Source organism: Macaca nemestrina, chromosome 3 (genome assembly GCF_043159975.1).
Source record: "Macaca nemestrina isolate mMacNem1 chromosome 3, mMacNem.hap1, whole genome shotgun sequence".
Lineage (NCBI taxonomy): Eukaryota > Metazoa > Chordata > Mammalia > Primates > Cercopithecidae > Macaca > Macaca nemestrina.
Genome location: NC_092127.1, coordinates 18487579 through 18555382, shown reverse-complemented (window position 1 = coordinate 18555382; position 67804 = coordinate 18487579). Strand labels below are relative to the sequence as shown.

The window sequence follows — 67804 nt, the reverse complement described above, 5'->3', positions numbered from 1 at the left end:
ACTCTAGCTTCCAACTGTTTAAGCCTCAATTTTCCTATTTTAAGCTACTACCTTCTCAAAACAACTGAAGAAGCTTTTGTTTTCCTGAATAAACACTAACTGATAAAATATGTATAAAATGATATTGCTATTTTAGTGAATAAAAATGCTCCAAATTTCAAAAATACATTTATTATTTAGGTAAGGCAAAAGAGTGTATAGTTGTAGTATTCAAAATATTAGAAAATTTTTAGATTATTTTCTTCCATGATGACTGTGTCCTTCAATGAATTTTCCCCCATAGAAATAAAGAAAATACAGCTGAACTGAAAGCATTCTCAATTGTGTTCATGAGAAACTCCCCTTTTAATTTCCAAATTTGTACTTTCACGATCTGGATTTTCCCGCAATTGTCCCAGGTACACTTATAGCAGTTTGTTCTTTTCATTATAATTAATGTCTTTCATGAGTTGAGACTAGAAAAAAACACCTGTAAAATCTTATTGATGAACATATCTAAAAGTTGGTTCATCAAAATTCAATGGATCTTTGTTGCCTAATGCCTAATAAAGTAGACATTAGTTAATTTAGAAAAACCATAGCACCTGTAATTTTTTACTTTTTTGAACTCTGAAGATGTTATTAAATAGTTATTACATACTTTCTTTTTACATGAATATTAAAAATAATGAGGCTATTAATTGATTATACTTGGAATTCAAGTACTACTACAAAATGTACTAGTAAATTCAATTACTCCTACTAAATTAGTGTTATTTAAATAATCGTTAGATTTAAAATATGCTACACTTTCACTTTGCTGAGGTCCTTCACTCATCGGCTGTTATCCTCAACTCTCAAAAAAAACATTTCCGGCAGTGAATACTTTATTATATCACTGTTTCATTACTTTGGATATGATTTCCTGGAGAATTATCATTGATTTTGTTTTCTGGGATAATTGTTTCTTAGTAATATATATTATGATGGCTGGTAGCTGACTTTATAAAATCTTAGGATACTTACTACAATTGAAACCTATTGGAATATTAAATATTCTAATGGATGAAATTTCATTTTCCTTACTAAAAGATGAGAATGATGACATAGTCTGTTAGATTCTAAAAGCGAGGACTATATTATATTCCCTCTTGTATATTTAATGACAAAAATGGTGAATTATAAGAAGTTCCTTATTAAATGTTGTCATATGAATGGATAACTGATTTTCAAACATTATAGCCAATTACAGAAGTGGTAAAAATATTTATCTTCTCTTTTAATTACATTGTCTAGATTAAATAATTTGGCCTATGTTATACAAATTAATAAATTATCTACTGCTACCACCTGATTTGCCATTACTAATGCTGAGCCATATCCACAGCCTCCCTAAGAATACATATTAGAATTGAAGAAAATCCTAAAAGTCTCCCCAGTAAATATGGGTAAAAAGTATTAACCCTCATATTAAGTAGGTAAACTTAGCTTGTTCTATCTTCCAGAAATACAACTGAGAGAAGTGTAAAGTGGGGAAAAGCAGAGTCTTCTATTTAGAATGTAAGCTGTAAGTTATCCATGTGTATCTGTGTATTTATCTATATAGGTATGTATGTATGTTATGCATATGTGACATTTATCTAACTCTGGATGGTATTAAAAAATTAAGTTACAAAATACCTTTAAAAAGTTCTATTCAAATTGGTTCAGAGATAAATAACTGCTTATATAAATTAAATATTTCAAATGCTCCCAGAAACGTAGAAACGTATACTTTTTGAGTGCATGTATTTTGAGTAAATCTTTAAAGATTAATTTAATATCGTGGTTTAATAAAAACAGCCATGTTTTCCAAGATATTAGCATTAGTACAATATGAGCATACATCGTTGTTCTACTTGGTTTTACTAGCCAAATTCTAAATTCATCCTAAGAAAAAATATACAAGTAAAGGTTCAGTGAAAATGAATTGCTTGAAATCCATTACTTTATGCATGTTAAACATACAGTAAAACAATTGAAAAAACTTGTACATTTAACTTTTCGTAGTTTGTGTGTGTGTTTTATATTTGTCTAACATGCATGCATGTACTATAAAAACAGTCAACAGGGAAGAAACTGGAGATGGTGGCTAGCTTTGATTAACCTTATACATCTGTCTAAATAAAATTCCAGATCATTTCTGAGTAACATAATCTATGGAAACCTTAATTACCAAAAATAAGATTCAGTTTAAATTCTTTTGACTTCTGATTTTTATATGATATAAAGGTATTAAAGATACTCGGTTCGGATAATACACATGTACTTTTTGACATATTGAAAAATTATACTATGAGAAAATTCATACCAATAAAATTGTCAGATAGTATAATAGTAAAGTGTGCTAGTTATCTACAGAATTCTGGTTAGCAACAGACAACTTACAAATGTCTACTGCCTAGCTTTCTCTGTTAAGGAAAGATTACAAATGGTTAAAATTATAATCAACATATGAACATAAAACTACTAAATATACAAGGGCAGCAACTTAGTATGTAAAGTATGAAAGGAATATAAACGTAGTTTTGACAAGAAAAAGTATATAAGGTATTAAGAATGTGTTTAGGACAGCAATTTATCCTAAACTAAAACAATCGGTTGTTCCAAAATGAGAAGAAAGAAAAATACAGGACAAAAACTAAATTTATATGGAAAGTTATAGAAGGGTTGTGGAAAAAAAAAATTGGCTGAATTGGCAAAGACTGAACTGATTTATTTATAGCATTTAAAAAAAAATTAAGTTTATTGTCAAAAGTAGGTTGATGCAAAGCTAAAATTTGTCTTTTTTTCTGTTAAAATTATAGCTTTATTGGATTACTGTTCTGATTACGGTATTATCTTAATAAAATGAGGGACTGTGAAAGGTTTTATTTACCATTTAATTAATCTGCATAGGAAACCAAGATTTTTGTTCTATCAGATGAATTTCCTGTGCTTTATGTTAACCTTCATCATGTTCTTAATTAAGAGCATGCAGACTGCAGTTTTCAAAAACTATTTGTTTAAATATTTTTTAAAATTTTGTCCTTCCAAAATCAAATCCTAAGTAAAATGTTGTTGTTCTTCAACTGACATTGAGATTCCCAAGAGGTCGCTGAATAATCTCAAACAATTTGTTCTTTTGTTGTGTAAAAGAGAGATGACAAATAATTTGGTTTATATGATATGTTAAATTGCATGAAAAGTATTATCAAATAAAAAAGATGTTCAGCCTACACTACATGATATTTGTCTGGGCAAATATTATTAATACAGTTATTTCAGAATCTGTACAAAGTTCATAGAAATCTGTTAATGCTATACCTAGCCATGACATGTCATAGTATAATGTTACCAGTAATAATTTCAATTGTTATGCCACAAAAATAACTGGAAATATAACCTGTGATGTCACAAACCAAATATTTTGTCAAATAAGCTCTCATCAGATCTTTAATCATGGCGATTTAAAGCTATTTGTCGTCAAGAAATAATTTCAATTTTATTCTGATTCTTCCCTAAGCGTTCTTGTAAGTAACTACTAGCCAAAGTGCTTCATTTTTAACAAAATGTGACTGTTTCAGAAACCACAGACAGAACTGTGACAGTTCATCTGGAATACAGGTTTCTGATGGCATTGCTGAAATACCTCTTAGAACACACCGCTAGACTGTGTACAGACTTCTAGAACTAGAGTGGAAAAACTAATCAGTTCATCAAGCAGTTAACCCAAGATAAAGCAGAACAAGAACTAGTTACATGGGACTGAATGAACTGATGAGAAATGATTGTGATTTTTATGCGCCTTTGGTATATAGCTGGTTCTTTAAAGATCTAGTTTCTAAATATAATAGACTCCATTTACCATATTTATGAATACCAGATAATTGTGTATTCTAGACTTACTACATCTCCTTAGGCAGCAAAGCTTCAAGGAATTGTGAGAGTTAATTCAGTTTGTCCATTGTGAATCCTTGGACTTGCATCTAGAATTCAAATTTGAATTTCAGTCTTGAATGTCATCACTTACCTAAAAGACTGCTGAACTGGAAATATGTAAACATTCTGTTTCAGAATAGTTACATGATAAGCATTTACTCCAAAGATTTTAAAAGTCATGTTTCACTACAATCTTTATTCCCTTTTCATATTTTCTTTTAACTCTGAATAAGGAAAAACCACAGTGCTATTTGAAGTCTCCAATTGTATAAGAAGTTGATAGAAATGCTCAGTCAGTATGTCATTGTCACAGAGAGATATATTTTAAGCCTCTAAGAGGTCAGCGAATACCAGATACTCTCATTTTGTACGTAATTTTCAGTTTCTGCAAGACTCTTGCCCATTTATGCAAAAAAAAAAAAACTTGCTTACTAGGATAACTACAAACAAATGAAATATCTGTGTGTATCTAATTTACAAAAATAGAACAGGTGAAGCTAGTTAAATGTTATCACATATGAATTTGAATTTTATTATAATGTTTATTTGCTATATGTTGTCAGTGAGATCATGTTTCATTAACTTGGTGCCACTTTTCTACCTCTCTGTCTCTGAAATCTTCACATAGAGATAGCAATGTAAAAATAAAAGTGGAACTATTACTCTTTCTTAGACTTACATAATAGTGCATTTAAAACCCAATGACATCTTAGAGTCAGTGAAGTATGCTATTATTCTGCGACTGTTCAGGAGTAATTTCTATAATATTAATAACAATAAATTTAAAAACCTCATTGGGTTTGGGAGACGAGGCTTCTTTTCCCAGCCATGATGGGTTCATAGGGAACTTATTTATCTTTCTGCTTCAAACAGTTAAACACAAAACAAAGTATGTGAGGAAAGTGTTTGTAGACATTGGACAGTAAATAGTACAAGGCAGTTATCTCTTAAGTGAAGTATCACTTCAGCCCTACAGTTGTCCCATTTTACTGCCTAGAGAGAGTTCACAGGACACGGCATAGGGAAAGTGAATCCAAAGATATTGCTGCAGCCTCCTCAATTGAGGATACAGAGTTGAGAATTTTGGGAGAACAAAGCAGCTGGAATGCACAAGCCAGAGAATTGAAAAACAAAGAGAGGCATGAACAGGAAAACGATAGAGAAGGAGAGCTCCAGAGATTACCTACCCATTCTTCAGCTGATTGGTAATCCACACATATGTATTCTCTGAGATGCCTGGTTGGCAGTGTTGGCCATTGGAGTCCAAGGAAGCCAATTTACCTTTGCCTGTAAAGGCAAATTGTCTAATCCCCAAGTCTCAAAGCTAGGAAGATTGGTCACAGTGAACTAGGGGGCTGGTCATTAAAAGATTTAGTGTCAGGGAAAAGCCATAAGGTCCTTGATAGGATATTGCTCTTGGGAAAAGGAGATTCTGAACCGGTATCATGTGCTCAATTAAAAAAAAAAGTTGTATGTTAATGTAGTTAAAACTATTTGGAACACAATGTTTGACTCTTAGAAGATATATACAATGCCACATGGTATGGTAGCCTGGTAACAGTGAGAAGCAGTGGGTGTCTGTGGATTAATGAAAATGTCTAGACCTCCACAACTGGTTTCAGGGACCTTCTGGTAATTGGGGCAGAAGGTGTGGTCAGTGATGCTGGATGAATGGCTAAAAGCCTCCAGAAATAAGTGCAAATGATTTAACTAGTTAGCACTTTGATTTGTTGAAGTGCATCATCACAGTCATAGGTATACTCCTAGACCTAGTGATGTCATATTAGATAATTTCTTTGGCTGACCTTATGAGAGTAAGAATTGAAACTTTTTATAGGAATAATTAGGTTTTTCTTACACTTTTATTTTCAGTTTGGAGTACAAGTGCAGGATATGCAGTTTTGTTATAGAAGTAAACATGTATCATGGGAGTTTGTTGTACAGATTATTTCATCACCCAAGTATTAAACTAGCCTAGTACCCATTCATTGTTTTTGCTGATCCTCTCCCTCCTCCCGCTCGCCGTTCTCCAGTAGGCCCCAGTGTCTGTTGCTTCCCTCTATGTATCCATGAGTTCTCATCATTTAGCTCCCATTTATAAGTGAGAACAGGCGGTACTTGGTTTTCTATTCCTGCATTACTTTGCTAAGGACAATGGCCTCCAGTTCCATTCATGTCCCTGCGAAGGACATGATCTCATTCTTTTTCATGGCTGCATAGTATTCTATGGTGTATATGTGCCACATTTTCTTTATCAAGTCTATCACTGAAGGTCATTTGGGTTCATTTCATGTCTTTGCCATTGTGAATAGTGCTGCAATAAACATAAGCATGCAAGTGTTTTTAAAATAGAACAATTTATGTTCCTTTGGGTATACACCCAGTAATGGGATTGATAGGTCAAACGCTATTTCTGCCTCTAGTTCTTTGAGGAATCTTCACACTGTCTTCCACAATGATTGAACTTATTTACACTCCCTCCAACAATGTATAACTGCTCCTTTTTCTCCACAACCTCTCCAGCATCTGTTATTTTTTGCTTTTTAATAATAGCCATTCTGACTGGTGTGAGGTGGTACCTCATTGTGGTTTTGATTTGCATTTCTCTAATGATCAGTGATTATGAGCTCTTTTTCATATGCCTGTCGGCTGCATGTATATCTTCATTTGATAAGTATCTGTTCCTGTCCTTTGCCCACTTTTTAATGGGGTTGTTTTTATTTTTCTTATAAATTTTTTCAAGTTCCTTATGGAGCCTGGATATAAAACCTTTGTCAGATGCATATGCATAGTCTGTAAAAATTTTCTACCATTCTGCAAGTCATCTGCTCACTCTGTTGATAGTATCTTTTGTTGATAAGAAGCTCTTTAGTTTAATTAGACATCATTTTTCAATTTTTCTTTTGTTCTAATTGCTTTTGACATTTTCATTATGAAATCTTTCCCCATGCCTATGTTCTGAATGGTATTGCCTAGATTGTCTTCCAAGGTTTTTATAGTTTTCAGTTTTTACATTGAAGTATTCAATCCACCTTGAGTTAATTTTTGTATATGGTGTAAGTAAGTGCAGTTTCACTTTTCTGCATATGGCTAGTGATACCAGCTCTTCTAAGAAAGCATGGCCAGACTGCTTCCTTAAGCAGGTCCTCAATCTGTTCCTCCTTACTGAGTGGAACTTCCAACCGGGGCCTCCAGCCACTTCTTAGATGTTCTCTGGCTAACAAGGGTTTGAAAACTTCATGGTACAGAGCTCCCAGAGGGAGAGGCAGGCTCCACAGTTGCTGTTTCAGCAAGGGCTTAGCTATTCTAGCCTCCAGGTTTTGGAGACCTCATGCCAACTGAAGGCAGCAGTGGTACCCCAGCAGAGCCCCGCTGCTCTACAAAAGCATGGCTAGACTGCTTTTTTTTTTTTTTTCCTGGAGACGGAGTCTTGCTCTGTCGCCCAGGCTGGAGTGCAGTGGCGCGATCTGGGCTCACTGCAACCTCCTCCTCCCGGGTTCACACCATTCTCCGGCCTCAGCCTCCCGAGTAGCTGGGACTATAGGCGCCAGCCACCACGCCCGGCTTTTTTTCTTTTTTTTTTTTCTTTTTTTTTTTTTTTTTTTTTGTATTTTTAGTAGAGACAGGGTTTCACTGTGTTAGTCAGTATAGTCTTGATCTCCTTTCCTTGTGATCCGCCTGTCTCAGATTACAGGCGTGAGACACCGTGCCCGGCCAGACTGCTTTTTTTTAAAGGACCCCCAATCCCGTTGCTTCTAAGTGAGACCCCTCAACCAGGGCCCCTAGCCAGCTCCTACAGGTGAGTTCGGGCTGGCAACAGCTCTGTGCCCCACTGTGATGGAGCTCCCAGAGGAAGGATAAGGCTGACATCTTTGTGGTTTTGCAGCCTTCTCTGGGGATACCTCCAGGTACTGGAAAATTAAAGGCAACTAGGGACTGGACTGCACACTCAGTGAACTGCAACAGTCCTACAGAAGAGTGGCCAGACTGTTAAAAGAAAACAAAAACACAAACAAAACTCTATCCAAAGGTCAGAAACTTCAAAGATTGAAGGACGGTAAGCCCACAAAGATGAGAAAGGATCAGCACAAGAACACGGAAAACTCAAAAAGTCAAAGTGTACTCTCTTTCCTCCAAATGACTGAATCACCTCTTCATCAAGGGTTTAGAACTGGGCTCAGGCTGAGATGTCTGAAATGACAAAAGTGGACTTCAGAATATGGATTAAAACGATCTTCACTCAGCTAAAGAAGCACATTGTAACTCAATGCATGGAAACTAAAAATCACCATAAAACATTGCAGGAGCTGACAGACAAAATAGCCAGTACAGAGAAGAACATAACTGACCTGATAGACCTGAAAAACACAATACATGAATTTCATAATGCAATCACAATCGCAAGTATTAATAGCAGAATAGATCAAGTACAGAGAATCTCTGAACTTGAAGACTGTCTTTCTGAAATAAGGCAGACAAGAATAGAGAAAGAGGAATGAAAAGGGATAAACAAAACCTCGGATAGATGTGGGATTACGTAAAGAGAATCTATGACTGGTTGGTATACCTGAAAGAGATGGGGAAAATGGAACCAATTTGAAAAACATATTTCAAGATATAATCCATGAAAACGTCCCCAACCTAGAGGCCAATAATAATTTTTATTGAGATTTTGGTGTGTATTACTAGCTAAATCCATATTTCTTACTTAGCTCTTCCTGTTGAAGCATTATATTAGCTTTTCATTATCAGCCAAGAGTTCAAACAATTAAGAAAATCAAAGTGGATTCTGAAGGATAGAATTTGATTTTACACAAATAGGTTAAAGTTACCAGCTAAAATTATGAGTGCATTTATTACTTTACAACATTTTGATAATGAGGCAGAACCCTGGAAAAGGGAATTTGCTACATTGCATCATTCCTAAGATAAATTATTCACTTCAGCTGACACATTATCTTTATTTTCTTGTCACAGATGTCTTTTAAAAAATGTTCACAATTTTATATTACCTCAGCTAAAATTCATGCAACAATGTAGACATATGCTTTCACTTTTCAAAAATAGCATTACTAAGGAAAATTTACTAAAAATATTACCATGTAATTCACCCTTTAAGTGTTCAATGATTCATATTCAATGATGTTTTAGCGAATTTGTAGAGAAGTGCAACCATCCCCACCTTCTCAATTTAAAGCATTCATATTACCACAAGTATTTCCTTGAGTCATTTGCAATCAATACCCATTACCACACTCTGTCCCAAACACTTACTCATCGATACACTCTTTCTATAAATTTTCCACTTCTGCAAACTTCATGGAAGTGAAAATATGCAATAATTTTATTTTTGTGTTTAGCATTTTCACTTAACATATTTTTTTAAGATTTATTGACCTTGTACATTGTATCAGTAGTTCTGTCTTTTTTAGTACTGACTAATATTCCATTGTATTGATGTATTTTCTTCATCTATTACCAACTGTTATATATTTGAATTGTTTCCACCTTTAGAAAATTATAAATAATGCTTTTATGAACATTTGTACGCAATTATTTTTGTGAAAATATTATCATTTCTTTTGGATAGATCTCTTCTAGTGCAACAGTTGGGTAATATGAGAAGTTTGCATTTAAGTTTTTAAGAAAATACCCTCCTACCTGTAATCTCATCACTTTGGGAGGCTGAGGCAGGAAGATAACTTGAATTCAGGAGTTTGAGACCAGCCTGGGCAAGATGACTAACCCCATCTCTACTAAAAATAAAAAACAAAAGAAAAATAGTAGCTGAGCATGCTGGCACACACCTGTGATTCCAGCTACTGCAGAAGCTGAGACAAGAGAATTGCTTGAACCCGGGAGGTGGAGATTGCAGTGAGCTGATATGGTGCCACTGTATTCCAGCCTGGGCAACAGAGTGAGACTCTTCCTCAGAAATTAAAAAGAAAAATGTCAAAGAGTTTACCCAAGTGGCTATACCATTTTAAATTCCATATCAACGTAGTAGGGGCTCTAGTTTTTCTCCATAATTACCAATACTTGGTATTGTCTATCTTTTTTATTACAGTCATTCCAGGGGTGTATAGTTCTGTGTCACTGATTTTTTAGTTTATATTTCTCTAATGACTAATGATTTATCTTTGCCTTTCCACCATGCAATGCTTCCTGCCATGTTATGATGCAGCAAGAAGGCCCTCACAAGATACCAGACCCCTGGTCTTGAACTTCTCAGGCTCCATAGCTGTAAGCTATTAAATTTCTCTTCATTATAAATTTACCCAGCCTCAGATATTTTTAATAACAGCACAAACAGACTAAAACACATGGATATTTATTTTATGATTGAATTTGTAATTCAATACAATTTAATATGTTTTTGGTCAAATTAATCCAGGTTTGGTTATTAGCATATTTTTTACTTAGCTTCGTTGTCTCTTTGATGTATTCTCATTGATTTTTTTTTTTTTTTCAGTCCTTCTTACTTTCGGTAACTACAAGATATTTCAGACTCATCTTGTTTATTTCCTGGCCCAGTCTTAGAATCAGACATTTATCCATGGAGCCCTGGCTAACTTTATTGGAGAACGGTATTAGAAACTAAAACCAGGGCACCAGGGTTGCCCACATCTCTATATATTTCTGTATAAACCATCTGTATCTATATTAAGCTAAGCATTCGTTTATACTGATGTCTCTAACTTGAATTCACTAACACAAGAATCATTTTAGACTTGTCTTGTTATTTGTATCTTCTCCCTCCAGAAGAAACACAAGGCTCCCCCAACTTTCAACATCCATTTACTTAATTGTTCAGTTCCAGTATACATGTATAGCAGTCTCAGACTTGTTAACCTACGTGCCCATAGGAAGCAAATTGACCAACTGGACTGTAGCATTTACATGCATTTCCTTTTGCATTTAGTCTTCATACGCATTCCCAAAGTTACGTATGTCTTCATCATTTACCCCAGCCCCTTCAGAGAGAATGTTTCTCATGTTAGTGACATAGTTAGATTCTTTGGTCACAAACATTATTTATTTCTAATATGCCTCATCCTCATCAATATTTTTTGTTCCATACATTAAGGTTCAGTCTTTCTGCTGTAAAGTTCAATTGGTTTTAACACAAGCTTCATGTTATGAATCCACTGTTATAGTATCACACTGAATACATACATAAATGCAGAATAGTTTTCCTGCACTAAAAATCCTCAGTCCCACGCTTCATCTACTCAACCCTACCATCCTTTCCCTAAACCCTTAACAACCACTAATCTTTTTACTGTTCTTATATTTTGTCTTTACCAGAATATTATGTAATGGAAATCATCCAGTATGCAGTTTTTTCAGGTTAAGGTATTTCATTAGGTAATATTCACTTAAAATTCATGTATTTTTTGTGGTGGCTTGATAGCTCATTGATTTTTATTGTGTATAGTATCTCATTGTATAGGTGCCCCACAATTTATTTGTTCACTCATTGGAGGTTATACTGGCTGCTTCCAGTTCTTGGCAATTCTGAATAAAGGTTCTACAAATATTGACATGCAGGATGTTGTGTGGACATACGCTTTCAAATCAGTTAGGTAAATACTTGCATGCATAATTGCTGAGTTCTATGGTAAGGCTATGTTTGACTTTAAAAGGAACTGTCAAACTGTCTTCCAAAGCGGCTGCATTATTTTGCATTCCCACCAGCAGGAATGCAAGTTATTGTTGTACCATATCTTCACCAAGACTTAGTCAGCTTTCTTAAAAAAAATAAAGTGCTATAAATAAAATAAAACTTTACAAGTCTAATAGAATTTCTGTAGTGATATCTGGCTTTAACACATGCTTCATGTTATGTTGTTTACATTTGCAATTCCCTAATAATAAATGATTTTGAGCATCTTTTCATAGGCTTATTTTCTACCTACATGTTTCTACCCACATATTTTCTTTAGTGAGGTATCTGTTCAGATCTTCTGTCCTCTTATTAATTTGATTTTTCATTTTCTTATTGGTAAATTGTAAGTCTTATTTTTCCATTTTAGATTTGTCTTTATTAAATACATGTTTTTGCAAATCTTTTTCTAATCTATGTCTTGTTTTCTCATTTTCTTAACAAAAAATTTACAGAGTACACATTTTTAATTTTAACAAATGCCAATTTATTTTTTCATAAATTATGTTTTTTAATTTTAAATCTAAAATGTTAGTGCCCATATTAACTTAAAATTATTTTCTGAACATAATTTGAATGAGATGATAGCATAAACCTATTCATAAATAAACTAAGATTTATATTGTTTTAGAGTTTATTAAGCAAGTTGGAACAATACAAATTAAAATTTGAATCTCATCTAAAGTCAAAATATGTTATTACAGAAAATCCATGTGAAATAATTCTTAATATTTTGAATACCTGATACAATTTATAAAAACTAATGTTTTTATAAGCATGTTGTCAGAGGATCTTGTTCTGAAAAATGAAGCAATAAAAACTTGACAATATTAGACAGACCAAACGTAATAATGGGCTTCATTCTTTCCTTACATTATTCTTTTTAGGGAATCTCATTCAGGGCTATGACTTTAAATAGTATTTGTAGACTGGTTATCCCTAAGTTACAAGACCAGTGTTGAATTCTTTTTGAACTCCAAATTCTGCCAGACTCCATGGTATCTACATGGTAATTTTTCTTTTTATTTATTTACTTTTAATTATACTTTAAGTTCTAGGGTATATATGCAGGACATGAAGGTTTGTCACATAGGTATACATGTGCCATGCTGGTTTGCTGCACCCATCAACTCATCATTTACATTAGTTATTTATCCTAATGTTATCCCTACCCCAGCCACTCCCCCCCTGACAGACCCGGTTGTGTGATATTCCCCGCCCTGTGTCCATGTGTTCTCATTGTTCAACTCCCACCTATGAGTGAGAAAATGCGGTGTTTAGCTTTCTGTCCTTGTGGTAGTTTGCTGAGAATGATGGCTTCTAGCTTCATCCATGTCCCTGCAAAGGACATGAACTCATCCTATTTTATGGCTGCATAGCATTTCATGGTATATATATGCCACAATTTCTTAATCCGGTCTATCATTGATGGACATTTGGGTTGTTTGAAGACTTTGCTATTGTGAATAGTGCCACAATAAACATACGTGTGTGCATGTGCCTTTATAGTAGGATGATTTATAATCCTTTGGGTATATACCCAGTAATTGGATAGCTGAGTCAAATGGTATTTCTAGTTCTAGATCCTTAAGGAATCACCACACTGTCTTCCACAATGGTTTACACTCCCACCAACAGTGTAAAAGTGTTTACTAATTTACACTCCCAGCAACAGTGTAAAAGTGTTTCTATTTCTCCATATCCTCTCCAGAATTTGTTGTTTCCTGATATTTTAATGATCGCCATTCTAACTGGCGTGAGATGGTATCTCTTTGTGATTTTGATGTGCATTTCTCTGATGATCAGTGATAATGAGCATTTTTGTATATGCCTGTTGGCTGCATAAATGTCTTCTTTTGCAAAGTGTCTGTTTATATCCTTTGCCCACTTTTTGATGGGATTGTTTGTTTTTTTTCTTGTAAATTTGTTTAAGTTCTTTGTAGATTCTGGATATTAGCCTTTTGTCAGATGGGTAGATTGCAAAATAATTTTTTTCCCATTTTGCAGGTTGCATGTTCTTTTTTTTTTTTTTTTTTTTTTTTTTTTTTTTTGCTCTGCAGAAGTTCTTCAGTTTAATTAGATCCCATTTGTCAATTTTGACTTTTGTTGCCATTGCTTTTGGTGTTTAAGTCATGAAATCTTTGCCCATGCCTATGTCCTGAATGGTATTCCCTAGGTTTTATTCTAAGGTTTGTATGGTTTTGGGTTTTACATTTAAGTCTTTAATCCATCTTGAGGTAATTTTTGTATGAGGTGTAAGGAAGGGATCCAGTTTCAGCTTTCTACATGTGGCTGGCCAGTTTTCTCCAACACCACTTATTAAATAGGGAATCCTTTCCCCATTGCTTGTTTTTGTCAAGTTTGTCAAAGATCAGATGATTGTAGATGTGTGGTGTTATTTCTGAGGCCTCTGTTCTGTTCCATTGGTCTATATATCTGTTTTGGTACCAGTACATGCTGTTTGGTTACTGTAGCCTTGTAGTATAGTTTGAAGTCAGGTAGCATGATGCCTCCAGCTCTGTTCTTTTTGCTTAGGATTGTCTTGGTATGTGGGCTCTTTTTTGGTTCCATATGAACTTTAAAGTAGTTTTTGCAAAGTCTGTGAAGAAAGTCAGTGGTAGCTTGATGGAGATAGCAATGAATCTATAAATTACCTCGAGAAGTATGGCCATTTTAACAATATTGATTCCTCTTATCCATGACCATGGAATGTTCTTCCATTTGTTTGTGACCTCTTTTATTTCGTTGAGCAGTGATTTGTTGTTTTCCTTGAAGGGGTCCTTCACATCCCTTATAAGATGGATTCCTAGGTATTTTATTCTCTTTGTAGTAATTGCGAAAGGGAGCTCATGCATGATTTGGCTTTCTTTTTGTCTGTTATTGGTGTATAGAAATGCTTGTGATTTTTGCACATTGATTTTGTATCCTGAGACTTTGCTGAAGTTGTTTATCAGCTTAAAGAGATTTGGGGCTGAGATCATGGGGTTTTCTAAATATACAATCTTGTCATCTGCAAACAGAAACAATGGGACTTCCTCTTTTCCTAATTGAATACTCTTTATTTCTTTCTCTTGCCTGAGTGCACTGGCCAGAACTTCCAACTAAAGATGTTCTTTGAAACCAGTGAGAACAAAGACACAACGTACCAGAATCTCTGGGACACATTTAAAGCAGTGTGTAGACAGAAATTTGTAGCACTAAATGCCCACAACAGAAAGCACAAAAGATCTAAAATCAACACCCTAACATCACAATTAAAAGAACTAGATGTTGAATAGGAGTCATGAGATTGGGCATCCTTATCTTGTGCCAGTTTCCAAAGGGAATGCTTCCAGTTTTTGCCCATTCAGTATGATACTGGCTGTGGGTTTGTCATAAATAGCTCTTATTATTTTGAGATATGTTCCATCAATACCTAGTTTATTGAGACTTTTTAGCATGAAGCGCTGTTGAATTTTGTCGAAGTCCTTTTCTGCATCTATTGAGATAATCATGTGGTTTTTGTTTTTGGTTCTGTCTATATGCCGGATTATGTTTATTGATTTGTGTATGTTGAACCAGCCTTGCATCCCAGGGATGAAGCCAACTCGATCATCATGGATAAGCTTTTTGATGTGCTGCTGGATTCAGTTTGCTAGTGTTTTATTGAGGATTTTTGCATTGATGATCATCAGGGATATTGGCCTAAAATTTTCTTTTTTTGTTGTGTCTCTGCCAGGCTTCGGTATCAGGATGATACTGACCTCATAAAATGAGTTAGGGAGGATTCCCTCTTTTTCTATTGATTGGAGTAGTTTCAGAAGGAATGGCACCAGCTCCTCTTCATACCTCTGGTAGAATTCGGCTATGAATCCATCTGGTCCTGGACTTTTTTTGGTTGGTAGACTATTAATTATTGCCTCAATTTCAGAGCTTGTTTCTGGTCTATTCAGAGATTCAACTTCTTCCTGGTTTAATCTTGGGAGGGTGGATGTGTCCAGGAATTTATCCACTTCTAGATATTCTGGTTTATTGGCATAGAAGTGTTTATAGTATTCTCTGATGGTAGTTTTTATTTCTGTGGGATTAGTGATGATATCCCCTTTATCATTTTTTATTGCGTCTATTTGATTCTTCCCTCTTTTCTTCTTTTTTCTTTTTCTTTTTTTTTTTTTTGACGGAGTCTCACTCTGTTGCCCAGGCTGGAGTGCAGTGGTGCAATCTCAGCTCACTTCAAGCTCTGCCTCCTGGGTTCATGCCATTCTCCTGACTCAGCTTCCCGAGTATCTGGGACTACAGGCCCCCACCACCATATCTGGCTAATTTTTTTGTATTTTCAGTTGAGATGGGGTTTCACTGTGTTAGCCAGGATGGGTCTAGATCTCCTGACCTTGTGATACACTCCCCTCGGCCTCCCAAAGTGCTGGGATTACAGGGATGAGCCACTGTGCCCAGCCCCTCTTTTCTTCTTTATTAGTATTCCTAGTGGTCTATTTTGTTGATCTTTTTGAAAACCCACCTCCTAGATTTATTGATTTTTTGAAGGGTTTTTTTGTGTCTCTATCTCCTTCAGTTCTGCTCTGATCTTAATTATTTCTTGCCTTCTGTTAGTTTTTGATTTTTTTTTCTCTTGCTTCTGTAGTTCTTTTAATTGTGATTTTAGGGTGTTGATTTTAGATCTTTTGTGCTTTCTCTTGTGGGCATTTAGTGCTGTAAATTTGCCTCTACATACTGCTTTAAACGTGTCCCAGAGATTCTGGTACATTGTGTCTTTGTTCTCATTGGTTTCAAAGAACATCTTTATTTCTGCCTTCATTTCGTTATTTACCCAGTAGTCATTCAGGAGCAGATTGTTCAGTTTCCATGTATTTGTGTAGTTTTGGCTGAGTTTCTTAATCCTGAGTTCTAATTTGATTGCACTGTGGTCTGAGAGACAGTTTGTTGTGATTTCTGTTCTTTTACATTTGCTGAGAAGTGTTTTACTTCCAATTATGTGGTCAATTTTAGAATAAGTGCAACGTGGTGCTGAGAAGAATGTGTATTCTGTTGATTTGAGGTGGAGAGCTCTGTGGATGTCTTTTAGGTCTGCTTGGTCCGGAGCTGAGTTCAAGTCCTGGAAATCCTTGTTAACCTTCTGTCTCATTGATCTGTCTAATGTTGACAGTGGGGTGTTAAAGTCTCCCATTAGTATTGTGTGGGAGTCTATATCTCTTTGTAGGTCTCTAAGGACTTGCTTTATGAATCTGGGTGCTCCTGTATTGGGTGCATATATATTTAGGATAGTTAGCTTTTCTTGTTGAATTGATCCCTTTACCATTATGTAATGGCCTTGTCTCTTTTGATCTTTGTTGGCTTAAAGACTGTTTTGTCAGAGACTAGGATTGCAACCCCTGCTTTTTTTGCTTTCCATTTGCTTGGTAGATCTTCTTCCATCCCTTTACTTTGAGCCTATGTGTGTCTCTGCACGTGAGATTGGTCTCCTCAATGCAATACACCTATGACTCTTGACTCTTTATCCAATTTGCCAGTCTGTGTCTTTTAATTGGGGCATTTAGCCCATTTACATTTAAGGTTAATATTGCTATGTGTGAATTTGATCCTGTCATTATGATGTTAGCTGGTTATTTTGCCCCTTAATTGATGCAGTTTCTTCATAGCGTCAATGGTCTTTACAATTTGGCATGTTCTTGCAGTCGCTGGTACTGGTTGTTCTTTCCATGTTTAGTGCTTCCTTCAGGAGCTCTTGTAAGGCAGGCTGGTGGTGACAAAAATCTCTCAGCATTTGCTTGTCTGTGAAGGATTTTATTTCTCCTTCACTTATGAAACTTAGTTTGGCTGGATATGAAATTCTGGGTTGAAAATTCTTTTCTTTAAGAATGTTGAATATTGGCCCCCACTCTCTTCTTGTTTGTAGGGTTTCTGCCAAGAGATCCACTGTTAGTCTGATGGGCTTCCCTTTGTAGGTAACCTGACCTTTCTCTCTGGCTGCCCTTAAAATTTTTTCCTTCAATTCAAACTTGGTGAATCTGACAATTATGTGTCTTGGGGTTGCTCTTCTCAAGGAGTATCTTTGTGGTGTTCTCAGTATTTTCTGAATTTGAATGTTGGCCTGCCTTGCTAAGTTGCTACATGGTAATTTTTCTTTGATTATGGTAACATAACTAATATCACTTCATAAATTTTATCAAGTGGCACCCTCAGGATTTGCCAAGGCTAGCATCTACATAAAAATCTGAGACATGAAAGAGTTTAAAAAAAAATAATTCTGGATTTGTAACCATAAGTTAAATTCCAATTCCAACTACAATGATAAATAGTCTTTTAACATTCTATTAGAGATATTCCACTAGAGATATTCAGTCAGAATAGTATTTGAAGAAATACATTTTTATCACCTCTCTAAGCAGGTATCTGGCGAAGGAAGCAACAGATGGTAAAAGAAGGACTCTAGATGGTGGTGATTCTTATGGTATTTAATTTTTTTTCTGTTTTTCAGCACTAAAGAACTTTTCACAGACCCACCTCTGCCTTTACATTGACATTTCTTTTTAGGAGATATATATATATATATATATATCCATATATATATCAATGTACAGAAATCATGAAGGTGCCACTTGATATTATTTATGTGGTGATATTAGTTATATAACTATTACTCAAAGAAAAATTATCAGCCACCCAGCTCTTAAGGTCTGTCTCAGACAATACTCCAAAGTATATGCACATTTCTGATGTCTAGTCCTATGGAAAAACTTTGTGGTAATGGAATTATGTAGTATGTATTTTTTTGTCTCTCTTTTTTCTTCAACACTATGTCTGTGAAATCTTCTCATTTTATTTTATATCACTGTATCTTCTTTTGTAATTGTTGACTAATGTTTTAATGCTTTCTACTATGGAAATTCAATTAGGTGTTTTGTAATTGAGATTGACTAATGTGCTATGAATATAATTTCATATGTATTTTGTTACAAATATATACAAATTTCCTAAAATGTATTCCAAGAAATCTACTCAATGGCACTCCTGATATGCATATATTCATGTAGCAAATAATAACAATTTTTAAAGATGAATTTACCAGTTTATGCTATCATCAATCTCCATTTTCATTCCTTTAAAGGCATGTGCATTTGAACTTGCATTGCTTTAAACCACATTATACAGATAGCTACCAAGTTTTGCTTGTTGATACTATAGCTCTAGTAGAATAATTTTAAAAATTAACTTTTTTTAACATTTTTATGTTTTTCATTACTTAAACTCAATACTGGTTCTTAATTTGTTCTTGTTTTGTTTTATATAGTAAGTAAATGAAATTTAGAAAATATATTAATTAGCTATTATAATAATGTTATTGTAAAGAACCACAAAATCTCAGTGATGTATAAAACTCAGCACTTATTATATCACAAGTCTCAAGTGGGTGGGCAATTTGCTAATGTAGGGGGATCCTGAATGGGTCTCTGCTGATCTTAACTCGGATTGAACTTAGGATTCTCCTCCAAGGGGGACTCTCATTCTCCTCCTGGGACCAATGGACTGGCCCATCATATACTTTTCATAATGACTGCAGAGGCTCAGGAGAACCAGCCCCAATACATAAGCACATCCCAAGCCTCTGCTTACATCACAAATGTGGACATCACAGTTTCCAAAGCAAGTTAGGAATCTAAAGTGGGAGATCTCTGAAAAGTTATATGACAAGGGATATGATATTTATTACTTTTACTGCAGAAAGAAGGAAGAGGTGAAATAATGACAGTTTACAATTCAAGGTGGAAATTGGTATTTTTAATAGTTTAAATGGTCACAAATACATTATTTATATGCTATTTTTAACTACGTTTAATTATTAAAAAATAGAAAAATACCATCATAACACATTAAATGAATATGATGTTTCCATGTACATATATACACACATATATACATGTTTTATATATGTATAATCACTTTTTCAGATTCTGAAAAAAATTAATTAAGACACCAGGCTCCAAATATTTGAATTAAGTGACTATGTTATCATGTTTTATTCAAGAAGTAAGGCTTCATTATATAAGATTTTAGAGCTGACTCTTCTTTTGGTTTTCACCTGTGTATTCAAATATGTACCCCTGATGGTGCTTCCCCTGTGACTGATATTATGAAGACGAGACTAAGAAGTGTCTTTCGGCCGGGCGGGGTGGCTCAAGCCTGTAATCCCAGCACTTTGGGAGGCCGAGACGGGCGGATCACGAGGTCGGGAGATCGAGACCATCCTGGCTAACACGGTGAAACCCCGTCTCTACTGAAAAAATACAAAAAACTAGCCGGGCGACGTGGCGGGCGCCTGTAGTCCCAGCTACTCGGGAGGCTGAGGCAGGAGAATGGCGTAAACCCGGGAGGCGGAGCTTGCAGTGAGCTGAGATCCGGCCACTGCACTCTAGCCTGAGCAGCAGAGTGAGACTCTGTCTCAAAAAAAAAAAAAAAAAAAAAGAAGTGTCTTTCAAGAAATATTGTCTGACAGACAGTATCTTGATTAAGAGGAGCTTTAATTAAGATAAATGAGGCTGCTTATTCATCTGTTCGGCATGATGAGCCCTGAATCCTCAGAATAATGTTAAAAGTAATAAAAAAATTTCCATTTTCTTATTGAAAACACAAATTAGATTTAGAGTGTGTAGTTTGCCCACCTGTACTGTAAGCGTGGCCCTGTTAGAAAGCACTGATGCTGCAATTTCATTATAGTGATCTCTGGATAGAATGGACTTGCTGAGTACAAAACATCATGCAAGGATGCCAGTCAGCAGGACTGGTTCCAGAAAAAAAGAAAAACAAATGTTTTTAAACAAGGTTAAGCCTAACTGGTGCTGATATGCTCTTCATTTATTTGACAATGTTATCATCTTTTCTGTATTAATTCATTTGTATTTTCCAAAGAAATTACACAGTACATTAAACTTTGTTTTTCACCACTTGTACTTGATTGGAATAACTTTTCTTAGTACCTGTATTAGTTTTATGTTGCTATGTAACAAATTGCCACAAATGTAGGGTCTTACCACAGCAAAACAATTAGTAACTCAGAGTTTCCATGTGTCAAGAGCAGGCACAGGTTAACTAGATCTCCTGCTCAGGGCATGCCCATGCTGAAATCCAGGTGCTAGTTGGAGCAGTTATCTTACTTGGGCTCAGGATCCTCTTCCCAGTTCATTCCAGTTAGTTGCAGAGTAGGTGCCTTGCAAGTATAGTACTGATGTGTCCATTTTCTTGCTATCTATAGGCCAGGCATTGCTCTTAGCTCCTACAGTATCAATGGTATCAATTCATATAGTCACTACTTCATCTGTGAAAGAAACAAAGAATACAAAGTATGATTTCAACTCGTTAAAAGCAAAGAGTAAATTTAAATTTTTAAATTCCCATTTTAGAGAGCTTAATCTTTAACAGCATAAAGTTTATGATAGAACTTACTATTCCAATGTTAGATAATGTGGACAATGTGTCCTATTGAATTATGTGTTATACCTTTTTCTGACTGTTTTCAAGGTATAGGCCCATTGTTGTGTTTTTCATAGTTGACTTGAAAAGAGAGAAAAAAACATGAGAGTAGAGACCTCATAAGTTCTTCTAGCTGAAGTGACCCAAACTCCAGCACTTTTGGAAGGCTGAAGTTGGTGGATCACCTGAAGTCAGGAGTTCAAGATCAGCCTATTCAACATGGTGAAACCCTGTCTCTACTAAAAAATACAAAAATTAGCCAAGTGTGGTGGCACACACCTGTAATCCCAACTACTTGGGAGGCTGAGGCATAAGAATCACATGAACCCGGAGAATGGAGGTGGCAGTGAGCTGAGATCATTCCCTGCACTCCAGCGTGGGTGACAGAGTGAGACTCTGTCTAAAAAAAAGAAAGAAAGAAAGAAAGAAGAAAGAAAGAAAGAAAGAAAGAAAGAAAGAAAGAAAGAAAGAAAGAAAGAAAGAAAGAAAGCAAAAGAAAGAAAGAAAGAAAGAAAGAAAGCAAAGGAAAGAAAGAAAGAAAGAAAGAAAGAAAGAAAGAAAGAAAGAAAGAAAGAAAGAAAGAAAGAAAGAAAGAAAAGGAAAGAAAGAAAGTTGAAATGACACAAACTCTGCTACCCAAGGATAAGTCTTAGCAATGGCAAGACTTCAGAGGGTAAGCTCACATAGAAGCAGATTAGTTCTAAAGAATCAGGGCTGTAGCTTGCACTAGCCAGGGATTGCAGGAAAGTTTCCACATCTGCTGATACCTTTATAACTTTTACTGATGGACGAATAAAGTACAAAGTGGTTTAATTATCACTTATGTGTGAAGTGAGTCTTAGGACAGTCTGCATAACCCTTAGAAAGAGGCATTCTCAATAATGAGTTTATTGTGAACAAGAAATAGAATAAAAATGTGGGTGACAAGTAAACTATAGAAATGCAACATATTTTATTTATATGAGTTGTGAACTTAAATTTATATGTACTCTTATTCAGTGTGTTCTGTGACATGCTTGTGTAAGATAATCTTTGAAATATACATCCCTCACATCTCTCATCTCTGCCATTTGTTTTTTCTTACAATGGGAAATTCCTTTATCGTGTTTCTTCAATCACCTAAACTTAACTTAAATATAAATACAGGAAAGCGTTAAGGTAGCTACAAAGAAATCAATTGCTTGCTTTTTGTACAAAGAGCTTAGAATAAAAGCCATAATTATAGCCCATTTAATGATTTGAGGAAGGCATTTTCATTCCAACGGAAAAGATACCAGCTTTTAAAACCCCAGCTGCTCAATAGGATTTCTTAGTATTTATAGATCTCTGTTAATGCAACTCCACATACAGAGTCTATAGAACACAAAATGACTGAATTAATGTTACTCCATAAATTTTCTTATTTTTTTAAATACAGAACTTGCCCTAAGTGTTCTAAGTGTCCTCAGTCTTTGACATTGTCGATTACGCCCTTCCTTTGTCTTTATAGTGCATTCTTCCATTTTTCTAAATACATAAGGGCCATTTCTGAATATTTTTCAATAAATGTTACTTTCTTAACATTTAAATATTGATATGCTTTAGAGCCTACCCGTAAGCCCACTCACTCCCTTTATATATCGTCCATCTATGTACTTTTTCTCTTAATTTATATTTCTAGTCACAGTATGTCCCCTGAGGCCCAGACATTTATAATTAATATTACAATGTCTAATAAGCACCTCAAAATCAATATGGCATAAATTAGTTCTTCTCTCATGATTTCCTTCTGAATAAGTGATAATAGAGGCTCATAACTGCTTCTAAGCAAACACTTTTCATTCCCTCTTTCCAGGAAAGCAAACAATTAGCAAATCCTATCCATTCCAGATTTAAAACATTTTTCATGTATGTCTACTTCACTGGATCCTACCCAAATCCAGACCACCAACATCTTTTGTGGTATCTAGTGGACATAGTTGGGCTTTCTACCTTGTGTATTATCTCTACAAAATTCATTCATCATCACACTCTCTAAGATACGGATGTGAGCATGTGACGCATTTATCTAAAATACTTCATTTATTCCCCATTTCCCTTCAAAGTAAAATCCAAAACCTTAGATACGGGAAATAAATGGCAGATAGGAGGCAGGTCTAACCTGCAGCACCCACTCAACCAGAAAGAGCAGAATGTGAAGACTTACATCGTGAACTTTTATTCCAAAAACAGGAACATAGCAGGAAAGCTGAAGGAACGCACAGACCCTTTGAAGGAGGTGGATTGCTCTGCAGGCTCTGTGGGACAACAGAGGAACTGGGACCTGTGAGTCTGTTTGCTTTCTCAACTGAGAGGCTTGCGACCTGGGGCAAGTTCAGAGCTTGGGGCAGCTCACCAGCTACCTGGAAATAAACTCACTGCTGTTCAGGGAGCACGGTGGGAGTGAGACCAGACTTTTGGGCTGTGGGTCACTTAGGAGCTGGGTGAGGTCTGTGGCTGCCAGCTTTCCCCCATTTCCCTGGAGACCTATGTGACACAGAAGAGGAAGACATAGTCCTCTGTGAACACAACTTCATTTGCCTGGGAAACACAACCCTACCCCACAGAAGCCACAACAGCCCTGTCCAAGGAGAGCCTGAGCTCAGACAATGCCTAGCCTTGCCCCTGCCTGATGGTCTTTCTCTACCCTACCTGGTAGCCTAAGACAAAGGACATAATCTCTTGGGAGCTCTGTGGCCCTGGAAAATGCCTGATCCTCCCTCTACTACCACAATTGATGTGCTATTGAAGGTGATACCTCCTGCCTGGAAGCCAGCCAACATAAAACAAATGCATTTAACAAAAATACAGCCAAGGATTCTCACAGAGTCCACTTCACTCTCCTACTACCTCCACCAGGGCAGGTGCTGGTATCCACAGCTGAGAGACCTGAAGACACATCACATTACAGGACTCTTTGCAGACACTCTCCAGTACCAGTCAGGATCCTGGTATCTAGATCCAGATGAGAAATAACAATCACTGCAGTTCGACTCTCAGGAAGCCCCATTCCTAAAGCAAGGGGGAGAGCACCACATCAAGGGAGCACCATGTGGGACAAAAGAATCTGAGCAGTAGCCCTTAATCCCTGGATTTTCTCTCTGACATAGGCTACCAAAATGAGCAGGAACCAGAAAAATAATTCTAGTAATATGACAAAACAAGGTTATTTAACACCACCAGAAGATCACAATGGCTCACCACCAATGAATCCAAACCAAGAAGATGGCTGTAAGTTGCCAGAAAACAATTCAGAAGGTCGATTATTAAGCTAATCAATGAGGCACCAGATAAAGGTGAAGTACAACATAAAGAAACAAAAAAAGAAACACACAAAAAAGACGCAGGATGTGAATAGAAAAATCTCCAGTGAAATAGCATAAATAACAAACAATCACAACTTCTAGAATTGAAGGACACACTTAGAGAATTACAAAACACACTGGAAAGTCTCACCAATAGAATCAAACAAGTAGAAGAAAGAACTTCAGAGCTCGAAGACAAGGCTTTCACATTAAACAAGTCTGACAAAGATAAAGAAAAAAAGAATTAAATGAATAAAGCCTCCAAAAAGTTTAGAAATATGTTAAATGACCAAACCTAAGAATAATTGGTGTACCCAGGAAAGAAGATAAATCTAAGAGTTTGGAAAATATGTTTGAGGGAATAACAGAGGAAAACTTCCCCAGCCTTGCTAGAGATCTAGACATCTTTATACAGGAAGCTCAAAGAATACCTGGGAAATTTATCACAAAAATAGTACTGCTGGGTACATAGTCATCAGGTTATCTAAAGCCAAAATGAAGAAAAGAATTTTAAAAGCTGTGAGGCACAAGGTTCAGGTAACCTATCAAGGAAAACATATCACATTAATGGCAGATTTCTCAGCAGAAACTCAACAAGCTAGAAAGGATTAGGGTACTATCTTTAGCTTCCCTAAACAAAACAATTATCAGCCAAGAATTTTGTATCCAGAAAAACTAACCTTCATAAATAAATATATACTCCTTTTTCAGACAAACAAATGCTGAGAGAATTGCCACTACCAAGAAAGCACTACAAGAGGTGCTAAAAGGAGCTCTAAATCTTGAAACAAATCCTTGCAATACACCAAAATAGAACCTCTTTAAAGCACAAATCTAACAGGACCTATAAGAAGATAACACAATAAAAAACCAAGGTATTCAAGCAACATAAAGCACTATGCATAGAATAGTACCTCACATCTCAATATTAGCATTACATGTAAATGACCTAAATGTTCCACTTAAAAGATACAGAATGGCAAAATGGGTAAGAATTCGCCAACCAAGTATCTGCTGTCTTCAAGAGACTCAACTGACACATAAGGACTCATCAAACTTAAGGCAAAGGTGTGGAAAAAGATATTCTATGCAAATGGACACCAAAAGCAAGCAGGAGTAGCTATTCTTATATCAGACAAAAGAAACTTTAAGGCAACAGCAGTTAGAAAAGACAAAGGGGGACATAATGTGATAATAAAAGGACTAGTCCAATGGAAAATATCACAATCCTAAATATATATGCACCTAACACTGGAGCTTCCAAATTTATAAAACAATTACTGTTAGACCTAAGAAACGAGATGGAGAGCAACACAATAACAGCCGGGGTCTTCAATACTCCACTGACAAAATTGGACAGGTCATCAAGATAGAAGTCAGCAAAGAAACAATGGACTTATCTATACCCTAGAAAAAACTGGACTTAACAGATATTTACAGAATATTCTATACATTCTGTTTATTAGCAGTGGAACATTTTCCAAGATAGACCATATGATAGGCCACAAAACAAATCTCAACAAATTTAAGGAAACAGAAATTATATCAAGTATTCTCTCTGACCACAATGAAATAAATTGGAAATCAACTCCAAAAGAAACCATCAAAACCAGGCAAATACATGAAAATTAGATAACCCACTCCTGAACGATTGTTGGATCAAAACAAAATCAAGATGGGAATTAAAACATTATTTGAACTGAGTGATATGTAACACAACCTATTAAAACCTCTGGGATACAGCAAAAGTAGTGCTAAAAGAAAAGCTCATAACGTTAAATGCCTACATAAAAAAGTCTAAGGTCACACTTAAAGGAACTAGAGAAACAAGAACATACCAAACCCAAACCCAGCAGACGAAAACAAATTCAATGAAGATTAAAGCAGAACTAAATAAAATAGAAACAAACAAAAGAAAAACAAAAGATAAATAGAACAAAAAGCTGGTTATTGAAAAAGATAAATAAAATTGATAGACCGTTAGCAAGATTAACCAATAAAAGAAGAGGGAGGATCCAAATAAGGTCAATTAGAAATAAAATGGGTGATGTGATTAATACAACTGATACCGCAGAAATACAAAAGATCATTCAAGGCTACTATAAACTAGAAAATCTAGAGGAGATGGATAAATTCCTGAAAATATACTCTGAACAGACCAATAACAAGCAACACAATTGAAATAGTAATTAAAAAGTTACCAAGAAAAGAAGTCCAGGACCTGATGAATTCACAGCTGAATTATATCAGGCATTCAAACAAGAATTGATACCAATCCAGTTCTCTCTAAATCATTCTATGAAGCTAGTATCACCCTAACACCAAAACCAGGATAGTACAAAATCAATGTACACAAATCAGTAACTCTGCTATACACCAACATCAGCCAAGCTCAGAATAAAATCAAGAATGCAATCATTTTTACAATAGCTGCAAAAAGAAAAAATAAACTAGGAATATACCTAAATTGGGAGGTAAAATACCTCTACAAGAAAACTACAAAACACTGCTGAAAGAAATCATAGATGACACAAACAAAGGTATACACAATCCATGCTTATGGATGGGTAGAATCAATATTGTGAAAAGGACCATACTGCCAAAAACAATCTACAAATCCCATGCAATTCTAATCAAAATACCACCATGATTCTTCACAGAACCAGAAAAAAAAATCCTAAAATTAATATGGAACCAAAAAAAAAAAAAAAGAGCTTGCATACACAAAGCAAGATTAAGCAAAAAGAACAAATATGAAGGCATCCCATTAACTAACTTCAGACTATACTATAAGGCTATGGCCACCCAAGCAGCATGGTACTAGTAAAAATAGGCATACAGATCAATGGAAAAGAATAGAGAACCCAGAAATAAAGCCAAAAACTTACAGCCAACAGATATTCAACAAAACAAACAAAAACGTAAAGAGGGGAAAGGACACCTGATTCAACAAATGCTGCTGGGATAATTGGCAAACCACATGTAAAAGAATGAAACTGGATTGTCATCTCTCAAGGTATACAAAAATCAACTCAAGATGTATCAAAGACTTAAATCTAAGACCTGAAACCATATAAATCCCAGAAGATAGCATTGGAAAACTCTTTTAGACATTGGCTTAGGCAAAGACTTCATGATCAAGAACCCAAAAGCAAATGCAATAAAAACAAAGACAAATAGATGGGACTTAATTAAACTAAAAATCTTCTTCACAGCAAAAACAGTAATCACCAGAGTAAGCAAACAACCCACAAAGTGGAAGGAAATCTTTGCAATGTATACATCCAACAAAGGACAAATACCCAGAATCTGCAAGGAATTCAGACAAATCAGCAGGAAAAAAACAAACAATCCTGTCTAACAGTGGGCTGAGGACATGCATAGACAATTCTCAAAACAAGGTATAAAAAGGGCCAAAAAAATGAAAAAATACTAAATAACACTAATTATCAGGAAATGCAAATTAAACCCACAATGCAATAGCACCTTACTCTGCAAGAATGGCCATAGTCATACAATCAAAAAAATAATATATGTTGGTGTGGATATGGTGAAAAGGGAACACTTTTAAACTGTTGATGGGAATGTAAACTAGTACAACCACTATGGTAAACAGTGTGGAGAATCCTTAAAGATCTATAAGTACAATTACCACTTGATCCAGTAATCCCACCACTGGTATTTACCAAGATGAAAAGAAGTCATTATCCAAAAAGATACTTGCACATGCATGTTTATAACAGCATAATTCACAGTTGAAAAAATATAGAACCAGCCTGAATAACCATCAATCAATGAGTGGATAAAGAAATTGTGGTATTCATATATACCATGGAATACTACTCAGTCATGCAAAGGTACAAAATAATGGCATTTGTAGACACCTCTACGGAATTGAAGACCATGATTCTAGGTGAAGTAACTCAGAAATGGAAAACCAAACATCGTATGGTCTCACTCATAAGTGGGAGTTAAGCTATGAGGATGCAAAGGCTTAAGAATTATATAATGGACTTTGGGGACTTGGGGGAAAGAGTGGGTGGGGGGTGAGGGATAAAAGAGTACACAATGGATACAGTGTACACTCCTTGAGTGATGGGTGTACCAAAATCTCAGAAATCACTGCTAAAGACCTTACTCATGTAACCAAACATGATCTGTTACCCAAGTATTCATCAAAATAAAAAATGAATATATGAATAAATAAATATTTCAAGGAACTGAAATTTCAGGAACAAAGTTCAAGGGAACTTTTTATAAAACTTAAAGAACTTTCCTGCCTTTTGTTTTGTTGAAGTTGAGTTTAATCTCCTACTGCAATTGTCTTGGATTATATTTCAACAGTTTTGAATAGTCTACTATACCTGTTTATACCTCTATCCAGTGAAATGTTTCCTTTACAGTGGAGAAACATAATAATCTTGTGATGTAGCATAACTGTAGCCACCCCATGATCATGGTAACTATCATGTAGATAGCATGTGCAGACAGCAGACAATCTTCTAAGCTCTCTATACATATTAATAGATTTAATCCCTATAAGGTTAAATTAATCTATTATCCCCTTTAATGGATGAGGAAACCTCGAATATAGGTATACTCAGAACCTGCCTAATATACACATACATTGTTTTTTTAACCAAAGACTTTTTTAGGGCAGTTTAAGGTTCACAGGAAAATTAAGAGGAAGGTAAAGAGATTCCAATGTACCTTCTGCCCTGTATATGCAAAGCCTCCCCATTATCAACATCCCTCATTAGACTGGTACACTTGTACAATTGAAGAACCTACATTGACACATCATAATCACCCAAAATCCATAATTTTACATTAGAATCCACTCTTATTGCTGTAAATTCTATGGATTTGAACACATGCACAGTAACTTATATGCATCATTATAGTATCATACATAGTATATTTGTGCCTGAAAAGTAATCTGTGTTCTGCCTATTCATCTTTCCCTTCATCCAACTACCAACCTCAGGCAATCACTGAACTATTTACTGTCTCCATAATTTTGCCTTTTCTGGAATGTCATATAATTGGAATTGCAGGATGTAGCTTTATATTAGTCCTTTTTGATGTTGTTGTTGCTATAAAGGAATACCTGAGAATGGTGAGTTTATAAAGAAAAGAGTTTTTTTTGGCTTACAATTTTTCAGGCTGTATAAGACGTATGATGCTGGCATCTGCTTCTGGACAGGCCTCAAGGAGCTTACAATAATGGCGGAAGGTGAAGAAGGAGCAGGTGAGTTGCATGGCAGCAAGAGAAGCAGGGGAGGTGCCACACATTTTTAAACAACCAGATTTCATGTGAATACAGAGTGAGAACTCACTCATCACTAAGGGGATGGCACTAAGCCACACATGAGGGATCCATCCCTATGATACAATCACCTCACACCAGGCCCCACCTCCAACACTGAGGATTACATTTCAACATTGGATTAGAAAGAGACAAAAAACTGGACCATATCAAGACTTTTCAGATTGACTTATATCATTTACTAATATGCACCTAAGTTTCCTCCATATCTTTTGTGGCTTGACAGCTCATTTATTTCTAGCATTGAATACTATTTCATAGTATGGATGCAACATAACTTACCTATTCATCTACTAATGGACACCTTGGTTGTTTCCAAGTATTAGGGATTATAAACAAAACTCTTATGATCATGTGTGTGTAGGTTGTTGTGTGAACATAAGTTTTCATCTCACATCACATAGGTAAATACCAAAGAGTTCAATTGCTAGACAATTAGATAAGTGTATGTTTAACTTCGTAAGAAATTGCCAAACTATCTTCCAATGTAGCTGCACCATTTTGCATTTTTCCTAGCAATGAGTGGCAGTTCCTGTTGCTCCACATTCCCATCAGCATTTGATGTTGGTAGTGTTGCACATTTTGGCCATCCAAAAGCTGTGTAACAGACAAAGTATCTCATCGTTAGTTTAATTTTCATGTCCTTGATAACATAAGATGAAGAGCATCTATTCATGTGCCAATTTGACATATGTATATATTCTTACTTATATGAGTGTCTGTTAAGGTCTTTGGCCCATTTTTTAATCAGGTTTTTGTTTTTGTTTTTTATTTTTGAGGCTTAAGAATATTTTGTATTTTGGATAACACTTCTTTATCACGTGTCTTTTGAAAATACTTTTTCCCAATCTGTGGCTTGTCTTCTCATTCCCATGACATCTTTTACAGAGCAGAAGTTTTTATTTTAATGAATCTAACTTACTGATTATTTTCTTCACTGATCCTGCCTTTGGTGTTGTACCTAAAAATTTATTTCTGATTGGGGGCAATGGCTCATGCCTGTAATCCCAGCACTTAAGGAGGCCGAGGCGAGTGGGTCACCTGAGGTCAGGAGTTTAAGACCAGCCTGTCCAAGATGGTTAAACCCCATCTTTACTTAAAAAATACAAAAATGTGCTGGGTATGGTGGTAGATGCCTGTAATCCCAGCTACTCGGGAGGTTGAGGCAGGGGCAATTGCTTGAACCCGGGAGGCAAGGTTGCAGTGGACCAAGATTGCCTCACTGCACTCCAGCCTGGGTGACAGAGCAAAACTCTGTCCCAAACAAAACAAAACAAAACAAAAAACAACAACAAACTTATTTCTAGTGGTTTCTTGGAGGAGGCAAAGCACGATGGCCAAATAGAACCCTCTAGTGATCATTGCACCACAGGAATACCAAATTGAACAAGGATCCACACAAGAAAGAACCTTCATAAGACTCCAAAAAAAAAAAAAAAAAAAAATCAGCTGAGCAATCACAGTATATGATTGTAACATAGTATCAAGGAAAGAGACATTGAAGAGGGTAGGAAAGAGAGCTTAGAGAGCTTTGCACAATATACATCATCCCTCCCTCAACCCCAGGCAGTGCCATGTAGAGAGAGAGAAGCTGTGTACTTGTGGGAGGAAGAGCAAAGTGAGTGTGGGACTTCGCATTGGAACTCAGAGCTCTCACAGCAGAACACAGCAGAGGGCAGATTTCTACCAGCATCTATGGAATGAGCATTTACACCAGCTGGAGGCCAGAGGTAAATCCTCCACCCAAGCAGAAGAAACTCCAGTCCTTGCTTCAATCACCAAATGACTACATTGGGCTGGAACCCAGAATGAATTTGAGTGGCAGTCAGGCCACAAAGACTGAAGCCCTTGTAAAATTCCTGATGTTGCAATGGTCTCAGAGGCAGGAGATGTGAGGTGTGACCCAGTGTGACATCAGCTGTGCTGGTCAAAAAGTTTCTGCATTACCCCTCTTCCAAATCCAGGCCATACAACTCAGGGAGAAACTCCTCCCACTTGGGGAAAGGAGAGGGAAGAGCACAGAGGACTTTGTCTTGCATCTTGGGTATGAGCTCAACCACAGTATAATAAAGCACCAGAGAGATTCCTGAAACCCCCAGTTCCAGGAGTTTGCTCTTGGACAATTTTTTTTAAAACCACTCTGGGCCAGAAGGGAACCTGCCACCCTGATAGGACAAATACAGTCCCAACAGGATTTACCACCCACTACCTCAAGTGGCCCTGAGCCTTGTATGAATATTAGCAGCAGCCAGACAATAGTGGCCACAGGCACTGGGTGAGCCCCAGTTCTGTGCTGGCCTGCAAGGTTTAGGTGCAACATTGTGCAGTTGCAGTCATGGCGGCCACAGGAGGGCCCAGAACACCCTTTCTCTGACTCCAAGCAGCCCAGTGAGGAAACATTCCTTCTGATTGAGGGAAAAAGAGAGAAAACAATGAGAGACTTTGCCTGGTAACTCAGATAATTTGCCTTTATGGTCCTCAAGTCCACTAAGGCTGTGCACTTAGGGGGTCTGTGGGAGTTGCAGTGTTCCTGGGCTAAGGAAGGTCTCTAGTGCTGGAACAGCTGCAAAGGCTTAGGTCACAACACTCAATTCCCTTTGAATTCTTGGAAAGGCTTCTCAAAGAGGACAAGTACAAAGAAGCTAAGACTGTGAAGATTCAATAAATACCCAACTCTTCAATACCAGACATTGACAAATGTTCACAAGAATCAAGTATATCAGTAAAACATTACCTCACCAATGCACTAAATAAGGCACCAGTGACCAGTCCTGGAATGATGGAAATATGTGACCACTCAGATAAAAAGTTCAAAATAACTGTCTTGAGCAAGTTCAATGAATTTCAACATATTGCAGAGAAGAATTTCAGAATTTCATCAGAGAAATTTAACAAAGAGACTAAAATAGTTTTTAAAATCAAGCAGCAATTCTGGGAGTCAAAATGTTCAACTGGGAAAATGAAAATAAAATGCATGAAAGTCTTTCAACAGCAGAATTGATCAAACAGAAGAAAGAATTAATGAGCTCAAAGACAGGCTGTGTGACAATATTCAGTTAGAGAAGACCAAAAAAAGAAAAAAAATTACAAAGGATTAAACATGTCCGAAAGATCTACAAAATAGCCTCAAAAGGGCAAATCTAAAAGTTACTTGCCTTAAAGAGGCTGCAGGAAGAGAGATACAGATATGTTGCGGGAAGTCAGGGACCCCAAATGGAGGGACTGGCTGGAACCACAGCAGAGCAACTTTTTGTGAAGATTTCATCTTAATATGGACATTTATCAGTTCTCAAATAATACTTTTACAGTTTCTTATGCCTGTCTTTACTTTAATCTCTTAATCCTGTTATGTTCGTAAGCTGAGGATGTACGTCACCTCAGGACCACTGTGATAATTGTGTTAACTGTACAAATTGATTGCAAAACATGTGTGTTTGAACAATATGAAATCAGTGCACCTTGAAAAAGAACAGAATAATAGCAAATTTTAGGGAACAAGAGAAGACAACCACAAGGTCTGACTGCCTATGGAGTCAGGTAAAAAGAGCCATATTTTCTTTTTGCAGAGAGCCTGTAAATGGACGTGCAAGTAGGAAAGATATCAGTAAATTCTTTTCCTAGCAAGGAATATTAATATTAATACCCTGGAAAAGGAATTCATTCCTGGGGGGGAGGTCTATAAACAGCGGCTCTGGGAATGTCTGTCTTATGTGGTTGAGATAAGGACTGAGATACGCCCTGGTCTCCTTCAGTACCCTCAGGCTTATTAGGGTGAGGAAAAACTCCACCTTGTTAAATTTGTGGTCAGACTGGTTCTCTGCTCTTGAACCCTGTTTTCTGTTGTTTAAGATGTTTATCAAGACAATACATGCACCGCTGAACATAGACACTTATCAGTGGTTCTGATTTTGCCCTTTGCCCTGTGATCTTTGTTGAACTCTTATCAGTGGTTCTGCTTTTGCCCTTTGTCCTGTTCCCTCAGAAGTTTGTGATCTTTTTTAGACTCTTATTAGTGGTTCTATTTTTTGCCCTTTGAAACATGTGATCTTTGTACCTACTCCCTGTTCTTACACCCCCTCCCCTTTTGAAACCCTTAATAAAAACTTGCTGGTCTGAGACTCAAGTAGGCATCACAGTCCCACTAATAGGTGATGTCACCCTGGCGACCCAGCTGTAAAATTCCTCTCTTTGTGCTGTCTCTCTTTATTTATCAGTGAGGACACTTATGGAAAATAGAAACAATGTATGTTTAAATATTGGGGATGGTTCCCCCAATAGAGATAGATCAGGGTAGAAAATTTATTCAAAGAAATAATAACAGAGAGCTTTCCAAAACTAGAAAAAGACATTAATATCCACGTACAACAAGGACAAAGTATACCAGGCAGATTAAACCCAAATAAGACTACCTCAAGGTATATAATAAAGTTAAGAAGTTGGGTTCAAGATGGCTGATCAGATGTAGCTATAGTGCACCACTATCATGGAGAGGAAACAAAGTGTTGAGAAAATAGTGGCTCTTCAAGTTGCCCATCTTGGAGACCACATCAGTATTCATCAAAGAAGTAAGAGGATCCACAGAGAACAGAGAGGAGCAAAGCCACACAGCTGCCCACCTGGCACTGGCTTGGAGCTGAGAGAAGCACCCTAACATGGGGAAAGGGTGAGTGAATGAAAGCCACTGGGGATCCACATTTTCCATGAAGACTTTAGCAAATCTGAGCATGGGAAAGAGAGAAGAACCCTCTTGAGCCCCACAGACCTCTAGACTGACTCAGAGAACCTTCTGGAGTTTTTAAAAAGGTACTGCTCAGGCCCATGTGGAGCCCAGCAAGCCTGATATGCCTATGCAGCCCAGTGCCAGCTGCCATGGCCCTGATAGAGGCCACAGTTGCAGTCTGAGGAGCGGTCAGTCTGACTCACTTCTCCAGCCCCTCCAAGCTTAGGCTCAACTGAGCTTGAGCTTGCTGCACAGCAACCCACACCCACCTAAATCCTGCAGGTGGGCACACATCTGCACTGCTCCGAGAGTAGACCACATGACCCCCCAACCCACACTGCTCTGGGACAGGCAAGGCCAGCTACTTTGAGCTTCCAACATAGTGACCCATTGCTGCCTGAACTCTACGGATGGGCCCAGCTCTACATTCCCCTAGGAACTACAGTGAAGGTAGACCATGTGACCCTCCACCTCGGTTGCTCTGAGCCACACAAGGCTAACTGGTTTGGATTTCCAGCACAGTGGAAATCATTGTGATGGGTCACAGCTCTGTATTCCTCTGCCACAAAATTCCCAGAGATAACATACAATATTTGGTATCTTTGCATGTTCTCAGCAATGAAGTTCACCATTGTTTTGGTGGGAGAGAAGTACAAGCATGCAATGCACCCCACAGCCACCAGTCTTCATTACCCCCGGTGAAATGTACTGCTTTCTCCAGTGAAAAGCACACAGCACAGTCACCCAGCTCCCTCCCAAACATTTCAGCTTTGGCCCAGAATATTTTTGAAAACCCAGTGCCCATAGGCCTGTGATGTTCCCTGGGGGTCCTACCACCTAACTGTTCTGCTTTCCCCTGTCTGAGAGTTTGGCTGCTTATCCAGTGACCAGACTGATCCCCTCACCATAGCCAGCACCTGAACTTTGGTTTAATCTGACCCTATTCCAGCCTATTTAGGACTCAGCATGTGCACTCAGCATAAATGCACAGTGGTGTATTTATAAACCTGGGAACTCAGAAACTACCTGCCTCTTTCTGAATCTCCTGGCACCTGACCAATTCCCTCAGGGCCTGAGGTGAGGCTATCCCAACTATCCTACACCACCATGACCAATACCCACATGCACAAGCCCAAAGGTGGAGTCATCCCTTTTGAAAAAACAACAGTTACTGCCACATAAGAGAACAGGTGAGCCTTAAAGCTATCTGTATTAGCTTGACTGACAAGGTTATGCACTAAAACCACACCCACAGAGAGTCGCAAAACTGGCATTTCCTGTGACCCTCAACCATATTGCAGTCTGGAGATAGATTACAGTGAATTAGGAGTGAAGAATCCTGGACCAGGGGTCTTGGAGGAAAACAGATTAGATTCCTGCCTACCTAGGACAGGGAGCAGATACAGCGTTCTCACTGCACTACCGCAGACAACTCAACGCATTTCACCAGGAGCTTCTCCCAGCAACTCTCATCAAGGCTGGTGCCTACACTCATCACTGGAATATTTGTGGGCAAGCCAGGGGCTTCCAGCACTGCCCAGCTGTGTCCTGCCACCCGCATGAAACAAGTAGCTCAGAACAACAGGCACTCCACTGTCCAACTCTTCACCTGAAACAACAGAGAGTGCCTCACAGTAAACAAACGTCAGGCACATATTCACCTGCTTGTGTAATAGATGGCTTATACTTGTAAACATCATCTACTAGTCTATAGGTCAAATTGCACAACCTAACACAAAACTTGCTGACAGAAGTGCATACGAATATAGAAGCAAAATGAAAAGACACTACCTAACACAACCCTCACTTAGCAAATGAGAAGGAACCAGCACAATAATTCTGTCACTAAAAATATAAATGCTGAGTCATCATCAAAGGCTAACTCTAGCTCTTCAGCAATCATCTCTAACCAAAAAAAGGAACCAGAGAAATGACAGATAGAGAATTCAAAGCACAGATTGCAGAGAAACTCAATGAACTCCAAGATAAGGTTGAAAATCAACACAAGGAAACCTGTAAAGCAATCCATGAAATGAAGAGGCAAATATCTTAAAAAGAAATCAGTCAGAGCTATTGGAACCAAAAAACTCACAAGTAATTTCAAATACAATAGAAAACTACAAAAAACCCAATATACTAAACCAAATGAAAAAAAGAATTTCAGGGTTTTCAAACTCATCTAGCCAAACAAAAATACAGATTTTTTTTTAATGAACAAAGAATCTTAGTAATATTCTTCGGGCTGATGCAAAGTGTCAAAACCTGTGAACTACTGGCATTCCTGACAGAGAAGGAGAAATAGTAAATAACCTGGAAAACATTTCAGGGAAAAATTTAAGATCATTCCCTTAATTTTGCTAGAGAGGTACATATCAGGATACAAGAAATCCAAAGGCCTGCCTAACAATCACCAAGGTGTATACATACCAGATTATCTCAGATAAATGCTAAAGAAAAACATATTGAAGACAGCTAGAGAAAAAGGTCAAACAGCATACAAAGGGCACCCATTAGGCTAACAGCGGACTTCTCAGGACAAATTCTCAACCCAGAAGAGACTGGGGCCGTATTTTCAACATTTTTAACGAAAATGAACTCCAATGAAGAATTTCATACACGAGAAAAACTAAGCTTCCTGAGCAATGGATAAATAAAATATTTCTGATAACCAATTGCTAATGGAATTCATTACTAGACCAGCCTTACAAGAGATCCTTAAGGGAATTCTAAACACATAGATGAAATAACAACATTGGCTGCCACAAAACCACACCTAAGTACATAGCACACAGACCCTTTAAAGAAACTATAAAATAACTACAAAACAACCAGTTAATAACTTCATGATAGAATCAAAATTTCAAATATCAATATTAACTTTGGATGAAAAGGGTCTAAAAAAACCACTTGAAAGACAGAGTAAGTAGTAAGTTGGATTAAAAACAAGACCCATTGTCTGCTGCCTTCAAGAGATTTTTCTCACATGTGATGACATTAATAGACTAAAAGTAAAGAGTTGAAGAAAGATGGATCATTCAAAAAGAAAACAAAAAGAGCAGAGGCTCTATTCTTAAATCAGATAAAATAAAACTTAAGCCAACAACATTAAAAAAACAAAAGACGGATACTACATAATAATAAAAGATTCAATCCAACAAGATGACTCAACTATTCTAAATTCGTAATGCAGTCAACGTTGGAGCACATGGATATAATAAAACAAATACTTCCAGACCTACAAAAAGACTTATATAGCCACAAATTAATAGTGAAGAACTTTAACACCCCACTGACAGTGTTTGACAGATCATGGCAGACAACTAACAAATAAATCTGGGGCTTAAATCTGACACTTAACCAATTGGACCTAGTAGACAACCACAGAATCTACCACTCATCATACATAGAATATATATTCTTCACATTTGCACACAGAATATACTCTTAAGATTGACCAAATGCTTGCCCATAAAGCAAGTCTTAATAAATTCACCGAAATCAAAGTCATACCAATCATATTTTCAGACTACAGTGGAATAGAAATAGAAATGATTACAGAAAAGATATCTCAAAAGCACAAAATTACATAAAAATTAAACAATTTACTCCTGAATGATATTTGGGTAAAAGATGAAATTTAGGCAGAAATTTAAAAATTCCTCAAAATAAATGAAAACAGAGAAATATCAAAATTTCTGGGAAACAGACAAAACAGTGTAAAGAGGAAACTTAAAGCACTAAACACCTACATCAATAAGTTAGAAAGATCTCAAATAAACAATCTAACATCATACTTGAAGGAAGTAGAAAAACAACAACAAAGGAAGCCCGAAAATAGCAGAAGAAAAGAAATAACCAAAACCAGAGCCATGGTGAACAAAATTGAGACTCAAAAATTCATAAAAAGGATTAAGAAAACCAAAAATTAACTCAAGATGGATTAAAAACTAAAATGTAAAACCTAAACCTATAAAAATTCTAGAATAAAACCTAGGAAATACCATTCTGGACATCACCCTTGATGTCTTTAGAGGCTATGATAAGCAACTATATGTGAATAAACTGGAAAACCTAGAAAAAATGTATAAATTCCTAGACACATACAACTTGCCACGGTTGAACCATGAAGAAATCCAAAATAACGAGACAGAAGTAGTGACAAAAAGTATTCCTTTGAAGTTAAGTCAAGGACCTAATGTTATCACTGATGAATTTGACCCCAAATTTAAAGAATCAATAATAAACCTACTGAAACTATCCAAACATGGAGGAGGAAGGAGTACTTCCAAAGTAATCCTTTGAAGCCAACATCACCCTGACACCAAAACCAGACAAAAACCTACAGCAACAACAAAAAGAAAACTACAGGCCAATATCTCTGATGAGCAAGGTTATAAAACTTCTCCAGAACATACTAGCGAACTGAATTCAACAACACATTAAAAAGATTATTCATCGGCCGGGCGCGGTGGCTCAAGCCTGTAATCCCAGCACTTTGGGAGGCCGAGGCGGGCGGATCACGAGGTCAGGAGATCGAGACCATCCTGGCTGACACGGTGAAACCCCGTCTCTACTAAAAAATACAAAAAACTAGCCGGGCGAGGTGGCGGGCGCCTGTAGTCCCAGCTACTCGGGAGGCTGAGGCAGGAGAATGGCGTGAACCCGGGAGGCGGAGCTTGCAGTGAGCTGAGATCTGGCCACTGCACTCCAGCCTGGGCGGCAGAGCGAGACTCCGTCTCAAAAAAAAAAAAAAAAAAAAAAAAAAAGATTATTCATCATGATCAAGTAGGATTCATCCCAGAGATGCAAGTATGGTTCAACCTATGTAACTCAATGTGATACATCATACTACATATCAGAATTTTTGCCTTCATTAAATAATATTCTCAGGTAGAGTAACATAAAGGTTGTGATTATTCGATGGTCCACTGATTGTGTCAGCGGAAAAGTCACTGAGGTCTCTATAAGAACGGTTAAGTGGAGAGGTAGAGATCAAAAACCAAAATCAGATTAGAAACCTAAAGACTAAAGAAAATAAGAAAACATGGCTATGCTACTAAAATAATGAAAAATTGAGATAATTAATGATGTCCTGCTGCTGGAATTTAATAGCTTAGGGAAAGAGTCCTGCAGCTCTCAGTTTAACACCTCCTTTGTCTTTTGTTCATCTTCGAGAAAATATCATTTCAAAGGATAACAGGTTTTAAAACAAAACAAAATTAATTAATTCTTTGTTCATAATATACACTCAAGACATTTTTTAAGAGGATTATTATTATGTGAAAAAAATCAACTGAACTAAAGCCATCATTTTGAACAATGATAAAGATATCATGATAAAAATCTCAACAAATTCTGAATGATTGACTGCCCTCTTTCCATGTTTGCTGGCTAGGTCTATAACCTACATCATCCAAATTGATCAAAATCATGCTAAACATAAGATAAGTTATGAATTTCAGCTCCGACAGCCACGTTGAGTTACAGAAATATTCTGCAAATATGTAAGTTCATACGTTCATACTTAGATGATCTCAGGCCTTCTGGTGACCTTGGAGCATGACCGTATAAATTGTACAAAAACTGGTCGTGTTTGAAATACAGCAATATATAAAGTTTGGTCTTCATATTTATATTTATATAACAGCAAAAAAAGAGTACTTGAATTGTTTGAGACATGAAAGGAAAAGACACAAGACAAAAAGATCAAGGAATTATGATAGAATATGTGAGATATCTAAGTCTAAAAAGTCAGATACATGAAATACTTAACCAATAATTTAAAGACTCACAGTGCTTTCTGCCTGAATCCTGACACATCTATGGCTCTAGGATTCTTATATATCCTGCACACGATGGTTCACTCCTTACACCTGCTTTTTAGATAAAGAAAATGAGTCATTTTTATACTTTGCTCATTATTATACTACTAGCCTTGTTGTCCATAACCACATCAGAGTCTCCTGCAACTTCACTCTAATTTTCTCAAGTATTTCTTTATTATTCATACAAAGCATGCTTTTTACAGCAGAATTTAATACTAGAATATACATTTTATGAGTGTATATATAGTATATATGAATATATGTATATATGTAGTATCTTGTGTGAAGAAAAAACATTTTTCTTCAATTAAAATACTTATTTTTCTGAATACAATGACCTTGAACAATATTTTTGCTTGATTTTTAAAAAAGATAAGGTGTTTAAAATATATAGACTCTTAAAATTTTTGCAAATGTTGCAAATGTCTTACAGGCTTACTGTAGACATAAATCAGTTAAAGGTCAACAAATATTATGCTAATGTATGTCATTTGTTTAGGCCAGTGATTGATGATGAGTATATCTATAAGAAAGCTGCAAATTTGTTGTCTCTCCAAAGATACATGTTTTTAAAACGATTTTAAAATCCCAGCCAGAATATTCCAAAGTTCACTTTCCTTTTTCTCTAAAATTAGACTGGCAGCAAACATTGATGTGAGTTACAGAGCCTGACATCTAATTAACACAGTCTTTACAGGTTTAATGAGCAGTGATAAATTTCTATCCTTTCTTTGGCACATTTTAATTAGTTGTAATTATCAGTGGAGTGACCTGAAAAGATTGTTGTCCCACAAAATCACGGTAAATTTGTATAATTTATATTTGCAGGGACAGAATATGTTTTTATGACCTGAAAAACCAAAAGGTTATTTAAGCCATTATAGTAGTCATATAAAATCTTACCTAAATCTCAGATAACTAAAACATTGGACATTCATATTTTACCAACATCAGGTGAGATGCTTCATAAATACATTTATCAAGATCATTTCTCCAGAGAGTTGTTCTTTGCAACTGTGTGCAACCTGAACTCAGATATTTATACATATATATATATAAACAGTTTGGTATTTAGATTTCTATTTTTATAACAGCAAAAAAGATTACCTAAATTGTTTTAGACATAAGAGGAAAGGACATAAGACAAAAGTCTAATGAATTATGATAGAATATGTGTGATATCTAGATATATATGTGTGTATATATATACACACATACACACACACACATATATATGCTATGTTCCTCTTATTAGTAAGGAAAACTATATAAACCTATATACATTTCCTATAATTCTTAATATTATTTTAAAGAATGATATGATATGCTTTAAGGAACAGAATACAAGAAAAGTCTTCAATATTCATTAGGAATAAAATGTAAAACAAGGCAGATATTCTCCTTAATGTTATAAAGATTCTTTTGTAGCAGAAGAGAAAAACAAACAATTCTCACAAATGCCAACATTCGGAAGACGCCAGGTGCACACAATGGGAAAACCTATATTACAACTGAAGGATCAATGAAGACTCTGAAGAGTGATTATGATTATTGTGATGATGATGATATAAAAAATAATCATTAACACTCTCTTTGTGGTTACTTATTGCTGGACATTGTTATAACAGTTTACACGGTTCTTTAATAACTGATAATTTTTAGGTATGGGAGAACTAGTCATTTGAATTTTCCCATATAAGGTAAAGTTGCAGAGACCACGGAAACTCTAGTGGATAGCAGATTATATTCAGAAATTCACATTTGGTAGAATACCCCTAAAATATACATTCAATCACTTTCAAAAGGAGAAGGGGTTTATTTTGGCCATCCTTTAACATTTCTGCGTTTCAAACATCTTTTAATGCCTACTAAATACCCTCAATATCAAGATTGAACCAAAGCTCCATTTCCTACAACTTTCAACTTGTGCCCTGTTTCCTACACTACGAGCTACTTTGAACTGTCATCTTTACAAAGGAATTAGTATCCCAGTCACCTTAGGGCAGTTGTATAAGCTTCCTATCCTCCTAGGCTTTCTTCAGAGCAGGATCCTGCAATTACATATCTGCCATTGTCAATTCGACATATGTATTTTGTACCCATGAAATGTCTTCCTCAATCATTTCTGTAATTGTTTCTGTGAGATGTTATAGTGGATTTTATTATATAAATATGGCTGTGGCATAGCTTTCATTGTGCAAGTTAATATATAATGGAACCTTGATATTGTTCCCCAAAATCCTTATATATGTACTGCATTTGAATGAGCAGGGTGTGACATGACTCACTTGTAACCAGTAGAATGCAGCAGAAGTTACACTGCGTGCTTTCTGATAACAGTTAGAAAAAGCAATGCAAATTATGCCTTGCTTGCTGGAACACTCTGTTTGAAGCCTTGAGCCAGTTGTATAAGCGTTATGACTACCCTGAGGCTAACAGGCCAAATAGTTCATCTGGAAAGTTCGCATAGAGAGGTCCCGTGACCACATTAAGGGAGAGAAATGCCTGCCTAGCCATTATTAGCTCTAGCGCCAGTCACCATGTGATTGCAATTGCACATGAGAACCTGACCCAAAACTGCCCAGCCTGGTCCATCCTAAATTCCTACCATGCAGAAGCTGGAAGTGATAATAAGTCAATTGTTTTAAGCTAATAAGTTTTGACATTATTTGTTACTTAGCAATAGATAAATACAAAGAAATTGTTGTATTACATTTTATAACAGGCTGTGATGTTCTGTCCAAGTGTTCCTGGGGTCCTTTATATATTGCAGGGCCATTTTCCCACTCTTTCTACTTTTCTTTACTTCTCAGTATTATTGCCTAATAGAAATCTTCTTTTAAAGCTGTCTTTAAATGTGAACACTAAGAGGAGGATATTATAGTTGCCAGCTACTGTCTTGATTCAATTTCCGGTAGATTCTAAGCATATTCCTGAAAATCGAAGGCCTTCATGGCCCAATCCTTGCTTGGCTGTTGTAATGCACTGTGGCTTCTGACAAGTCATTTAACATCTGTGGAACATCTTTTTCCTCAGCAAAAAGATAATAACACTTGCTTATCGCACAGCGGTATTGTATGGTTTACATAGGGTTGCTCTCTGAAAATATGAAACACTATAATTTCAAGATAATATTATAAACATACTACCCCATTTTCATTTCTGACCAGATGGAGTGGGACCTATGGGGATTTGGCATCTAGTGTTCAAAGTTTTCACCATTTAAATTGTCACCTTACAACCTACTATGTTCCTTACTACCCATTTAAATACTAAAAGAAAAAAAATGGCTAAATGAAAATCCATGTGATATCCTGAAATGGGTGCTCTTTTAGGTTTCATTTTCCTAACTTTTCAGGACATTTGCAAAGTTTTATGACGTTTTAACAGTCCCAATCTATCTTGGATCTGCAAGAGAATTTTTTCTCTACTGTACTTCTAAGCAGTCCATATCAGGGAACAATTTGCTATGGAAATCTAAGGTCCTGGTTAAGTTTTAGTCAAATTGTCTTTAAAAAAAATCACATTAATAATTAACGCTTCATTGGTTATTGATATACATTATTTGGCTCAAAAATGTATTTCTATTAAAGAGTCTTGGATTATCTATACAGATTTTTTTTTTAAATAAGGACTTAGCATAAGGTAAATTAGTTCCCATTTATTTATTTATTTTTATTTTTTGAGATGGAGTCTTGCCCTGTTTCCCACTCTGGAGTGTAGTGGCATGATCATAGCTCACTGCAGCCTCGAATTCCTCAAGTGATGCTCCCACTTCAGCCTCTTGAGTAGCTGGGACTGCAGGTACACACTACCATGCCTGGCTAATTTAAACATTATTTAAAGACAAAGTGTCACTGTGTTGTCCATGTTGGTCTCAAACTCCTGGGCTCAACTGATAAACTCCTTCCTACCTTGGCCTCTCAAAGTGCTGGATTGACAGGCACCATTTCATTTTAGGATAGTGCACATCATGGATGGAACACATAAGAAATACTGAAAATAGTGGTTTAATATAGTTTAACCAAACATTTGTTTTAATATAATTTGGCCAATATTAAGGGAAGGGGAATTAATCCATGCCTTTATTGTATTTCAAACCTGTAATTAATTTAAATAACAATATCAACTAAATGTAGCAGTGTTTAAACTGAGCTGACTATGCCCCCATACCTACACAGGTGCTAAAGATAAAACAGAAATGTAAAATTGTCTTTTAAATCAGAAAGTTAATTTCATGTATTTTGTCATTAAGACATGTATAGTTACAAAGAGTGAGAGTTCAACCTTTTTTTTCCTAATACACAATGCCCATATTGGCTAATAAATAACCCATCCTTGGACCTGGGTATTTATAGGAAAATTAGACTATTTAGATTTGACTCATTTGACAGTTGAGTGTGGTTAATGTCTCTTGTGTTCCATAATGTATTTTGTATCAGTTTCATCCCAAATCTGAACTCTCTCCACAAGAAGTATTAAGACACATGTGGAATGCACTGAAATTTACCTAATAATCTACAAAAAAAAAAAAAAAAAAAAAAAAAAAACCAGCAGGATTCAGCATAGCTTCTGCTTATTTGTTTCTCTAAAAAAATGTAATGTCTTTTGTTATTTTATAAACTAAAATATCCTGGCCATGGCTCAAGACTCCCCAAGCAGGCAACCTGCCATCTTCTGCTGACAGCTGCAGGAGAAGCTTGGTGTCCTCCATCTGTCACCAAATTTCCTCTACCTACTGCTGCTGTTCTACCATCACCAATCCGTGGACGATGGAGCTTCTACCTATGGGGTACCTCAGCACTTTTCTTTAAGACTAAGCCAGAAATCCAGTCCTCTGAAATGGACATTATGTCACAGAAGACTTTCACAGTTGGAGTTGGAACTTGAGAAACAGGATTAGGCGACAGCTACATATGGCCCTCAGTATGACAGGAAGCTCTGCATCCTGAGGAAAACCAAACACATTGCCTAATCCCATACTACCATACTCTTCATACAAACCATAAATTCTGGCTCTCATAATTCAAATCTACATTAACCACTGAATAAACAGAAGTCCCAATTTTTAATGAAGAAAATCCTACATTAACTGCCATTACTATCCAATTTAGACTCCTCTTAACACACCTAAACAAAGAATCAAAATCCCATTGCAAATTTCAGAAAAAAGTTTATATCCTAAAGATTGAGTTATGAAGTAGGATGATAAAGTCAAGGGATTCTTCATCTTGTTACAGGGTAACTGGAATCCACACAGTTTATCTACGAGGTATTATTTGTGATTATTCTCAGTAAAGTAAGTAATTTGAAGCTAGGCATTGAATGAAAAATAAGAGCTTAACTGTTTCAGTACTATGGGTTTAGAAATCTAAGGATGCTAATGCATATCAAAATAATTAGTAAATAAAATTATACCTTAATTGGATTCAACATAGATTGGAAATCTTTTTAATTTTAGCATTTTTATTAAAGCAATGATCAACACTTTAATTTGAACCTGGGGGTATTTGCAACACATGGAGTGAACACATGAAAAAATACTGGAAATAATATATTAATATAATTTAACCAAACATTGTTTTAATACAATTTGACAAATATTAAGGAAAGAGGAATTAATCCATATCTTTATTGTATTTCAAATATGTAATTCATTTTAATGGCAACATCGTCTAAATTTAGCAATGTGTAAATGGGGCTTACTATGTTCCCAGGACCATACAAGACCTTAAAATAAAACAGAGATGTAAAATTCTCAATGTTACATATGAAGCAACTCCCATTTTTATCAACTCTGTATTTATAAATCATTCTGTCATTTACAGTATAAATTTGAAATCATGGTTATGCCTCTCTAAGTCCTACTGGCTATGGAGTTATAAAACTAAACTCCAAAATACTGCAGAATGCTGTACAATAAGATATTTACACAATACTGTGCAAATAACATTTGAAAAATATATCATATTTTTTGATATGGAGTAAGTTCTATATATATGTTTGTAACACACAACATATATATACACACATACATATACATACACATACTTTTCTAGAGAATAAAGTAAATGAATAGTGAACTAAAAATAAAATGTAGGGCTTCCTCACTGTCAGTCACACTTTCAGTGAAAATTAGACTGTCAATTTAGGGACAAGCGTCCTGGAAACATTAGTTTTGAATACAACTAACTACAGTTTTATCAGAATAACATCAAATACATGAGAATATTTAAGCATTTGGCTATTTAGTTTAAAGATCACAGTGGAAGAAGCTATGACATTACATTCATTGCTGAAATATTTCTTGGTTCTTTAAAAAATAATGTTTTCTATATTTTAGTATTATTCATTAATTTGAGTAGTAAATCTCTAACATTCAAAGAGAATAAACTCATTACCCGAAATATATTCAGTAAAATTTGTTATATTTCATTTTGCAGTATTTTCCATTTCTACGTGTTCTTCTAGCCAACCTTCAAAATGTTAATCCCAGTGTCTCCTCCTGGATTTGTTTTCTAATCTGTATTTCCCACTAAACTATAAGATACAAAAGAGCGGGGCTCATTTTATCTTCTAAATCTGGCTCAAAGCCTGGCCTTATTAAGTATTCAACAGGCCGGGCGCGGTGGCTCAAGCCTGTAATCCCAGCACTTTGGGAGGCCGAGACGGGCGGATTGTGAGGTCAGCAGATCGAGACCATCCTGGCTAACACGGTGAAACTCCATCTCTACTAAAAAATACAAAAAACTAGCCGGGCGAGGTGGCGGGCGCCTGTAGTCCCAGCTACTCGGGAGGCCGAGGCAGGAGAATGGCGTGAACCTGGGAGGCGGAGCTTGCAGTGAGCTGAGATCCGGCCACTGCACTCCAGCCTGGGCGACAGAGCGAGACTCCGTCTCAAAAAAAAAAAAAAGTATTCAATAGCTATTTTTCGATAAATGAATATGCTTATTATATAGCTATTATTCTAATCTCCACTAACAGTATAGTCCATTTGATCAAGTAATCCTTTTAGAGAATTTGGCTTTTCATGAATCTCTAATTCATATAATATGAATCTTGATATTGTTATTCAATCAGAAAATTACTTCCAAAATGTATATTTATTTTTTTCCTACTTTGATCCTCCAGAATTTTACTCAGCCTATATTTAAAATTATAAATCTCACTTGCCTAATGCGTGTCATAATTATCTTTATTGTGCTATTAGGAATAGGCTTAACATTTCTGGTTACTACAAATTATATAAAAGCAATACAACTTTGCAACTTACATTTGATGCATCATTTTGGAAATCAGTTGTTTCTCCTGTATTTAATAATTAGAGGAAGAACTACATTTTATGTTTTAGAGATACTTTGTTTGAATACAAGTACATTAAAAATACAGTATATTTCAAAACAGTACTATTATTGTCACAGATGAGAATATCTATTGGAGATAGTGATATAATTCTTGGCATACTCTAGCAATAGTTTATATTATGTTTAGAAAATAATCCCCTGGTGGAAGTCAGCCAGCTAATCCATGACCTACAAGGACACAATATAATGGAATGGGTCTTACGTTTCAGAGCTAAGTATTTATGTTTGTAAGTCAGGCAATTTGATTTTGTTAGTCTTCCGAGGTGATCCAGCTCTTTGCTTGCTGACTCATTTTGTTGAAATCCCATTAATACAATATTCAGAATGACTGTTTTCTTAAAAGAAAAGTACTATAATCAATCTAACCTGTGCTTGCTACCCAGCATGTCTATTTATGACGGACAAGATGCATGAAGAATGACTATTATTGAAAGTCATCTTTAAGAAGAAAAACAAGGGGAGTTAGTGATCTTCAAGACTATAAATCTGATAGCCTGATGATACAGCTTCTGAAGTAAAGTTTGGCAAATTAGGGCCTGTAGGCTAAATCCAGTCTGCTGCTTAAATATATACAGACAACCCAGATAGTAATTGTTTTTACATTTTAAGATGGCTGAAACAATTAAAAGAATAATAATATTCCCCAACATGTAAAATTTGTATAAAATTAAATTTCAGTGTCCAAAAATAAAGTTTTATAGGAACACAGCCATACTTATGCATTCAGAAAGTAGAGAAGACAGGCTTTAAAACAAAGCCAAATGACTCCAGTGCTTGTAATCCTAATCACTGTGCTACATAATTATAAAATACATAATAAATATGTCCTGATTTTACATGATGGATAAATTTTAAATTAGTTAACATTCAATAAGAATATTGCATAACTTATCAACATACTCTTGTTAATCTTTATCTTTTATATGTATTTTAAAGTAGAGCTTTACAAAAAGTAAAATGTCCAAGTTATTTAAATTTTATCTAATTTTAATAAAATATTTATTGCATTCAACAGTATCATAGCACTAATTAAAGATTTTGCTTCTGTGAAAAGATTAGGTAATGGAAATTATATCCTTTTCCCTATTTGGTCTTGTTCTAATTAGTGAGAAAAAACATTTACACTTGTAAGTTATTTTCATCTCAATGCTTTTAGCAACATTGAAAATACAGAATAAATGCTATAAATTAAATTTCCTACATAGGTTGTGTTACCTAGTTGTTACTGACTGACATAAATAAAGTTTTAACTTCACATTTAAGCATTCATTTTCCATTTTCTCAGATGTATGTTTTAATGCTTTAATTTTCTCTATTTTGCAATTTTGGTAAAAAAGTAAAATCTGGTTTTTATATAGTAAAAGTTGATATATATGTATATATGTACATGTATGTATATACATATATAGACAAATTCCAAGCTAGATGTTAAAAACTAAAAGTAAAAATAAATAAATATTGTTAACAATTTTGTCGCTTTTGTAATTTCAAAGTATCTAAAATAGTCATCTAAAAATAAAAGATTAAAAACACGACTTTCCATAAAGAAAACATCTCTAGATACAATTAAACAATTTAAATCTAGAGGACAATAACATTTACTGAAGAAGATGGCTTCACTCAGTATTAATTCAGTAATCACTGTGTTAACTTCTCTATTAGTACTTAACTGTGTTAAGGTCTCTATTGTTGTTACCACAAATTGAGTGGCTTACATCAACACAAATTTGCTGTCTTACAGTTCTGTAGATTAGTAATTCATCATTGGTGTACCTGGAGTAAATCATGCTGTCAGCAGGGTGTGTTCCCTTTCATAGATTCTAAGGGAGAATCAGTTTCCTTGCCTTTTCCAGCTCCTAAAGTTCACTGCATTCCTTAGCTCAAGGCCCCTTCCTCCATCTTGAAAGCCAGCAATGTTGTATCTCTGTCCATTTCTTTCATGGTCACATCTTTCTTACTCCTCTTAAGCCCCACTCCTTCCCTTTAGAAACCTGGCAATTTCATTGTGCCTGGCTACATAATGAAAGATAATCTCCCTATTTTAAGGTCAGTTGATTAGCAAATGTACTTTCATACTCTACCTTAATTTCTTTTTGCCAATAACATAACATATTCATAGGATCCAGGTATTAGCATATGGATATCTTTGGGGAGACAATTCTGTTTACCACCATAACTTATCCTTGGTTTCAAATTAAACCTTACTGATGTTAGATTCTTTTATTCAAGCAAAGTGGCAACTTTCAGTATTTTTTTCTGTTTATTAATTTTTCTATTTATTTGCCTTTTATATGTGGTGGATCTGAGGATATTGAAGTAGTGGCAAATTCCATGGGATAAGGTAGGGTAAATACGGAGTTAGTGATTGGCATATAGCTGATCCTCTATTGTCTCTCTCTGGACCTCCACATCAATTCATTCTGAAAATATTTTCAACAGTGTTCAAGACACATAAATAAGGAATATTTCATAGGGACCTCACCTTAATGAAAAAGAAAGAGAAAAACTATTGATCAAGTTTGCTAAGGTGCCTCTATTGGCAAAATGTAGATGTGGGTCAGGGTCTAAAAGTATAAAAGGTGCATTTGGGGAAGGAAAATAAATTAACGACATTTTGAATTATCATTTACATTGGTCTAAGTCAACTTGTTGACACAATTCCTGTAATCAAAAGGAGAGAAATTATGAATAAAAGTAGTAACATAAGATCAGCCAATGTCTGACACAAAACACCCTAAATCTTCTGAAAAACTCAGAAGGTTGGAGAAACCCCACTGTCCACACTCTGAGAACTTGTGTATAAGCCAGCCAAAACAGAGCAGCTGTGCCTTCCAGAATGTGGAAAACGGTCAATTTAGATGTAGTCAGAGGGATTTAGCCATCTCATCCTTCTTCCAGGAAGCCTCTTGTCTCTATATGAGGTATTATCATGTCTCAGCAAAGTTTCTCATTGCCTTCTCCTATAAAACTAAGGCAAATCAGAATTTGTCTAAAAATAGAAGCCATGGTGGATTTCAGTACATTAGATAACATGTGGACAAAACCATATAATATTTTTGGAATTCTAGCTTATTTTTATCTTTAAGCCTGGTCTCTTTCAGATGGATGTTTTCAAGATCCCCTAGCGTCAGGAACCTATCACACATACTTGTCTATTCTGAGCTACTGCCTTTTGCAGTATGCTGTTTCCTTTGACCTGATTAGAATTTATGACTCTGTTGTTCCCAAGAACACTGTACCTTGAGATTTCCCGAAAGTCCACTTACGTCTGCAGATAGAATGGACAGCCCAATCTCACACTCCACTGGTCTATTGTTTACTGAATAAGGAAGGCTCCTATCAACACATGTCCTCAGGGAATGAAGCTGAGAAAGTAGAAACCCTCAGAATGTACAAGTATCTTAAAATAAAAGAATTCCTGTAAAAATACAATTGTAATTAAAAAATCACCCAAAAAAGCCAGACCTAAAACGTACTCTAGGAAAATTATTACACTTTATCACTTTAACAATATTTTAAAAACTACTCTGGACCTATAAGCAAACAACAAATAAAAAAACTAACTTTCAAGGAAACCACTAAAAAACAAAATCAGGTTGATACCATGCTTTTCAACAAGTTTCGATAAAGTAAAAGGGGATCCACGTTTCAAAAAGCTCAAGAAAAGAAAATGTGTATCAAGAATTGGATATCTAGCCAAGCAGTCTTGTATGTATCAAAGCTACTAAAAAACTGACGGTGTAAGAACTCAAAAATAGGGTATCCCTGAGCACATCCATAAAATACATCCATAAAGTTGTCAGAAGAGTCTCCTCAGGTAGAATCAGCCCTACATACTTTCAAAGAGGAATTCCACCAAATTTTAGAAATTCAGATAATACCAATCTATTTAATTTGTTTGATATATAGGAATCCATTAAAATTGATTATATTTATAAATGAAAGAAACATTCCCATGGATACTGAAAATCATTGAGAAAACTCAATATATATTTATGCTAAAAGCACTCAATGGTACTGAATAGATGCTTTCTAAGCTTGATTACCTATGTGTATGAGAATGTGTATGTATTACATACATCAATCTCAAAGGACAGCATCTTAATTAATGGAGAAAAACTGGGGACATTCTACCAAAACGAGGAAAAGTAAGAACACTCACTATAATCATTACTATTTGATATTTTGTGGGGAGACTTTGCCAAGACAGTTATAGAAGGGAAAGAAATTAAACATAAATGACTGGTAAAAAGATATGGTGGTATGCCTTAAAAGCCAAAGCAGTTATTGAACAATTGAAAATACAAACAATGAGAAAATTCAATAAGGTAACATTACATTTAAAAACTATAACAGGCTGAGCCCGGTGGCTCACGCCTGTAATCCCAGCACTTTGGGAGGCCGAGACGGGCAGATCACGAGGTCAGGAGATCCAGACCATCCTGGCGAACACGGTAAAATCCTGTCTCTACTAAAAATACAAAAAAATTAGCCGAGTGTGGTGGCAGGCACCTGTAGTCCCAGCTTCTAGGGAGGCTGAGGCAGGAGAATGGCGTGAACCTGGGAGGCGGAGCTTGCAGTGAGCGGAGATTGCGCCACTGCACTCCAGCCTGGGCGACAGAGCGAGATTCTATCTCAAAAAAAAAAAAAAAAACTATGCCAATCAGTATTTTTCATATATATGATAATAACTAGTAAGATGTGTTTGTAGAACACCTATATAGTGCATATATTTAAAAACATAAAATAATATGAAATATTTTGAGAAATGGGTAAATATGTATAAGAAAATTCTTAAACTATGGTGAATGTTGCAACTGTAAAACTGGGAAAAAATTGGAGTTTTAGAAGATGATTAGAATGATTCAATTTCATAAAGCTAATTATCCCAAATTAATTAATTACCTTAGTACATTGAGACTCCAATAAAATATTATTGTTTTCCCCTGATATTTTATAAGTTTATTTTAGGTATATTTTTAAAACTCAATAAAAAAATAATAGCCAGGGCCGGGCACAGTGGTTCGGACTTGTAATCCCAGCACTTTGGGAGGCCGAGGTGGATGGATCATTTGAGGTTAGGAGTATAACAGCCTGGCCAACATGGTGAAACCTTGTCTCTACTGAAAATACAAAGATTAGCTGGGTGTGGTGGCACTTGTCTGTAATCCCAGCTACTCGGGAGGTTGAGGCAGGAGAATCGCTTGAGCCTGGGAGATGGAAGGTGCAGTGAGACGAGATTACGCCACTTCACTCCAGTCTGAGCGACAGAGTGAGACCCTGTCTCAAAAATAAAATAAAATAAAATAAAAAATAGGCAGGAAAATCTGAAAACAAGGACATGAAGAAGTTCTAGCCTTACAAGATGTCATGGCCTACCATAAAGACCCTAGAATTCAAATGGCATAGTATTTGTCCTTTTATCCAAAACTAGTAAAATACAAAACAAAGTTCACAAGTAATTTAAGTAACTACAATGACAAGTAGTGAGCTTATTTTCAAGCTAATGCGTAATCCTGCCATATTTTCATTAATGCTAGAAGAAGACTTCCGGGTCAGAGACGAAGGATAGTATATTTCTCACAGCAGTAACAGTAGTCGCAGCAGCATTATTTGTGTCTATTTCTCAAATCCAAATTTTCACAAAACAACATAGAAATAGACAGATGATGTCTGCTCTCAAAAGGGGTAGGCCTACAAGAGGATAACCCTGTATATGGAAACCCAAATCTTTTATAATAGGAAGCAAACGTAGCAGTCCTTTGCTCCAAGGGGAGATGTTTTTGTCCCCTAAATTTGTTTGCTATGCAAATATCCTTTAAAAGACACAGAAATGCAGACACCTGTGAATAATTATGTGTAAACAAATTCACCTGGGAATTAAATTTATTATAAATACAGTGTCTCAGATCTACGGGGAACAAAGAATTATTAAGTTAAATCATATTGAGGCAAGTGTATAACCATTGGTCAAAAGATAACATTGGTCCTGTAACTTACACTAAGTCAATTCCTGGTCAGGCATGGTGGCTCATGCCTATAATCCCAGCACTTTGGGAGGCCAAGGCGGGTGGATCACGAGGTCAAGAGATCAAGACCATCCTGGCCAGCATGGTGAAACCCCATCTCTACTAAAAATACCAAAATTAGTTGGGTGTGGTGGCACATGTCTGTCGTTCCAGCTACTCGGGAGGCTGAGGCAGGAAAATCACTTGAACTTGGGAAGTGGAGGTTGCAGTGAGCCAAGATCTCACCACTGCACTCCAGCCTGGCAACAGAGTGAGACTCCATCTCATAAATAAATAAATAAATAAATAAATAAATAAATAAATAAATTCCCAACTCATTCGAGATCTAAATGCAAAATTGAAACCATTTATTTAGCTGAGAAAAAAGCATAAAATTCTTTTATACGGAGGGATAGATAAAGCCTTTCTTTGCTCAAAATCTGTAAGCAATGAAGGAAAATATCAATAATTTTTCATATATAAAATTTAAAACTTTGTATAACAAAATATGACAGCAGTGGTCCTAACTGCTGCAGTAGCATGACTTACAGGCAAGGACTCCTGGCTCCTTGCTCAAGAAAAAAGTTTCAGCCACAGCATTACCTGGCAAAGTAGAGATTTCCTGCAGTTAACAATACTGTGAAGCACTGCATAATGACATTTTGATCAGCGACAGACCACATGTATTATGATGGTCCCATAAAATTAGAATGAAGTTGAAAATTTTCAGTCACCTTGTGGTATCATAATGCAATGCATTCCTCATGTGTTTGTGTTTATGCTGATATTAACAAACCTACTGTGCTTTCATTCATATAAACGTATAGCCCATACAAATATGTACAGTATATAATATGTGATAGTGATAATAAATGACTATGTTACTGGTTTTTGTACTTAGCATTATTTTATTTTAGAGAATGCTCCTTCTATTTATTAAAAAAAAAAAAAAAAGATAATTGTGGAACAGCCTCAGGCTGGTCCTTCAGGAAGTATTCCAGAAGAAGGCATTGTTATCATAGCAGATGACAGCTCCATGGCTGTCATTGCCAGTGAAGACCTTCCAGTGGGACAAGATGTGGAGGTGGAAGACAGTGATATTGATGATGCTGACCTTGTGTAGGCCTAGGCCAATGAGTGTGTTTGTGTCTTTGTTTTTAGTAATTAATTTTTAAAAGTACACTTTGTTGTTTACTTATAGAATAATTATTCTATAAGGATAGACTTATAGAATAGGGATAAGAAAGAAAAACGTATTTTTATACAGTTGTAAAATGCATTTGTATTTTAAGCTATGTTATTACAAAAGTTTCAAAACAGTTAAAAATATCTTTAAATTATAAAAAGTAAAAAGTTACAGTAATCTAAGGTTAATTTATTACTGCAGAAAGAAATTTTTCAAATATATTTATTGTAACCTAAATGTTCAGTGTTTTTATCTTCTAGAGGTTTTTTATTTTGATTGAATACTACATTCAATTAGAAAACATGAACTATCAAAGTGAATTGAAAATATCAATGTGCATATGTGATTTTTAAAATTCTGACTTTAGTTACTGAAACAACATGAAAGCAATGATATCTCATCTTGAATATCATTTCATAGTAACACAATTTCATTGCCAAATAATACGCCCACTCTAAGTTATCAGGATTCATTAGAGAAATAGCTGATTCTTTTCTGTGTCAGGGAATGTTCACAGTGAAACTGAGAAATATTAGTGTAACAGAAAATAAACGGATGCAAAAATCTAAGGAGATTATATTTAAAAGAGTCATAGGAGTGACTTGAAAAATGTACTATTGAACAAAGATGCTGAAGCACTTTTAGTTTTAAATAAAATACCTGATATAATTTTAATGATATAAAGAAAAGTACTTGAAATAAAACACACAAATTCTCACAAAAACACCTTAGAAATAATGGTAGCTCACACTCAGCAGGAATCACTTGTGTTGTTCATTATTGTATCTTGACAAAAAGGAAGGAAGGAAGGAAGGAAGGAAGGAAGGAAGGAAGGAAGGAAGGAAGGAAGGAAGGAAGGAAGGAAGGAAGGAAGGAAGGAAAGGAGGGAAGGAGGGAAGGAGGGAAGGAAGGGCAGTGGATTAAAGAGATAGAAAGACCAGAGAAAATTCAGTAAACTAATCAGTGTTTCGTAGGGAGAAACAACTTTCTTTTAGAGACTGCCTAGAAGATTAAGGCTGAAGTCTAGCCAGGGATGTCCAATATATTGATTTCCCTGTGCCTCATTGGAAAAAGAAGAATTGTCTTGGGCCGCACATAAAATACAGTAACACAAATGATAGCAGATGAGCTTTAAAAGTCACAAAAATAATTTTATAATTTTTAAGAAAGTTTACAGATTTGTGTTGGGCTCATTGGAAGTTGTCCTGGGCCACATGCAGCCTGCAAGTCACAGGTTGGACAAGCTTGGTCTAGAGAGATCAAGATTGCTTTTCATAGACTTTAGTAGCCATGCCCCTCCTTGTGAAAAAAAAGAAAAAGAAAATAAAGTTATAAAAATAAAAGTAGATAAGACTAGATTGCATCTTTGTTCATTCACCAGATCTGGAACATTAGGTGGGTAAGCTTAAGAGAGGTAACTTAACTCACTCAAAACCGCTCAACTACACGGAAACTGAACAACCTGCTCCTGAATGATTACTGGGTACATAACGAAATGAAGGCAGAAATAAAGATGTTCTTTGAAACTAATGAGAACAAAGACAAAACATACCAGAATCTCTAGGACACATTTAAAGCAGCGTGTAGAGGGAAATTTATAGCACTAAATGCCCACAAGAGAAAGCAGGAAAGATCTAAAAGTGACACCCTAACATCACAATTAAAAGAACTAGAGAAGCAAGAGCAAACACATTCGAAAGCTAGCAGAAGTCAAGAAATAACTAAGATCAGAGCAGAACTGAAGGAGATAGAGACACAAGAAACCCTTCAAAAAAATCAGTGAATCCAGAAGCTGGTTATTTGAATAGATCAACAAAATAGATAGACAGCTAGCAAGACTAATAAAGAAGAAAAGAGAGAAGAATCAAATAGATGCAATAAAAAATTATAAAGGGGATATCACCACCTATCCCACAGAAATACAAACTACCATCAGAGAATACCATAAACACCTCTATGCAAATAAACTAGAAAATCTAGAAGAAAGGGATAAAAACTTGGACACATATACCCTCCCAAGTCTAAACCAGGAAAAAGTTGAATCCCTGAATAGACCAATAACAGGTTCTGAAATTGAGAAAACAATTAATAGCCTACCAACCAAAATAAGTCCAGGACCAGATGGATTCACAGCCGAATTCTAACAGAGGTACAAAGAGGAGCTGGTACCATTCCTTCTGAAACTATTCCAATCAATAGAAAAAGAGGGAATCTTCCCTAATACATTTTATGAGGTCAACATCATCCTGATACCAAAACCTGGCAGAGACATACACAAAAAAGAAAATTTTAGAACAATATCCCTGATGAACATCAATGCAAAAATCCTCAACAAAATACTGGCAAACTGATTCAGCAGCACGTCAAAAATTTATCCACCACAATCACGTTGGTTTCATCCCTGGGATGCAAGGCTGGTTCAACATATGCAAATCAATAAATGCAATCCATAATATAAACAGAATCAAAGACAAAAACCACATAATTGCCTCAATAGATGCAGAAAAGGCCTTCAACAAAATTCAACAGCCCTTCATCCTAAAAACTCACAATAAACTAGGGATTGATGGGACGTATCTCTAAATAATAAGAGCTATTTATGACAAATCCACAACCAATATCATATTGAATGGGCAAAAACTAGAAGCATTCCCTTTGAAAACTGGCACAAGACAGGAATGCCCTCTCTCACCACTCCTATTCAACACAGTGTAGGAAGTTCTGGCCAGGGCAATTCGGCAAGAGAAAGAAATAAATAATATTCAGTTAGGAAAAGAGGAAGTCAGATTGTCCCTGTTTGCAGGTGACATGATTGTATATTTAGAAAACCCCATCATCTCAGCCCAAAATCTCCTTACACGGATATGCAACTTCAGCAAAGTCTCAGGATACAAAATCAATGTGCAAAAATCACAAGCATTCCTATACACCATTAATAGACACACAGAGAGCCAAATCATGAATGAACTCCCATTCACAATTGCTTCAAAGAGAATAAAATACCTAGGACTCTAAATTACCAGGGATTTGAAGGACCTCTTCAAGGAGAACTGCAAACCACTGCTCAGCGAAATAAAAGAGGACACAAACAAATGGAAGAACATTTCATGCTCATGGATAGGAAGAATCAATATTGTGAAAATGGCCATACTGCCCAAGGTAATTTATAGATTCAATGCCATCACCATCAAGCTACCAATGACTTTCTTCACAGAATTGGAAAAAACTACTTTAAAGTCCATATGGAACCAAAAAAGAGCCCACATTGCCAAGACAATCCTAAGCCAAAAGAACAAAGCACAGCAAAAGAAACTACCATCAGAGTGAACAGGCAACCTACAGAATGGGAGAAAATTTTTGCAATCTACTCACCTGACAAAGGGCTAATATCTGGAACCTATAAGGAACTCAATCATATTTCCAAGCTAATCTTGAGCTCCTGTGTTCACGAAGTTTTCCTGCCTGTCTTCCAAAGCACTGAGATTATAGGCAAGAAAAAACAAAACAATAACAATCCAGCAAACCAGAAGCACAGACAATTTAAATGATATGCTCAAGATTATAGAGTAATACATGCCAACATTTGTACTTGAACTCATATAGCGTAACTCAAAACTTCATTCTTGCTCTTTGGTGCTATATTTTCTGCTTCGGTATCAGTTGTTCTCAACCCCGACTGCACATTATTGTCATCTGGAGGTACTTTCAAAACACACTGGCTCTCAGGTACAATCCCCAGACTTTCTGAAATAATTAATTTGCGATTGGTTTGGCATTATTTTTAAAGCCCCATAGCTATCAGAATATACATCTGGTACTAAGAACCGTTGCTCTACATGACAATGGCTTGTGAAATAGACTGACAAAATATACAAGTGATTGCATGAAGAATCAAGCATCACCCAATCAATTTATTGAAGTACGTGTGTACCAAGACAAGTGAAACAAGTCATAATTACTTTAATTAGCATTCCCACAAGCTTTCAAAGGCTTTAATGCTACTTTGTAGTCTAAAAGGGCAAAACTCTTGTCTTGCCTAACAACATAAAGGAGATCACTGTCTGTAAACCTGTTAGTGATTAAGAAGATTTTAGTCTGTCAATCCTTGGAGGCAATTACCTTACAAGAGTGCACTCAGTTTGATTTTCCAAATAAAATAACAACTCATGTTTAATTATATGGAGACAAACAAAGGAGTCAAAAAAAATTTTTTAATACATTAAAATTAGATCAATTTTTCCAGACAGGTGAAAAGTAGAAACAGAATACATATAGCTAGCATAAAACTTTAATCCATCTTAGTTGAGACCTCATTTTTGTAGCTCTTTCAGCCATGTTTACTCCTAGCAATAGTCCCTGTTCTCAAAGTCTTTTTTCTTGGGATATAGTTTTCTTATAGAATTTCTTGAATTCTTCTCATGTTGTTTCCACATGAGACATTGCTGTGATGAGATCATTAGTTCCTCTGCTACTCTAACAATGTTTGCACATAATTTATAAGATGCATTTCCTTCATAATCATCAAGTACTTTGCTACGCTGTTCTCAGCATTTTTGTAGATTTAGCCATATATATGATTAACTGTCATTTTACTTGATATTTTTCATGCTTATATGTCATGGGTTTATCAAAATACAAAGTATGTATTATTTTTTCTGAGAAGCTATGGTCCTACTTAAGGATGTAAATAATTATTGCACATGACTGCTACCTGTTTGCTCTGCCTCTAATAAATCTTTAAACCAAAATTATCCTTAAATGATAGTTATCATCACTGCCTCTTGCATGTTCCAAAAACAAACAAAACACAGAAAAAAAAAGGGAGGCAAACATTAACCAATTCATGCTGAATAAAATTTACATTATCTTTTCAGTCACATTTAAAGTATCTTCTCTTCTTCGCTTTTTGTGTTTCTAAGTAAGCCAAACACAAGTATAGGAAATACTTTTAATAGATCATGTATTTCCTTGTCTCTGTGCCTTAGCTCATGAGTTAGAATAGCCTTTCTTTCCTTTGCATCGATCCACTAGTTAAATTGTTATGTATTAAATGAAGCTTCTTGGTTGATGAAAACAAATTTTCCTCTCCCTCTTTGGTGTGACCATAAAAATCTTGCTTGTATATTCATTAGTGTGCATATATGTTACTGCTTTTTTCATGAAATTTTAAGCTACTTCAAAGCCTGAGACCTTGATTTACTGCTATTTCAATTTCAGCATAGTTTTTCATACATAATAAGAAACTTAAAATGACAGTTCAATTCATTTAACTTAAATTGACAAACCATATTTAGAAGTAAACTTCAAGCTGTGTTACTTCAGTATGACCAAATATGTATCTGACTGGTGGTAGATATAAAAGGTCAATTAATATTTAAATTCCTTGATATTATAAGTATGCTCTAAAAATGATAGTTTGATATTAAAAAAGTTTTCTGCATGAGTTAATGATTAGTTCTTTAAGAGAAAATGTATGTTTTTACATTATATATAATACTACTATATCTTAGTTGTGATTCATTTGTTCATTTTGCACTGAATTTTAACTTACAACCATTTAAAAGAACATAGAAACACCCATTTTTAAAATCTTACGAGTAGGTCAAAAAAGCTTTTGTAAATTTTAAGTATGAAAACTTTTCAACTGACAGATAAGTAAACATATAAGTGGACAGCAAATTGACATTCTTACCATTGGAAAATTTATGATTGTATGTGACATTGACTTTGGGAAAGCCTAAACCACAAGAATGATTTATTTAAAAAGGCATTTTTGTAAAGATTTCAAATGATGAGGAATGGATGTGTTCTCTGATAGTTTCTTTTCTGTTGTCAACTAGATCATGTTTCCATGGAGTGCTACTGTCAAGGAAAAGGGGACAAAAGACTAAATAGATAATGGTATAGACAGTTTTATCTTCTAAAATAGAAAACAGTCTGATTAGAGAATGTATACGTCTAAAATGTCCTCCTCAATCTATAGAAATCTGATGGTTGAGACTGATTTGTGTATTATGAAAAATTTCTCTAGATTCTGTAACACTACAGAGTTTAGACTCATGAGCCCCAAAATGGAAATATCTAATCATGCACAGAGGTACACATTTTAGCATCTCTCTGGAATATTGATGCTAAGAATATATCTGCTAACATGTTAAACATATGTCTAGGGGTAGTACCAATGGTTTCCCATGTATTTCACCTTCAATTTTGACACTTACATGATGTTAAATATATACAAAATGAAAGTGACCAATAAGTATCTCAGTACTCTAGAATAGCCTCTGCTAGTTTCACTCAGTTGCCTGAAGCATTCCTCTTTTCTGATGTTGATACAAAGACAAGCTGGCTAGTAATCTCCCAACAGAGCTTTGTACACTGCTGTAAATAACAGCATCCCAAGAGGGTTTTCCAAGAAAACAAATGCAATCATGTGTATAGTTTAGGTAACACAGTGCTTGAGAAATAATGATAGTTAAATACATGATAGTTTCTACTATAATTTTCATTTTCATGGGGGTTACTCTAAACCTAGTGTTGGGAGAAGAGGCCTAGAGAACAGAGTCACTCTAACTCAAACAAGACTGTGATCAACCATACCTGTGTTCAATGTCATCTTGTTCCCCGACCACACTTAGGGTCGGGTTGCTTATTTTTGGAGCCCAATAATGAGATGCAGATGAACTGGGAAAGAAGGAAATTTATTTTTGTAACTGGGTACAAGGGAGCAGGTCTGGAAAATATCAGCAAACTGACTCAAAATTACGAAGTTTTTCAGAGCTTATATACCTTCTAAACTATATGTGTACGTGTAAGAGCGCATTCATCTAAAGACATAAGTGACTAACTTCTTCTGATCTATAACTAAGATCTGAGTTCTGAAGACCTTCCCCTGGAGCCTCAGTACATTTACTTCATCTAAATGGGTCCTGGTGCTGGAGTGATTACCCTTATCTTGTCTCCTGCTAAATCGTGGAGGTTTGAAGAGTTCCTTCAGGCCCCAGTAAACTTGTTTGTGAAGGTGTTGGGAGTTTCTTCAGATCCCCAATAAAATATTTTTAACCCTAAACGGGTCTTGTTAAGAATTCCTTTGTGGCCGGGCTCGGTGGCTCATGCCTGTAATCCCTGTACTTTGGGAGGCTGAGGCGGGTGGATCACCTGAGGTCAGGAGTAGGAGTTCGAGACCAGTCTGACCAACATGGTGAAACACTGTGTCTACTAAAAATACAAAAATTAACCGGGTGTGGTGGTGCTTGCCTGTAGTTCCAGCTACTTGGGAGGCTGAGACAGGAGAATCTCTTGAACCCGGGAGGCAGAGGTTGCAGTGAGCTAAGATCACGCCACTGCACTCCAGCCTGGGTGATAGAGCAAGAAGAAGAAAAAAAAATTCCTTTGTTACTTTATCATGCTTCAAGGCCCAGGAAAGGCTTGAGCAAAACTCTTGGCGGGCTTTTGTTACATTCCGGCCTTTGTATAAAAGCACAGTCTTTATCAGCTTTTAATATTTAACTTAACCACTCAGTTACTGCTGAAACAGTTGTTATGGAGGCCTGGGTTAGTGAGACCTGGCCTGACACAATCTGACATATGAGAAGTGTATAGAATGGTAAATGCCATGTGGATCTGGATTCCCAAGAGTATCAATATAAAGGCAGTGTCTCTGTGAAGATAGTTTCCAAATTTTTTAAGAAAGATAATAGAATATTTTATGAAAAACAATCTTCTATATTTAAGGGTTTTAAAATGTAGCAGGTTTATAGCCTAGAATATTTCAGAATACCTTAGTAAGTATTAAATCAAAATATGGATATAGTTACTAAAATGTCAACCTATTCCACTAATATTTAGATAAACATTCTGCATGAAACCATATGCAAATGCATTACAGCTAGTGTGACCAGGCATCCCATTTTTGCCTGCAATATTCTTTGTTTAGTGTTTTGGCCTTGGTAGTCCATGCGAATTGCTACTGTTCTGTATTATTTGTTGCTTTAAATAAAAGTATTATTATTTAAAATATTTTAAAATATGCCATAATACATTCAGCAGACCTCAACTGATACTTATAACTTCTGCCTTGATCTCACCTAGTAGTGTGTGAAATGCATTGTAATCCATGAGTAAATCATAAAGATCAAAGATGAATAGCAGTAAACCATACCTCTTTTCCATATCTTTGTAGACATAATGTGAGCAACATCTTCCTTTCAAGAACACTTTCTGAGTCTACAAAGTGTGCACAGACATAAGAGTCCAGAGTCAGTCAGTTCTTCAGGTATACACGTATAGAGGTATACAGGTATACATCCTGCTGTCTCTACAGCCAATGGTCAAGTGGCTGATGTTATCGGTTGTAAAATATATAACACCATTGGGTAATCAGTCAGTATCAGAAGTGAAAATAGTAAATCATATAACAAGTGTCTGTAGAATATATACAAGAAATAGACATTAATAAGTCCTCCTATAGAAAATATAGACAGTGGTCTGAACGAATTTCCTACAGGGATTTAAAAATCTAATTTGTTGGGCCGGGCGCGGTGGCTCAAGCCTGTAATCCCAGCACTTTGGGAGGCCGAGACGGGCGGATCACGAGGTCAGGAGATCGAGACCATCCTGGCTAACACGGTGAAACCCCGTCTCTACTAAAAAATACAAAAAACTAGCCGGGCGCGGTGGCGGGCGCCTGTAGTCCCAACTACTCGGGAGGCTGAGGCAGGAGAATGGCGTGAAGCCGGGAGGCGGAGCTTGCAGTGAGCTGAGATCCGGCCACTGCACTCCAGCCTGGGTGGCAGAGCAAGACTCCGTCTCAAAAAAAAAAAAAAAAAAAAAAAAAAATAATCTAGTTTGTTATATAAATTGACAGCTACTTATTATATTATTCTGAAATTATTTTATATTTCAAAAACAACAATCAAAAATAGTGCATGTTTTCCTAGGCAAGACAGAAGAGTATATTAATGTATATACATTATGTACATTAGTGATTAAAAATATACACATAAATGATACAAATACATATATAAATCTGTACATAGTAACATCTATAAACAAGATGCTATTATCCATCCTGTGTATATGCACAGGAAAAACACAAAACTAAAACACACACAAACACAAATAAACACATCAACACAAACACAGTTGTTTTTACATTTATTTATTTTTAAATGTTATTTTTAATTTTTGTGGGTATATAGTAAATATATATATTTATGCTATACATGAGATACTTTGATATAGGCATGCAATGCAAAATAATCACCTGAGGGTAAATGGGGTATCCATTGTCTCAGGCATTTCTCTTTTGTGTTACAAACAATCCAATTATACTCTTTATTTTAAAATGAATAATTAAATTATTTTGACTATAGTAACCCTATTGTGCTATCAAATAGTAAATCTTAATCATTCTTTCTAACTATTTTTTGTACCCATTAACTTTCCTTACCACCCTACAACCCTCATTACCCTTCCAAACCTCTGGTTACCATCATTTTACTCTCTTATCTTCATGAGTTCAATTGTTTTAATGTTTAGCAAAGTTTCTCTTTTTGTGCCTGGCTTATTTCAGTTAATATAATGAACTCCAGTTCCATTCACATTGTTGAAAGTGACAGGATATCATCCTTTTTTTTTTTTTTTGGCTGAATAGTACTCCATTGTATATATGTATCACATTTTCTTTTTTCTTTTCTTTTCTTTTTTTTTTTTTTTTTTGAGACGGAGTCTCGCTCTGTCGCCCAGGCTAGAGTGCAGTGGCCGGATCTCGGCTCACTGCAAGCTTCGCCTCCTGGGTTTACGCCATTCTCCTGCCTCAGCCTCCCGAATAGCTGGGACTACAGGCGCCCGCCACCTCGCCCAGCTAGTTTTTTGTGTTTTTTAGGAGAGACGGGGTTTCACCGTGTTACACATTTTCTTTTATCTATTCATCTGTTGATTGACGCTTAAGTTGTTTCCAAATCTTGCTATCGTGAATAGTGCTGCCATAAACATGGGAATGCAGGTGTCTCTTTGAAACACTGATTTCCTTTCTTTGGGTAAACAACTATGAGCGGAATTGCTGGATTGTAGGATTGCTCTATTATTCATTTTTTGAAAAACCTCCAAACTGTTCTCTGTAGTGGTTGTACTAATTTAGATTCCCACCAACAGAGTACAGGAGTTTCCTTTCCTTCACATCCTTGCCAGCATTTGTTATTGCCTACCTTTTGGATAAAAGCCATTTAACCAGGTTAAGATGAGATGGTAGTTTTGAGCTGTGTTTCTCTATTGATCAATGATGTTGAGTACCTTTTCCCATATCTGTTTGCCATTTGCAGGTCTTTTTCTTTTTGAGAACTGTCTACTCAGGCCTTTTGTCCATTTTTAATTGGATTACTAGATTTTTTTCCAATTAAGTTATTTGAGCTTCTTATATATTCTGGTTATTAATCCTTATCAGATGGGTAGTTTGCAAATATTTTCTCCCAATTTGTGGATTGTCTCTTGACTTTTTTGATTGTTTCCTTTGCTCTGTGAAAGCTTTTTCACTTGATGTGATCCCATTTGTCCATTTTTGCTTTGGTTGCCTGTGCTTGTGGGGTATTATTGAAGAAATATTTGCCCTTTCCAGTATCCTGGAGAGTTTCCCCAATTTTTTTTTTTTTTTTTTTTTTTTGGTAGTCATTTCATAGTTTGAGATCTTAAAGTCGTTAATCCATTTTACTTGATCTTTGTATATGGCAAGAGACAGGGTCTAGTTTCATTCTTTTATATATGGTTATCCAGTTTTCCCAGCACCATTTATTAAAGAGACTCCTTTCCCCAGTGTAACTTCTTGGTGCCTTTGTCAAAAATGAAGTTGACTGTAGATGTGTATTCATTTATCTCTGGGTTTTCTGTTTTGTGCCATTTGTCTATGTGTCTGTTTTTATGCCAGTACTGTGCCATTTTGGTTATTATAACTGTAGTATAATTTAAGGTCAAGCAATGTTGTGTTCTTTGCTTAGGATAGCTTTGGCTATTCTGAGTCCTTTGTTTTTCCATATACATTTTAGGATTGTGTTTAATATTCCTGTGAAGAATGTCACTGGTATTTTGATAGAGATTACATGAAATCTGGAGATTGCTTTAGGTAGTACGGACATTTTAGCAATAGTGATTCTTCCAATTCATGAACATGGACTGTCATTAGTTTTTTGTGTCTTCAACTTCTTGTAACAATGCTTTACAGCTTTTATTGTAGAGATTGTTCACTTCTTCAGTTAAATTAATTTGTAAGTATTTTATTTTATTTGTAGCTTTTGTAAATGGGATTACTTTCTTGATTTCTATTTCAGATTGTTCACTGTTAGATGCCTTTAAATTTATACCAGGGACCATTGAGCTATTTTATTACCTATTGGTAGATCAAAAAAACAAAGATTTTACAAGACTATTTCCCTGCTGGTTTTACATGAGTTTACGTTGACTGCAAACACCTGATCACAAATTTTAAGTTAGAGCTAGCCCAAGTGACATCACCACACTTTAAGGAGAAAAAAGGACCATTTCTCCTGAACCTATCAATGAGAATAGATGTTCATGATTTACACGCTAGTATGTAGTACTATTTGCATATTAGCATACAATAGCCAGTTTGGATGGGTGGAGGAGAGGTTTTTCATGGAGAGGAAAAATGTCTAGCTTTTACCTCTCAGGTTGCATTGGGGGCAGTGCTAGTGTGGGTGGCATTAGATGGTACCAGGGTGGAGGCATAGTCAAGGCAGGATTGAACTGCACTGAGGGCCATTGTGGGAATTTGTGGACCAGGAAAATATCCCCAGACTCCCAAGGCTATATAGCCTAGAATGAACCTTTTCTGGTCAGTTCAAGTTGGATATAGAGAAGCCCACAGGCAGTTCAGAAGAAAACCTGGATTAGAAACACCTGCAGAGTTAGGTGCCCGAGTTAATCTTCAAGGAGATTGAGAGGCATAGGAAAAGGTCTTGATTGATAAACCCTTTTGAATGCCAAAGTAGGTGGTAGACAAAGAAAGCCAGATCCAAGGCAGAATTTTGGACCCTGCCTCCCTAGGTGAAAAAAATAAATAAATAAATAGTGAATGTGAATTAAACATTAGTACTGGATTTTAGTTCCTAAACAAAATTGGTAACAAATAAAAATTGGCCTAAACTTTGACATTTATCCTCTATCCTGAGGGCTATAATGATGTTACTGATAATATGAAAATCAGAAGACACAAATCTGCTGGCAAAGTATCAATATATATTTACTAGATATTTCAAAATAATTGAGATGTAAATAGTGATTTAACACTTGCATGTCTAGAAAGCTGACTTAGTATATCGCTATATGAAGTATGGATTTTTTACTTAGAGCAAATAACTGTGCTTCAAATTAATTTCACTCTTTCAAATTTTCTTATGATCATGATTAAAATTGCATGATTAACTGTTTATTTGTCCTTCCATTAGCAGTTGAACTTTGCCCCATTGAACGGATGCCAGATTCTATAGGTCTGTTCAGATGGTTTAAAATAAATTAAAAATCAGTAAGTTAATTCCAAATATACTTTGATTGATTTCATCCATGTCATTATTCATTAGTGTTTATTATTGTGAGTGTTCTTATAAACATAGATTTAAACTTTAACACTGAAAATAAAATAATTTGCTTTGTTGTTGATTACATAAATACAATTTTTTGTTGAACATTAAGTTCTGTAGAAAAATAATATTTCTACAAAATTAAAAATGTATGAAGCCTGTGCCCTTAGAACTCACAATTGGATTCAAATTGCAAAATTTTGCCAATAGAAACAAAATGGAGTTTTCAAAATTTATATACACACATATTTAGAATAATTTTTCTCTTGTATCTGATGATAAAGCTGACGTTTAATACAAATTATACTTAAGCATACATATGTGCTTTCTCTTTGCTGACCATCACCAACTGAATTTTACTAAGTTTTGAACATTTAAATGATTACTTT

General features: G+C 35.8%; 1 long non-coding RNA gene across 2 annotated transcripts; it reads right to left on the bottom strand.

The window, feature by feature from the left end:
• Positions 1–20467: 20467 nt before the first annotated feature.
• Positions 20468–46884, bottom strand: LOC105466682 (uncharacterized). Of its 2 annotated transcripts, none has more exons than XR_011620484.1 (4): positions 46669–46884; positions 40235–40318; positions 30005–30319; positions 20468–20915 (listed from the first exon to the last, which is right to left on the bottom strand). It is a non-coding gene; the product is annotated as an uncharacterized lncRNA (long non-coding RNA). The 2 variants fall into 2 exon arrangements; XR_011620483.1 differs by having other exon boundaries at positions 40235–40315.
• Positions 46885–67804: the final 20920 nt, after the last annotated feature.